The sequence below is a fragment of the Rhea pennata genome, chromosome 3 (assembly GCF_028389875.1).
Source record: "Rhea pennata isolate bPtePen1 chromosome 3, bPtePen1.pri, whole genome shotgun sequence".
Classification (NCBI taxonomy): domain Eukaryota; kingdom Metazoa; phylum Chordata; class Aves; order Rheiformes; family Rheidae; genus Rhea; species Rhea pennata.
In genome coordinates this window covers 64888298-64960386 of record NC_084665.1, presented here as the reverse complement: position 1 = coordinate 64960386, position 72089 = coordinate 64888298, and the positions used below count along the sequence as shown (strand labels likewise).

Sequence of the window (72089 nt, the reverse complement as noted above, 5' to 3'; positions counted from 1 at the left end):
CGATTTCTATTATACAAATCCTTGTGTAAATGTGTTTTTCCCCAGTTTGCAGTGCAGCGAGTTCAGTTTAGTTAAGCTCCTCTTGCAACTTTTAAAGAGAGAGTGGTGACAAGCTGCTGCAATCAGTACCAAGGCACAGTGGGGGATGATGTCTGTCCGTGCCTGAAGGTCTCCAGTCTGTGACCAGGGAGAGTGTCTGGGAACAGAGGAAGGGTGTCCATGGCCACCTGCCCACCCTGCCCATGCTGCAAGCAAGCTCAGGTGCCCTATGCCAGTGCTGAACCACCACAAATTACAGCTTGGTGTAGCAAGAAAGGTGAATTTGCTGCGGACTTGCCTCAATACTCTGTCACATATATCATGTTTGCCCAAAAAGTTGAATGATTTCAATGGCAGAGCCTTAGGACATCACTACAGCTATCTCCTACTGCAGACCAGAGCCATCAGGCTCTCTTCTGTATCAGTAGGAGACTGCAGTGTAATTTCAGTGTTGGATGTTACAATTTGTGCTAGTAAACTAGCCATGAGAACATCTGCTTAGCAGAAGTACTTAATTTTTGAATCTCAGTCTACATATTTTTTGTTGACTTTTTCCCATCATAGCCTAGGTAGGACACTGTTCTTACTGACAAGGTCAGTACATGGTAAATCCCCATGAATACTGTTGTTCCTGACTCACCTCAGGGAAAGTGCAAGACAGATCTTTCTCTAACAAGTCCTGTCAGTCTTTTCTCTACCAAGGTTGGGATTCTTAAGTTTGCCTTTCTTAGACATATGTTTATTTCAAAGTATTTACTAGCATCTGAAAGAGTTTGTGCAATCAAGCAACTGCCATTCAGTGATTTGAATTTGGCAGTCACCATTTGTTCAGATTTCTTTGTCAAAGGGCAAGTGAGTAACCCCCCCATCCACCAACCACTAGCCTAAAGCATGTCTTGTGTGCTGAAGATCATTAGGTGTGCAGATGAGGCTTCTGTTGGCCTTATTCACAGGGACACTAACTAGGCTTCTTGCCTTCCATCTGGGAATTACCGAAGTTTTGTCTAACTAGGGTTAGTCTGACTCTGAAGAAAGTTGAGAAGACTCTACTAAAGGTGTAAACTTAGTTTCTACAAGTAAAAGCATGCTTGGTGCCTTAGAAAGGGGTGGGGTGCAGCTAAGCTGCTTTCATTTCTGCTGATGGAGTTTACAATTTTCGTTGAGTCATCTAAGTTTTCCGGCATGTCCTAGGGAGGTAGGCCAGGAATGGCCAAACTCCCCAGTCCTCCCCACTGCATCCTGATGCTTCCCAATGCCTGACGGCTACAAGACACCTACCACATACCTCACCACAGAGAGCTGAGAGGAGGGGAAATTCCAGGAGGGATGTGAGAGAGAGCGGGACTGGGCATGTAGTTGGGTCCCAGGACAACCCCGCTGGCTCATTTCCTCCTGTGACTGAGTACTGGGGAGTAATCCTGGGGTCTGCTCTTAAAGGGGTAGTTTGGCCCTTGTAGACCTGGCATTGCTGTTTACTTCAATGGATTCTCTTTCTCATAGATCAACAAATGGCTCCAGCTCCCTGACTGGCCATCTAGCCACTACATGACCCAGCGAAAGCAGCAGGAAGGTCAGCTTGGAGGAGCAAGGCCTCCTTTTCAGGAGCATCCCATTCAGTTATACCTCACCTGGAGTAAAATAAAATTGTTTCTGGGCCTCAGCATAATGACAGCCTCTCTTGTGTCCATAAGTCAATGAGAACTGAGGTCATGGGGCCATTTTCAGGAAGTCTTCTAGATTGTGCCCTTTGACTGTGGGAAAAGATCACTGACACACATGATAAAATTGACAAGAGAGGATGCTGTTCTGGCTCTGCTGTCATACCCTCAGTCCCTCCCTGGGTGTGTCTAGCCTGTCAGATAACCTGGCTTCCTCATCACTCCCAGGTCCATTCAAGGCTCATCTGCCCTGGAGAAGCACCAGTTCATTTGCAAGTTCCTTTGAGATACAACAACTGGTTCCCTCTGAAACAAACTCAGGTGCTGTGGGGAGAACAGTTCACTCCAGGATGGTATGGGCAACTCTGCATCAGCTTTGGTTTTCTTTGCCCTACATACTCCTCTAGCATTGCACCACAAGCTTCATACTCTCAGGCATGTATTTCCACGTGGACTTATCCCACAATGCAGGGTATGCAGCAACTGAAAGTATCCTCAGCTTCATGCTATAAAAGCACTCCTGCTGTGGGCTGTGACACAACCCTCTTATTAGTTCAGATACTTTGAATTGAGAAATATTAATCATGTCCTAAAGCCCTAGCTGGACCACATAGTGCTCAAAGGAGGACCAGGAGCAAGAACACTGTGATCTGGATGTGGTCGATGTGCTCTATACCTAAGCAGTACAAGTACCGTCCCTAGCACCAGTTGGCTGGGGTCAGTGATTATGCCTTGGAAAAAATACATTTAGCAGAGCACCATAGCCTACAACGTCCCTGATACTTTTCACATTTTTTAGAAGATAGACTGAGAATTGTCAGTATTCCCTGAAATCACCAGAAATGAGATTGTTGCCTTCCAAATGTAATTGCTAGCTCTATGTTTATTACCTGTAGGAACATTAACTTGCAGTTACTGGCATAAATTAGCTAATGATGAGAGGTCCTTTTTTCTTTGTTTGCTTTCACAGCCATTTGCTTACCATAATTAAGTAACCGCAGTGTTAGCTTCATTAACATAGAGAACTTTCTCTTTCAAGACGACTGCCTGTAGGGCAAAGCACTGCTTGTGCCAAAGAATATTGTCAGGGGGCATACCTTAACTTTTTTTCAGTGTTTACCACATGGAAAAAAGAAGAGCTGGCAATGAAAATAGGGTTTTATATGCTTTCTTTTAAAGAAGATATTCTGCCCTGAAAACAATATTCCATGGTGCTTATTTTACAGTGCAGCACAGTACTCCTCTTTGTGTGGGTAGAACTTCTTCATGTAGAACCACATATACAAATATGAACCAAAAAAAAGGTATTGAAAAAAAAAAGATAGTATATGCCAGCCTTATCCTCTTGATCTCTTTGTTTCTTCCTATGTCCATCTCTTTTTTAATATCCCCATATCTTCCTTCTGACTAGGAATGCTCCCACAAAGTGTCATGCTGTGTATGCAGAATAGAAAAGAGATGACTGAAACACTGTTTTTTGAATTTGCTCTACTGTTGCAGTGCAGCAGAACCGTTTGTTTTGGGTCACTCATAGGGACACTACATTGTCTCTACAAACTGTGCCCTAAGTTTGCACAGCTTTCTGCTTGCTGGAACACTCAGAGGCACAGGAGACAGTTGTGCTACCGGAGCACCAGCGCAGGTCTCAGTGCTGCCATGGGGAGGAAAGCGTGAGGTTGTGTGTCCTGGGCTGCTGCAGGGACCAAAAAGGCCTCAGCTCAGCTTACCTAAGAAAAAGCTGTGTTGAAGCATTACTGGATTCTTGCCTGCGATGCATCTGAAGGACACACTGACAGTGGTGTTACAGCAGGGGAATCCCAGGCCACTGCTTTTATGTGCCCCTTTATATACATGCAGCCTGCCTGTTTGACATACTCTTATCCCTAGTGTGTGTGTGCGTACGTCTACATGTGTGAGTGTGCAGAACCACTGACCTGAAGGAACATAAGAACTATGGGTAAAGTCTAGGATGCTTGAAGGTCATCACAGGGAGCTCAGAGTGAGTGGACGAAAAAATGCTGTGGATAATATGATGAAAATATCGTAACTACCAAACTAAACCACAGATGGTGCATAAAGCATTATATCTGGGAGGGACACATATGTTTCCTTTCTCTGAAACCACAGCAGACTGCTAAAGCTAAGGGAAAATTCCCACTAGAAAGAAGGAGAGGTTTCCTACTGTAGGGCCAGAAGAGCATCTGAGGAATTATTTAGGATGACTCACAGAAATATTAATTTTAAGATACTGAAAGAACTGCCCAGCATCACCTCAGCAAGTTCTGATCTTTAGTAATTTGACACCGCAAACTCTTTTCTTACTCTGTCTTTCAGCGAGATGCTTCTGCCTGGTTTAGGCAGAACTTCTTTTCAGTTCAACAGAAGGTCTTTTTACCTTTGCCAGTAAGTTTGCAAGACTTTTCCCTTTGATATGAAGGCCTTTAGTCTCCACATCCATTCTCTCCCTACAGCTGAACTGAGTAGCTGGATCGTTAGTTCCTGTCACATCCCAAAAATGGTGCTTGTTCAGAGTTTTTCTGGGTCTTGAAAATAAAGCTCTTATTTTCCTTGTTATTTTTCCTCTCTTTTTTAAAGCAAATAGCACCTGTTTATCCAGAGGATCAGCAAGGAACATCACAACTTAGATCTCCAAGTTCAATTTAGGATTTTCAGACTCAGAGGAAATATATTTACTTCATATTCATTGTACTTTGTGCATCTTACTACTTGTTCAGTGCTGTGGCTGGCAAAGGAGGGTACAATTTGTGGAGAAAGTCTGTATGAGCATGTGTGTTTGTGTGAGAGAGATCTTTTCTTAATAAACAGCTCAGAAACTGAAGTGAAACTAAAAAATGTTTTCTATTGCAGCAGTCACTTCACAGCCATTACTTATTTTGGAGACTCACTGCTTAGAAGCAACATCCAATTTAGAGCAGTCGGGCAGAGGCAGGCGGCTTGAATTGCTCTACAGACATGGTACAATGTGGCAGTGCCTAGCCAGGCAAGACTGATATAGGGTGCAATACCCAATGGAGCGAAGAAAAGTTATACTTGTGCCATGATCTGAAGGGGACAAAAGGACCAGCTAAATGGAAAGAAAATCATAAAGAATAAAGTGGGAGAAGGTGGAAAGGATTTGGAATGAGAAAAAAGGTAAGCAGCATGCAGCATGAACCTGAGGGGAAGAGATAGTGAGAGAAGCAAAGCGGACCAGGGACTGTGGACATACAGCCAATTGGCACAGGAAAGCCCAGTCGAAACCAACGGGTGTTTTCTGCATCTCCAGCAGCCCTTGCGCTGGCTTCTAATGTTGCTGCTCTGGCCAGCTGGAGCCACTGACTGGCTCCTCTCCGCAGGTTTTCTCCAGGGCTTCACACAGCGGCTCTGGGTCAGTGCAGACAATGGAGGCAAAGGGACACCAGCCAGCCCCGTCCCATCAGACTTTCACAGCTGGTCCCTTAGGCATACCTCGATCTCCTCTGAAATATGGAGCCCAGAAAGCTGCTACGTGGCAGGGAGCTTCTCTCAGAGAATGTATTCTCATTCTGGGTGTGTTTCTGGGTGGTGGAGGCTTGGTGGCTTGCTTGTGCCCCGGCACCCTTCTGCTGCAGTCACCTTCAGCAGAGGGGCACACCAGTGGGCAGCCAGGCGCCCCCAGGGCACACTGGCCCAGCAGGTCTGTTCTGCTCTTGATCTGGCTGCTCCTGCAGTGGCCCTTCCTCTAGACCAGTGGGATAGACCTGACTGCATCTTGTTTTCCCAGCAAGTCGTATCTGACAACGCAACCCTTGCATAGCTATTATCAGGAAATATGGGTGGTGACTGCAACACTCCCTGTTGCCTAATCGGAGAAATGAACATCTCTGGCCTCATCTCTGACTAAAGGACACATTTACCACTCTTTGGTGGTGGGTTGAAGCAACATGGTGAAGTTTTTGAAGCCATTTTTTTTCTGATTTGCAAGAGGCGTCTGTATGGGACAGAGGCAGCCTGCTAGCCCTGTGCTGCTCTCCTCGGAATGAACACCCCCGAGGTGAACACCACATGAAGGACAGGAAATATGACTGAAAAGGAAGCCAATAGCATCCTCCCAACCTGAATTTCTGACACCACTGGTAATTCGGTAGAAGTGGAGATGCTTATTCTTGGGCTAACTGAAAGCAAACGAAAGGAGTCATGGATTATACGCATTGCCCACAGGATGCCAGCTTCTGTACTGCCAGGCCCACTGACAACCAATCTCACCAGGTAGCTGGTAAGCCCATGATCCATCCTGTGAGTAATCCAGAGCAATCAAAGGCAAAAATTGACCTATGAGAGAGCTCTAGTAATGATAACATTGTAAGAGACACTGTTTCTCTCTTAAGAGGACAATATGAAATGTTAAAAAAAACATGTTCTCAACAGAGAGTAAAGCGACTGGGTGTTGAATACATTAGCATTCCTGCCATGTGACACATTAGGCACTGATTCACCAATTTTACGCTAACTTCTGGCTGTTTTCAACATTTACGCCATAGTCTTGCAAGCCTGGAACTTCCAGGCAAACAAGGAAGGACAGTAGATTTTGTCACATAAATCAGAATAATATTAATCTCATAGTAATGAATTGTTTAATGATTCTAATGACGTCTAGCTACTGTATAAGAATGAAAAAAAGGTGGGAAAAATCCTAAATCTCATCAACTCCATGGATTTTACCTGAGAGATCTAAAAATAAAAATTCTTATTGTAGGTGATTTCAGTTTCACAATTCATTCTCATTCTATTTTCTATTTTGAGAATTTCTTCCAGTTACTCAGCCTTTAGTTACTGGAGTTTAGCATGAAGAATTCTTACTTGGAAAGGGGAGTTCAGTTTTAAATACACCCAATACATATCGCAGAGAAGTACCTACTTCTCTTCCCAAACAGAATTAAGGCTAACAGCCAGACTCCCCAGATTTCCTGCAAATGACAGGAAATGAAAAGGAAGGGAACAGAAAGGGGAAGAAGCTAAAGACAAAGGACTCAAAACAAAATTTTTGTTATGCTATGACAACGCCAGGTTAGGTGAGAATGAGAATACATATGCTATTTTTCACAATGAGGGTGTTTTGTCCAGTAGAAATGTTTTCCTTGAAAACAGTTATGAATCCCTAGCCCTCACTCTGCTTTTTTTTTTTTAAAACAACTGTTCCCCTGTAGATTTGACACTACCTTTACAAGGCCATTTGAATATAAATCTCCTTAGCCATAATCCTCAGCCATATGTTCAAATAATCACAAAGTTCAGGTGTTTCTCACCCAAATATGGACCTATTTATACTTTCTAATAAATCTCAACAATTTCTGTAAATAAAGAAAAAATGACAACAATTTTGCCTACAGAAAGATGTGTTCCTGTTATCTGTCAACAAGCAGGTTGCTGTGAAATCACTCTTGAATTTGAAATCCATCTGAGAGAGAAGGTAACTACTCTTTCTGGCAGGTAGCAGAGGACTCTGGGTTTATATGTATATGACAGCGTGTGTATGAGTCTATGTACATACTTTCCAAGCTTTTAAAATTTTATTTTCATTTGATAATGATAGCATTCATGTTTCCCCTTTCTACCAGTAAGAACATGAAGAGGATCCACATACAGGATTCCTCCAACAAACACTATATTCTTTTTTCTTTTCTTTTTCCTCTGTGTTATTTTTCATACCTTCTGAAGCTGGGGAAAATGTATTGCAGTGAACTATTAAAGCCTACTAAACTTTAATTTTTCACATTTATCTAGGGCTAGGGTTAAACTGCATTTTGTGTGTGTGTGTGTGTGTATATGTATGTGTTTTGTTTTTTTCGTTTGTTTTTTTTTACCCGCTCTGTAACTTTCCTGAAAATAAGGGGGACTTGAAAGCTACAATAGGAAAAAGAAAATGAAACATGACCTGAAAGTGCCTCCATGTCAATGGAGTCAGCATGACCAATGCAGTCAGCAAAGTCTGGGCAAATCATCTGAAGACCACTGTGCACAAATGTACATAGGTCATAGTTTTGCTTATGTCACTGATACAAAATTTTGTTCCTTACAAGCCCTTAAACTACAACGATCTAGAATAAGAAAACCTGTACTTCCATTTCTAGACCCTAACCACACATTGTTCTTTGATTAACCATAACTTTGAAAATGACATTTTTTTCATAAACAGAAAGAAAATTAAAATGAAATTCACATGACATTTTACATTTTACTTTGACATTTCCCATGCAAAAATGGATTTTTTGTTCCTGAAATAACAAATTCCCAAATGCAGTGACTGATTTTGGTAGAAACCTCATTTCTCAGCATGGAAATACTTCAGTGGAAATATCTTGACCTTCTTCCATGGTGATCTTGGAATCTTTCCGTTTGGGGAGCACAGTTACTTGAAAGTAACAAAATTTCCCTGAATACTTAATAGGAAAATTTTGAAAGATGCTGAGCAGGCAGTATAATCAGAGCAGTGCTGCAATCACAGCCCCAGTGGAAGATGGATTACTCCATCACAACCAGTGATCTATCTGTAAGGTTAACCAGTCCAGTTAGCTTGGATTGACATAATTGTTTTGTTTATTGTCAGCACTTGTCCCACGTCTGCTACCAGGACTGATTGGTGTAGTGACTCTTGCCAGCACTCGTGGGTACATCTTTGTTGCATAGGCGAGCAAAACAAACATTTGTCTTCCTCATCTGTGGTTATGACTATGCCACACTACCCTCACTGAAGCCTTCATTCAGCTCTCTTGCTCCATACTTGGTGCAAATCTTTCCACTCGGTCTCTGTCTCTATTTGCAATTCTTCCTGTTTATGTCTTTGGGAGCTACGCTGCGAATGCACAGTAATAGCAGTTAGGGTGCCTTTCCATGTACCTAGAAATGAAAAGTTGGTCACTGCTGTCAAGCAGTATTTACGCAGGCACTCCAAATAGCTGTCTGTTCATTATGGAGTGGCATTACATGCCACTCCTTTTGTCATCTTGGGATTTCCTTGAAAAACTCAGTGCAGATTAGATTCTTTATCTGCATCTGATGCAGTTTGATTGTAAGAAGGCTGCAATCAGATCTGGATTTTTCACCCATCCTTTCTACCTTGCAAAAGAAGTGATAGAGCTCTCAGAGAGCGGTACTATAACTCAAGGAAAATTCTAGTTTGAAATCCACTGACAGTGCGTTATAGAGACATATTTTCCAGCTGTTCAGGAAAGAAAGAGTACAGAGGCCAAGGCTTTGCAGGGACTGGAAGAAACTCTAGAACTTGATTCTCCTTCCTTTTAAGGTCAGTACTGTAAGAAACTCTGACCACATTCACACAGAGAAGTTGTGCTGATTTAAATAAAATCCATTTTATAATTCTTTCAAGCCTGACATTCTCAGGAAAATCCAGCCAGGGCAAATGAAGATGATACTGACCCCTCTAGTCCACCATGAACTGAAGTCAGAGATTTCCATTCACATGAGGGAGTGGGCAGAATGCAACATACATCTATGCACAGATATCTTAGCACAAAACTACTGCCCTCAACACCTAGGACACTTAAACATGTCAAACTGTGACTTCCTAGGTACTCCAGAATATCAAACTTTGAACTAGGACACCTAAAAGATGAGCAGGATGCAGATCTGCCAGTTCTGCCGAATGAGCAGTAGATTCAGCAGGAGAAGCGGTGCAGAGAGCTGCAAGTGCTGGCATCTTAAATTGTCATGGCTAATGTCACCAAGGCTCAGCTGTTAGAGTCGTCTCCCTGCTGGGACTCAGACTCCTTTCTTGTTCTCCTCTTACTAGTTTAAACCTGGTTTGTGTCCATTTGGTTTGCAAGTACATTTTACTGCGCATGAAATCCATGCATTACTAACAGCAATCACGGTGACAACAATATCAGGTATCCTGTATCTGCTGTTGTCAGTAGATCTCCAGGAGCTCTGCCATGAGGGTATCGTTGTCTTGATTCTTAACAGCAGGTAGATTGGATGCAGGAAGTAAAATGGTTTGTCTGCAGACAGCCCTACTCAAGACCATTTTTAAATTTTTTATGATTCTTGATATATCATGAATCTCTGCAGGAACTACATTTTGAATGTGCTCTCTCAGACACTGCTAAATAAACTAAAAGCAATGTCATTAGTAGTGAATCTCTCTAAAACATGACGGAAGTAAAAAGTACAAGAAGATTTTCTTTACTGAATCTCAAGGCAACAACATAGCTTTCCTGAAGTAACAGCAGCTAAAAACTTCAGGACAAATGCCACGTAGTATTATACTGACATGCAGATGGGAATCATTCATCTCAGTCCTGTTGGTCAAACAACAAATCTGTCAAGAGGACTTTACTATCCTCCCGCATCCAGCTGGTCTCTCTGCTTCAGTGCTAAAGCACACTGACAGCCTGGTAAGAGACTATTTTTACACACTTTGCACATTCTTGGTTTTTTGTAGCTTCTACATACTCTGAGTACATTAACTACAAGCAGGATGTACTTGCTTAAATAAAACATCGACCTTCCCTGAAGACTTCACTGTAGGTAACATGCTCACAATATTTTTCATATCTCCTTTCCTCCTTTCCTAAGAAGAAACCATATTTAGGTCACGATAACTTATCTTTGAGCAACGTACATTTCCTTCGGAGCAGCTAGAATTGCTGACTATGTCCATGCAACAGAACAAGAAAGTATTTTAGGCTGATGTTTTACACTTGTTTCACAGGATGACTGACACAGGAGGAAATGGAGCAGCAGACGGAGCCACGAAATAAAGTAGATTATTTAAGCTGTCTCCTGCAGTTTGGGCACCAGTTAAAGGGGAACTGTGGAATCAGCGTGAGGGAGTTTCCTCTGTTTGCACCTTTGGCTTCTCCTCACTCTCTGATTAGGGTTTTGCTTTTGTTTAATAGACTGTTATGCCCTTGCAATCCATAGGACTCAATGAAGATGAGGAACTCCAGTCCACATCCTGTATCAGAAGTGTTTTAGCAGTTCCTCTTTGATCAGCTGCATATTTATTAAGGAGGAGTTTGAATTTTAAACTTTTTGGTCTGATCTTAGCCATTCAGTAGCTTTACTACAATGAGGTAATATCAGGACTTCTTCTCTGTCTGTCTTTTTGAATTATGGAGATCTTTCAGATCTTATTCTTCATGCATTTATATTATTTTCATTTATTATGTTACAGGAAAATATATTACAATACTAAGCAAAAGCTATGGTTTTGCAATTTTTGCCCAGAAAATGCTGTTTAGAAAATATGGGATGATACAGCTGCTTAATACTATAAATGTTGATGTACTGTATCAGTGTTCAAACACCTACTGGGACAAGAAGAACAAAAAAGTAGTGAGAAGGCCACATCCTATATATGCAGCTTTGCAGTGCTTCAGATGTTCAGTACAGCAAAATCCAGGCTGGCTCCTCCCTGCACCCAGGCTGGAGTGGGAGCGGCAGAAAGCACGGCACAGAGCGCACCGCCACTGCAGGCTGGACACACAGCAGCCTTGCTCTGGGTGCTAATACATGAATAAGATGGCTCTTTGCCCAAACCAATCCTCCCTGCCGAGACTTAGAGCTTATTAACTCTGGCATGGTGCCAGCTAATGAAATGATCCAGAGCTGTGCTGGAGAAGCCCTATGATGGGGCACGTGTAGCTGTAGCTTAACACTGTAGGAGTGTCGCTTTGTGCATTGCTGCACTGCTGTGGGGAGAGATGAGCCTTAAGAGGTTTGTCCCAGTAGCTCCAATGACAGTGTCAGGCTCTGTATTTCCTCAGGACACATCTCTAGGGTCACTGTCTCTTTCTGAACAGTTCACTGCCCCAGAGCCGTCTGCTCCCAAGACCCCCTGGGCTTTCGATTAGGCTAGCTAAAGGATATTCTCAAATACTGCATCTTTTTCCTGAAGAGGGAAGATGGAAAAAAAAAAAGAAAAAAAAAAGAAAAGAAAAAAGAAAAATGTTCCAGCTGTTACAAGCAGATGCACACTAGTTGGTCCCTTGATCCAGCAGAGCTGAACACAGAAAAGCCTTCATCAGCCAGGACAAGTAGGCATTGGCCTATTGCCACAATGCAAGCTACATCAGCCCCTCACTGATGTTACCAACCCTTGATTTTAATAAATGCAGAGCATTTGCAGAGGTTAGTTCTTTTTAGAGTTTTTTTTTTTTAATTTCTCTTACATTATTCACAGACAAGACTAACGTGACAGTTTAGGTAGCTTAAGTATTGTCATGCAGTTCAAACCACAGAAAGCGTATGCCTAAATTCTGAAAAACTCCCTCTTTACATTTGGAGATCAGTCACTATTACTGAAAAAAGGAACGCTTGATTATTTTCATCCCTAAACAGTAGTGTCAGTTCCCTCTTCAAACTCCAGCTTTATGTCCTGCCCATATTAGGACAACAAATTAAGGGGTGATTTAACCAATCCAGTTTGAACTGTCATGCAAACCTGTTCGCTTAGGCATATCCCTGGATCAGCAATGATGAGCTGCTCAATGTAGGTAACAACCGCAGTGCCTGAGGTACTGTACCATGCCTCACTATATTGCTCACAGTCAAAGGAAATAGTTATAACTGACTTCCAGAGAGCAACCTGCATCATTTCCTTACAATCTGAGTCAATAATACCTGTCAGCTAAAGAATATTAAATTTTGTGGGTTTTTCAATATATTCCTCTCAACAAAATCATTCTGCTTTTGAACCTGCAGGAAAGAGGAAGGGCGTTATGAACTCCCTATGGTTTAATATTCATGGAGAACTGCCCTTTCATGGAATAAAGAGATAAAGACATCTGTCATGGGGCTTTGAATGAATGAAAACTGAATCAGACTGTTTGTATTGTATTTATATCGTGCTAAATCCATTCATGAGAGCTTCCCCCGAGGTTTCAGACCAGGAATCCTTTTTTGCCTGCCCTTGATGAATAACCTGGTGGTGGGTGAGGGCAGTGGATTGCTTTCTCTGAAATATAAGAGCTTTGCTACAGCTAGAGATGAGTGGCATACCCTTGGCCTTTAGCATATTCAAGAGGATTGATATTTAAGGGATTTTTGTGCTATGATCAGGCCTAGGATTTTCAGGGATTTCTGAACCACCATACCTTTAGCCTGCCAGTAGTTCACAAGCTGATACTCCAAGGAGTACACAGGAAAAATGCAGTGAGGGATGATGCTTGTGTCCCTGGAGGAAACCGTGGCAGGGAGTACAGGGGCGTTATCCAAGGTCATGGAGCACTGCAACAAAAATCCTCACCCTGAGCAGCCCCAAACCCTTGGGGCTGGGCTGGGACTGGGGCTGGGGTGGGGCGGGGGGGGTGTTATTGCTGAGCGGGGTTATGGGGGGCTCCTGGGCTTGGACCCCCTCCAGGCGCAGCACTCCCCACACGGGCCATGCTGCCAGCACCCAGCCAGGGTACCCCACATTGAAAACAGGGCAGCTTTCCCACCACAGCCTGACCCCAGGCAGGGTGCACAAGCACGTGTCTTCAAGCAGAGCAGCCTACCAAAAGCCTCTGAAACATGCCATGGATGGATTGCTAGCTCTAGCTCTGCCCGGGCAAAGCTGGTGCTAACTGGAGGAGGGTCCTCAGGGGCCAGGAGAGGCCAACACTGAGGCAGCAGCAGACTTCTGCCTGGGTTCATCCCCGGCGGCTGTTTATCTCAGCTTCCTTAAAAAGCCTAGCAGTCGCGGGGTGTGTGTGTGCCAATCAGTGTCTTCCGCCCTTCCTGCCCTCCCTCTCTCTCAGAAATACCCTGCCAGTTAACCCCAAGCCTGTTGGCCAACGCCAACCACAACTGCTGGGTGTAGGAGTTCTGAAGAACATAAACTTCTGACAAGTCTGTGAGAACAGACAGGTTGTCGGGCTGAGTGACCTACCTGCCTGGGGGCAGCAAGAAGAGAAGCAAGAGAATAACCCTCAATAGGCACCAGAGTCCACAGGGAAGGGGCACTGTATAAATAACCTGATCACAGGAAAAGCTCCAGTTTGCAGCTGCAACTGTATGCCACAGCTCTGTTGCAAAGGAGGCTTTACTGATTTCAGTGCTTAACAGAGCTAGCTACTCTGACTTGCTCTTCAGAGTCCCCAGATGCTACAAAAAAAGGTTTGGGCTGTATTTCCACTTCTACACAATGGTGTGATGAAGAGTCGTAACAGAAGCTTCATGGAGATGTAAACAGGTCTGATACTGTAAACCCGGCTCTCGCATTCAGATATCCTCAAAAAGTGCTGTACACGCGAAAGGACTTAATATCACATTTGCGTTAGAAATGTTTGGTCCGTCGCACAGCCTGCAGAAAGCCTGCGGTAACTCCTGCCTTTTGTCACGCGACCCTTTAACACTCCCTTTTGCAAGAACGAAGGCGGCTTCACAGCCCCAAGCGCCCCAAATGTCTGTCGCATATGGGATACAGAGTGTCACTGGTTTTTCTAGCCTTGTGACAGACAGACAGACAGCGACTCCGCCGCATGTCATCTTCTCCTTTTTTCGGTGTACGCTCGCTTCACTCTGTACTTTCCAGTTTTGTTAGGGCTGTTCTCTTCCTGTATGCGTCCAGTCAGCTGACTCTGAGTCAGCCGGGGCAGATTCGCAGGACTTTCTGAGAAGGCCTACAAAAGCTATCAATGACAGCAGGTCAGTGCTCATCCCGAGAAGAAAAGCACCTTGCCTCCCCCCCCATTCACAAACTTTCACTGAATGCAAACTCCCCGGCTGTCAGCGACGGGCGCTGCAGGCCCCCGCCGCAGCAAAGACAAACCAAGAAACTGACCTAACAGTTTCCAAGAATAACACAGGAGCGCTTTTCTTTTTAATTCATCATTTTCATGAATGAATTATTCATTCAGTTGTGGTAATTCCTGCATTCTTGAAAAAAAAAAAAGAAAAAAGAAAAGAAAAACCCACGGTGTTTTCTATTGGCTGCCTGTGTAGAGTCGTACAGCCTGGGATCCGCGGGGAGGGGACAGACCAGTAAGGAGCTCCTGACTCTGAACGAAGCAGTACAATACAGTCACGGCATTCAATACAGCAACAGCCCCAGAGACAACGTGCGCATCCGAGTCCCAGAGCTGAAAGTCAAAAAGATTTACACGAGTAATTTTATGTTGGGAATGGGAATACCTCAAATAACTGCAATTGTTTTAATGTTTTGAACAGTATAATACTGATTTTATACTCTAGAGAGACTAAAATTGTCAAATCCTGCTTTCTTCTTTTTCTCTATCACGAGCTGAGTTACCAGGAGTATCCTGTTGGGTTTCTGTTCCTATCTGTGTCTGCAAGGCGTCCCATGAGGCTCAGACACCCCTCGACTGATTAAACCCTGCTTTAACACCTGAAACAGTCCCTCAAGTATTGACTGCCCCCCCCGCCACCCCTGCCCACTTTGCCCCCTCAGAGCTCTACCTTGTGGGTGATCATTTTGCTGTTAAGGGTTAACCCTGTCAGAGGCAGTATAGCAGAGAACAGAAGATTACTGAATACAGGAATACAGTCACTTTATTCCTAAAAAGTCCTAAGGGATTATGCACACTCCCAAAATAGTGACCTACACTCCTTTTCTCACTTTCCCCTATTGTGTGAAGTGTCTTCTGCCACCTCAGCTCCTTGCTGCATTTCAGGTCAGGCTGAGTCTACCTGACCTTCCTCTCTTCAGCTATTTCTTCTTCTACATGGCAGCAGTCTTCCTCCCCATCAGCACCTCACAGAGAAGTATCCTTTTTAATACTAGTAAAAGGCCTGCACTTTCTTCTGTCACTGAAGTCCTCTAAACATACGTTCACTATTTTGTAAGGTTGGACAGACTCAGTCATTCCAGTTCAGCTTCGCATCCCCACCAGCAGATGCCCGGATGGGATTCAGCAAAATTCACAGAAAATATTAAGATGGACTGTTTTCTCAAAACATGATATAGTAACACAATACATGAAATACCAGGTGCACAGCAGATACACCCCTCTTGATGGTACAGAAATCATTGCTCAGCTAAAGAGGAAATATCCTAACACACTAACTGCCAACACAACGCTTATATAAACCCACTATATGGTCAAGATTAGAGAAATCATAGAAAATATGACTGCTGCTGGGCTGTATTCAAATTATTTTGTCAATCTTGGGGGGCTACTGTGAGGTCCCCCCTCACAGTCTTCTCTCCAGGCCCTCTCCAGGCTGAACAAGTCCTTCTGCCTGAGGCCTGCCATCTTAATAGCCCTCTGCTGAACTTGCTCCAACGTATCGATGCCTTTCCTGGACTGGCGTTACCAAAGGACATGATACTGTAGACATAGTCTAGTGAATGTGGAGTAGAGGGGGATAATCACTTCCCTCAATCTACTAACAGGCTTTTTTCCTGTTAATGCAGCCCAGGATGCTGTTGGCCTCCTTTGCTGCCAGGGCACACTGCTAGATCATGTGCAGTGTGGTGCTGCCCCAGGTCCTCTTCAGCAGAGCTGCTTCCCAGCCAGTCAGTTCCCATCTTGGAAGGGTCTTTTCCTTGCCAGGAATAGGATTTTGCATTTGCTTTCACCGAACACCATGAGGTTACCATCAGCCCATGCCACCAGCCTCTCTAGGTCCATCTAAACGGCAGCCTTGTCTCTGCGCATCTTTAAATTTGCTTCTTTCTTTGGGTTTCCTCCTTCCCTCAGTTGTTCTCTAAGTCTAGAAACAACTGGAAAATGCAAATGTTCTCTTAAAACCAGCCCTGCAAGCAGTCACAGCATATGACAGCTACGTTTGCAGTGAAGCTTAGCTAAAGTGCTTTCAACAATAGATTGCCTTAAGTTTTTGCAGAGGAGTGAAATGTATTTTTGATTCTCTCACTTCCACTGACAGACAGAACTGCTTCTTAATTATAGAGAGCAGAGTACTTCAGACAGCAGAGTACTCACCTTAACTGAAAATTTTATGAGACATCTGTTTTGGGAAATGCTACGTGAGTTTATTAGTGAAAAAAGGTACACCAAAGGAAAACCTGGAACAGAGGATCTTCTCTGATTTCTTCACATGAACCACCTCACTAACTCAAAAATAAAAGGATGGATTGATATGATCCTGGATCCTGATGTCATTAATTCTCAGAGAAAAATCCTCACTAACCCACTGTTACTGTCCTGATCTTTCATCAGAAAACAGCGCTCAGAAGTTTTAAAGGCACTCAGAAACTTCAGAGCAAGCATGACCTTTCCTTGGTGTGCCTGTCTGACAGATGTGATACAGCATCAATTCCAGCAACACAAAGAGGAGGCAAAATCTTTCAGCCTGGAAGTAGGAACAGTTGATTATGCACTCTCCACTTACCGAAAAGAGGAATGATCTGATTTAACCATGCTACTGCCCCCTCAGCAGTAACCTACCCACCTCAGATCTCTGTTTATTTTTATAATGTGCCTACGACCTCTCAGGATTCAACCCACTTGACACATAAAGGTTTAATGGGGCAGGGGGGAAAGAATCAACACCCACTACATGTCTTTCCCTGTACCAGAGAGTGCCTGAAACCTACTCCCTCTCCCTCCTGCACACACCTACCTCACCCAGTCGGCTGTGACCGAAATGCCTGCGCAGGGGACATTCCCTTCCCGCAGACACTTTACGCTATGGTCATGACCAAATGCTTTTCACATGCACAGAGGGCTGATGAAACAAAATGAGAGACAGAGGGTGAGGTCTTAACAGGTTGCAGATCATTTCTGAAGTAGAGGGCTCTGAGCGTAGCCTCACTAAACAGGAAGTCAATCGACGTCAATAGAGTTACACTCGCATGAAAACAATGTAAATGAGATCAGCATTTGGCCTCAGCTGCAGCAACTGAAACAAGCCCTCTGGCATCACTGGCAATCATCTAAATCACACGTATGTTTGCCAGCGTAAAAATGTGATAACCAAAAAAAGAAGAATCTCTTTCCTGGTTAGAATTGACACACAGAGGAACAAAATTACATTCCCTTAAATGTAAAACATTTTCATGCTACTGCTAGAAGTAGAGCTATGCAGGAAAAGGTTGCAATTTAGAAATTGCTGAGTTTTTGTCAAAAGAGTAGAAAAGGTAGCAAGTTAGTGTAAAGTAGAAATAAGTAAAGCAACATACATGCAAAAACTGCTGATTAGAAATTAAACATTATTTGTCCAGCTGCAATCAGGAGTCACTTTTGCAACAGGGCTGATGACTTTTCTTTCTGGAAATGAACAGTGTTACTGGTCTTATGGTAGAAGTTCACAAGGATTCTCTGGTAGAAAATATCTTCATTTCAGCTACTACTACTAAATATCTATTTCCAAATATTTGGGGGGAATTGTTTGGGGGAAATTAAAAATAATAGTGGCTTTCCCAGTCATATCACTAAAAAATCACTTTGAGTAAAGTGGCACTTCATTCTTGTGAAATTGCTACATTCTTGATACATGAAATCCAGAAACATTAAGCAGTATTGGCAAATCAGTATGACTGATTTAAGTGAGTTTTGATTGCTTTTTTCACCATTATGTGACTACAAAAAAAAGAGTTTAGCTACTACAGAATTCTTGATCAGTTCAGCAGAGAAAAAGGAATGAATCAGAAGTTCAAAGTTGTACTTCAGGACAGAATTTTGCTGGGTAAGGAGAAGATAAGGTTGTCACCTTTGAAAGAGAAAATAAATAAGGGAATGGCTATGCAGGCAGTTGTTGCTGAGTGTGATCAGAAGCTACTGGCACAACTACAGTAAACGAGGCCAAACCCATTTGGTGGCATCTTTAGCAGGAGGGAACAAAGTGAATTTATATCCAAGCAGGTAATGAATTAACTTTTGATTTCCACATGCTGATAATAAAACAACATAGTTTTGCCACTGACTTCGGTTGAGTTATTCTGATTTATTGAGGATCCATTTTTTTGCTTAACTGTTTGATTGATAAAGTGAAATAAAAGACAACTTTTTAGGAAAAGAAGATGCATAGTATGTGATCTGAAGTTCTCTGGAAGCTTTAAAAAAAAGAGATTAACCTTATCTGGATTTGTTTCCAGGAAAAACTGGGTCTTAAAAAATGGGCTGGCATCACTGTGGCAGGAATGTGATTTCCTAGACCCTCTCCTGCCATTCCTAGTCTTGCTGTCTTGCCTCTGCTGTGCCCTAGACTATGTCCGTCATCAAAACTGGTTGATTACCACCAAACTGACATGCCATGGGGCATGCTTGAATGCCACCATGCAGCTGAAGTGAAACCAACTGGTGTCAATTAGGAATTACTCTTTCAGTTATTTGGCATGCAGTCAAAATAAGAAATAGCCCAGATTTCTACAGTGCTCATCATCCAGAGCATGACAATAAGCACATTCAGGATGGTGGATGAGGACAAGTTTATTGAACAGGACTGTAGCCCTCCTGTTATTCTTCAAGTGACTTGGTCACTCAGATCCATCACAAGGGCCTCCAGCTTCATCAAAGACCATGAACTGTCTAAGCACAGTGGTGTCTCGGTTCACTACACTGCTCACAGACCCAGCAGCTTCTAGGCTTAGACCACCAGTAGCAAAAGCATGAGCTAGTGAAGTTTGGAGCTGCCACTGGTTGTAACTGCAGGTCAGGTCCATGGGGGCACTTTTACATCTGTCCTACAGTAGTGTTTCTTCTAGGTTGGCTTGTCAGCATAGAGACAGAAAGCAAATTCTGAAACTAGGTATTTGCATTATAAATACCTGATTTCCTCACAATACTTTAACTGGAAAAGAGAATTCTTCACTTCCCTCATAAAAGGTGGAAGCATGTGGTACAAAATGATTTTTTACTAATACTGTTTGGCTCCAACTGCAAACAATGCATAGGTTAAGGAGCCGTGAGATAAAGATTAGGAAACACTTCCAACTAGTAAAACCAAGGAGACCCTAGAACAGATTACCAAGAGAATGTGAAATCTTTATCATTACAGGCATTTAAAGAGAAGTTATATGGGGATCTGTCAGGAACAACTGAGGTGTGCTAGGTCCTACTTTGGGGCAGGACAGATAACCTCTGCATGCTGGGCTTCTTACCTTGCTTTTCATGACCCAATAAAAATTCGTAATAGTCCGCTACTGCAAAAAGTGCTGGAGCTTCCGCTGATACTAAAAAATGCCAAAACCTCTGTTCTTAAATATCATGAGAATGATAGTAACTATGCAGCAACACAGTTTCTCTAACATCAGGCAGAAGTATAGGATTGACAATGACTCAGAAAATAATGCTGCCTCCTGAATCATTGCTTCCACTGCCACCATGTTACCATCTGCAGTACGCTGGAATTTCCTTCACCATCTCCCATCTTTCAACAAGCCTAAACCAGTTTGCTGAGGTGTGGCAGTGGACCTAAAGCTGTGGACAGTTAAAGGCAGTAGATTTGGTGAGGGTTATTTCTCAGTAATAAGTATTGTGCTTATCTGTTAGGGAATGAAATTCTCCAGCATGCTGAAAAGCACTTTCAGTTCTCTAGAGAATGGTCTCTTCTCCTAGATATCAGCCACATGGATAAAAGTTGTTGCTTTCTCAAGAAGGAAAGCAAAGTGGGTGTCTCTAAGGTAATTCAGACCCTGTCTGTCTGAAAAGGATTACAGCTGTTGTTACATGTACATAGGTTGATCCTAGACCCAATGCACAGTAACATCTCAGCATGCTGCAGGCTGTGACACACCAGTGTATTCCACTCCCAAAAGGCTTGCCAATTCCTCTTCCTTCTGTACCACTTCTTCCTACCTTGCTCAAAAATACTTTACAAAGTAGAACAGTATTTTTATTCTTTATTTTACAGATCAGGAAACTGAGTCAGAGAGTTGCCTTAGCAGAACCAAGAATGCAATCAAGATCTCCTGTACCCCAGCCCATGTACACCAAGAGCTGGCTAGTTGAAAAACACTCAGTTCTCAAAGATATATGGCCACATCACTACAATAAAGCCTAGTACTCTTGGTTGGTGAAAGGGGTTGAGATGAAGAAACTGAGCTCAGAGCTCAAGGGGCAAACTACACTCACCACAAAGTGTTAGCTCAAGGAGCAAAATCTTCCTGGGGCTTTATACCTACTTTGAGCAGACAACCCCAAGGTAGCTTACTCAAAGGCAACAGGAGTCCTCTGGTGGCACAAGCTACTACCTGCTTTTCAGTGAGTGTAGCAGGGAAGATGAAGGGAGGGGACATGCCTGGAATAAATCTCTACTGTCTTGGTACACAGCTGTGTTATCCCCCTGCCCAAGGACTATTAGAAGCTGGTGTATGTAAGAGTAGGGCCTCAGGCTAGTCTCTCGGACAACTGTCTGCCAGGCACAGAATCATTTTTAGCTCTGGAAGGTATGCCCCAGCCAGTGCAGTTGTACAGCAACCTGATGCACCACCATGTAACATATTCACATCCTCTACAAACTGTCCCCCAAAATCCAGTGGAAGCCACCATAATCATTTTCTGCCACTTTCAGCAAGACAGAGGCAGAGATCCGGGGTAGAGAGAGTAGTGCAGACACTTATTTTTCTAGAAAGACCGTTACAACAGCTGCAGTATCTCTTACTTCACCTGAACTACTTCACTGTCATCAAGACTCTTTTTTCCATGAGGGCTGGAGAACACAACCTGTAAACGATGACCCATTTGTCACTCATCACTCTTTCAGCTCTACCCAGTGATTATATCTTGCTACTGGCTAAGGCCTCAGTCCTGCTAAGAAATTCACACGTGCTTATCTTTAGGTGATGTGACTGGTGCCACCATGATCACAAACAAGCAAAGTATGCATGCAGGGTCTCATTCCAGGACAGTAAAGTCTGAAGATAAGAACAGCCTTTCTAATACATGTGAGAAAAGTGGACAGAAAGCGTCATTGATCTCTGACAGGACTCTGGGATATTTTCTGATAATGATAATTATATATGCAGATGATTCAAGTAGCCACTCAAATATTGTCTGGCTATAACTGTAATAAATGCCTTCATCTGAGAATTTTTTGTGTTCTTCTAGTGGGGCTGCATTATTTTGCTTTTCGATAGCATACTTTTGCTTCAAAGCTCTTTTAATGCTTTTCTTAGGAAAGACACTATCTGGAGGTCCTCAGCCAAAATCAGACTAGATGGAGACTGTGGAACAACATTCTGAATTCTTGAGAGACGTGACCACCCCTCTTACCTTTAGATCTGTGTTTGGTGCTGCCTACAGGTCTGTGCATTGTGCATTTATAATCACTGAGAGACAACTCACTCACTCCCTGAAGGAATTGAGGGGCTTCATTTCCAAATGAATAGGTTTTCCCTGGGTCATTGTCCCAAAAGTTGTACTTGTGTATAGATAAAATTTGCATAAGAAAGTTTGAGCAGTTTTAAAGGCTTTCCCTCCCCACTTGCTAAGCACAGAGCTAGTGGCTTCCTGTTAAGGAAACATTTAGTCCGCTTTTGTCTTTGTTAGTCAAGTCTGGCATTCCCCTCTGAAAAAAAAAAAAAAAAAAAAAAGAAAAGATATTGCTTAAAAGAAAGCAGTCAAGCGATGCTAAGTTAGCCTATACCTATATAGCTTTTAACAAGTGTGGGCATCTCCTCCCACATCTAATATATGAAGTGGGCTGAGATGACTGACCCACCACTTCCAGAGACCATCCATTTCTAAGAACATTGTGACTTTTCATTCCCAATTCCTACATGTATGTATCTTCAGCACACATTTTTATTCTAGACCAGCCCAATAAGGGTGGGCTTTTCCACCACAGCAAAAGACAGAAACAAAACGTACAAGTGACTTCAATCTGTCTTCTCTTGAAATGGCTACGCCAGCAAGTGAACCAGATAAGCCACTTTTGGGGCGATACTGATCACATGGTTAGGGTAAAGAAAATTGGTTGCATGTCAACAGCTGTTCCTAAGCAACAACTGATCTGTTGTGGACACTTAACAGGTATGAAGAGAGTATATGAGGCTGAGAGAGATTTAACATCTGCAGCAGAAGATGGAGAAAGACAGTCATAAATGTTTTATCATGCCAATGTTCTGTGGAAACAGAGGGAGACAATAGGAAAGGATGAAGACGGTTTGACCTCCTTTCTTAGATCAACATCTCTCATTTAACTATTTTAATTCTGTAAACATGCACCTGCTAGGAGAAAAGCACTGTTGCTTAAAGCCACAATGATTGTAACTTTGCAGCCTAGCACAAATTACCATGATGCAGCATCACTGAATTGTTACTGTGTGACTTTTCATGCTATTTCAGCAGCAGGCAACAACAGTAGACTCTTCCCCCCAGATAAAATAACGGCACAGTCATTATTCATGTTCTTTCTCAAACTGTGGCAATCTTGTGTTACTGGCGTGAGGAAACCCTCACATGATGAAACTTCCCTCTGCCACAACTGTTGGGCAGGCAAATGCCAAGGGCTCTCAGCAGCATTGAACAGTTGGGTTTGTAAGCCATGGATCTTAGTGCTTAAACAAGCAACACTGTCAAGGAGCACTCAAAAGCATGCTCTTCTCTTTGGGAGGCAAAACATTCAAAAGTGACTAGTCATCTCACTTGCCTTCATTTGGCTGTGTCTTTCTGAGAGCTGTCTAAACAGGGCAGATTCTTCTGCAATGATGCGTGAGTGCCTTTCCTCAATTTTGTTTGGCTGTCTAACATATGGTATGCAATAAACAAGACACCCCCAAAAGAGCCACAAAACTTTGAAGATCTGAATGATAAAGGGAGACATTTAAAAAATAATTATTAGTTGCCTTACATTAAAAAGAAGGTTTCTATATACCTTCCTAAGGAAGGTATTGCTATTTTTGTGCATGCCTTACTCAGTTAAAACATAGCTATTTGAAGATGTCCATTAACTAATTTGGCTCTTTTTGGTTTTCCAGTGAGGGAGAGCAGTTTGTCTTATGAGCCATAACTGTGCTAAGAATAAAGACCCTACATGGAAGAGTTACATCTCCTTCTTTTCCAAGTAGGTTAGCAAGATGATATTTTACTCTATCTGTGTTTAAGGTACTGTGCAGGTTGCTAAAAACTCTAAATACCCAATTTTTAGCCTCACAGGATGACACCTACGTAGCCTTCTATTCTACCTTAGCTAATCAGATTTCAGGATTCATTTGAAATTTCTATGCTCCAATACTCTGACTTACAAGGGTCAGTGCCCAAACTTCAAAAAGAACAGAACAAAAAGAGTAACTTAGCTACTGAGACAACCTCAGATTTTCAGACTATAACTCTGACTGTAATCTTCATGAAGGGGGTATGATTTTTTACTGAAATAGTACTATTCTTGCTTCAGACACAAGTTGTCAAGAAAAGCTAACTTCTGTCAATATAATTTTTATGTTTTCCTGTGCTATAGAAATATAGAACACCTTCAAATCTGTGTAAATGATCTACTCTGGAGGGAGACAACTGCCTGCCCTTAGTTGCACTACTATATTTATAAGAAGATAGAATTGTTCAAAAATGCCTACAAGATTCTGTAAATTATACCAGATTTTTGACACAAATGCTTAGGACTTCAGTTTACTTTTTTTTTTTTTTTTTTTTAATCAGTATAAACGTGCTGATAAGAGAAGTGATTTTCTGCCTACATAGCTATGCTGGTAACAGTTTCGGTGTAGATGTAGCAAATGCTTTATTTTATCAGCTGCTGAACTGGTACAAGTTATGTTGATATGAAACAATATTTTATATAAAATATTTATTTATAAATTTCTTTGTATTTATTTATGTACTAATACACACACTCCACTCAACAAATAGCAATACCATTTTGGTATAATATATTTATTTGCCAGTACCCAAATCCAGCAGAACTTGTATGGAGAGCGGTATCTGTGAGTGATCGTCATAAACCAAAGTTAGTACAGATAGAGAAACTTGTCAGGCTGTAATATATTGGCTGAATTTGCCTCTTTATCATGTTCACAGAATCATAGAGTCGCTAATGTGGGATGGGACCTCTTGAGATTGTCTACTCCAACCCCTTTGCTTAGAGCAGGGTCACCTATAACAAGTTGCTCAGGGCTGTGTCCAATTGGGTTCTCCAAGGATGTATCTCCAAAGATGGAGACCCCCTCAGCTTCTCCAGGCAACCTATGCCAGTGTTCAATCAACCTCACAGTAAAAAGCTTTTCTTACATTTAAATGGAGTTGTCTGCATTTCAGTTTGTGCCCATTGCCTCTTATCTTGTTGCTGGGTGCCACTAAGAAGGGTCTGGCTCCAACTTCTTTACTTTACTTCTTTATTTCACTACCAGATCAGATATTTATATAAGATCCCCTCTCAGCCTTCTTTTCTCCAGGCTCTCCTTGTATGAGAGATGCTCCAGACCTTAATTATTTTTGTGGCCCTTTGCTGGACCTGCTCCATTAGGCCCGTATCTTTCTTGTACTGGTGAGTCCAGAACTGGATCCAGCACTCCAGGTGTGGCCTCACCAGTGCTGAGTCGAAGGGGAGGATCACCTCCCTAGACATACTGGCAACGCTCCACCTAATGTACCCCAAGATGCTGTTGGGCTTCTTTGCCACAAGGACACATTGCTAGCTCATGTTACAGATAAGCTATAGACTTTTCAGTACAGATGAGACATAAGTCACTTTTGAAGGTGGGACATGACTTCCAAATGAAGCAAATATACTTCTGAAAATCTCTTCCAGCCCTTCTTACACAAAGGTTGCTTATTGTTGGATTGGTGAACAGTTAATCTGGTAGCAGAGGTTTATGTATCCATCAAAAGTTAGCACCTGCAATTCAAAAAGTCATAGGCTGACAGGGAAAATTAGATCATCTATATATTCCAGAGTGTTACACTTCATCTAGTCACCCATGCATTGAACTCCATCAGTTGTATTCTATTGCATTTGGCTGATACTTATCATTCAGAAAGGTGTCCTATTTTGATTTGAATACATCAAGAGATCCTGGATCCCCTTTGTATTTGTTTCAGTAAATCACCATTATTTAGTGATTAGTTTCTAACCTCTCATTTGAACTTGTCTAGGTTTACCTCCCAGCCCCTGAGTTTTGTTTTGCCTTTTTCTACTGTAAGCAGCATCCAGCACTGTCTCCTTCAGAAAATGCCTATCAAAAAACAAGTTAATCTTTTTTCAGCCCTCATTTTTGAAAACTAAACAGATTATACCCTTTAAATCTCCCACTGAAAGATGTTTTCTCCAACCCACAAATGTGCCTCTTCGTTTTCTGAAATGTGAATTTTCTATTTCAAATCAGGGGAAGGATTTGTGCACCCAGAGTTTTGTCTAATACTTCCAGCTATATCAACAGGTCAAGTAAGATCTCTGCATACACTGAACTGTCTCTTCATTTTTTCACCAGTCTTTAAAAATACAGTGTTTAGGGCAGAAGTTTGTGTGGCTGTTTCTAGCAGGCCATTATGATGAACAGATGTTCTTCAAGATAACAGTCTAGACGTTCAAATATACTGGACTAGAGACAACACCATAAAGAACTATACTAAACAGTCCTGCTGCTGAACTACCCTTCTCCAAAAAATCCTCCTGCAAGAGAACAGGAATACCATGAAGACCACCTTCTGCAAGTTCAAGTAAATAAACTAAATGCTCCCTAGCAATATGGTGCAATAAAACCTAATTAACAGAGTCCTTAATAACTCAAGATGAATTTTAGAACTTAAAGGTAATGACCTCCTTGAACTGTATTACTGTTTCTATGCTCTCTTCAAGATCTTGACATCCCCAGGCTTCTCACTTTCTTGCTCAGCTTAGCAGCTGCTCTTCCCTAAGCACCTGCAGCCTCTTCCATGCCATGGGTCCCAGCCTTGATTCACAGCAAGATAACAAATCTTAAATGCCACACCAGCAAATACAGCAGAAAATCAGTTGTCTGAATGAGATACATCCTGTGACTGTGGTGAAGCAAAATGGTATGTCAAGAGCTGCAGCATTTTCTGCTCACAGATACTGTTAACATTTTCCAGTAGTTGATCACAGTTGATCCCAGGCCCACAACTTCAGCTATAGTTGGAACTGCAGCCAAAGAGAAGGTAAGAATCACCACAGTTACCAAGTTTAATGAATCTACTTTCTTGAATTTGTGTTAAAAAGGATGAAGATACTTTTGTATTATCTCTTTACTTGCTACTTCTACAGTCTAATTAAAGAAAGCTCCAGTCTCAGTTTGAAGTCACTTTAATAAACATCACATGAAGTTAAGAAAAGAAGGACAAGATCTTCCTTTCTTCTGTGTCTATAATATATTAAAGAGAACTCTCATATCTGAGAACAGGAGAAATCTCTAGTGAAAACAGACACCAGGAAACATATATATGCTGAGTTTTAAAATGCTGCTGATAAATGTTCCACATGATGTCAAAATCATCGCTTTGAATTTACAGACTGTAATAAAGAAATACACACTATATAAATCACACTCCAATCTTATTTTCATAGTAGAGAAAGATACATAATTCATTTATTTGATAGGGGACTTGTGAGTCAGAGTTGTGAGTTTTTCTTCCCTCAGAAGTCAAATGTTTCTGTACCCAAAGTAGTGACTGGATTAAGGACCTACATTTGGTCTAGCAGTTTTATTTTTACTCCACTGACTTTTCGATCATTAGCGACCTACATTTGTGAAAGACTTCTTTTTCTGCCTTTGCTCCCAACTGGCCTCACAGACTCCTGTGACTCACAGAAATTTTTAGAAAACAAACCACCAAATGTGTGATTTTAAATATATCAGTTGCAGTTTCATTATCAGTTGTTAGAGGGGATTCCACACACTCTCACTACAATGGAAAGGAGTACCCCTTTGCTCATTAAAACACAGGTAAATGCCAGTTCTAGGAAACTTTCTTTAATTCCAAAGCTAGAGACTAAATCTCCATCCCTGACTTGCACTGTTATATTGGTACTGTAAGTTCTTTTGATTCCATTAAACTAGAGTCATTCAAACCCCAAAGATTTCTGTAAAATCAAGATTCATTAAGATTTCCCTCAATGTCAGGCTTGGATTTCTTCTCTACTATGCTCTGTATTTACAGATCAGTACTCCCCTAATTATGCCAAATAACAAGACAGCCACTGGACTCCAAGGTAAACTGCAGACTTGTGTTTATATGATATTTCTAATCCAATGTGACTGGAACAAAAATGTGTGTCCTGTTTGATCTTTAGTGAAAGAGCAAGATGGAGGGATCTGTGGTTTATTCCCAACTCTTCAATGCTCATTTCAAATCCTGATAAGACAGTTCATAAAGTGATACTTGCCCATTCTTTTAAAATCTTGCTACTAAATGGACTACAAATCCAAACATATTAATTAAACACTCAAGCTAGGAAATTCCAGAATTCAAGTCACCTTTGCAGCTCTAATTTAGTTGCACTATGCCTTAAGAGACAGTCCTTTCAATTCATGATCTCATAATATCTTTTTCCACCCCACTACTACCTCTTTGCATGCACAGACTGCAAGCAAGTCATTCAGTGTGCAGCTATTTGATCTTTCGTGTCCTCCTCTTTGCTCAATGAATAGCCTCACACTTTACCTACTACTCAAATGCTACTCTGAAAATAAAACTACTCACAGATTCTTGCTCTGGCCTCATTGCTAAAACATCTGAGTATCTTTGTATGTTAGCTTCTCTTTGTTCATAAGTCCTGCAACATGAGGGGTAGTACAACACCTATTTCACAGATAGGGAACTGAAGCGCAAAGTGAGTAAGGTCAAAAGTTTCCACTACTTCTGTGTACTCCATAGGACCTGATGTCTCAGTTTATTTGGTACTTTCTATCTTTAAAACACAACATGCATTACTTCCACTACAGCTGTGAGAAGTCAGCACTCCTTCGTGTCAGACCCTAAATCTCCACCCACACACGCATAATATAAGGAGTACCCAGTCAGTCACCACCTCTGACAAGGTAGGTTTCAAAAATTTGCCTAGCACCACACAGAAATTTTGTGGCAAAGAAGAGGGTGAAGTACAGTTTCCCAAGCAAGCATGCAACCACCTTTACCACATGGCTATATTTCTTTCATTGCAATCCCTTCCTTCAATATGATACAGCGAGTAAGACCAAGCCCTGAACATGTAGGAAGTGTCCTCTTTGCTTTAGCTAACAACCTTGAATCCCCTCAAGACAAATGTATTATAATCATGCCTTTATGCACATAGCTTGTACTCTGATGAAGACAAGCTTTCTGACATATTAGACTTGTGACTTAAATAATGTTCTTGAATCTTAGGGGGGTGATGAGATGTGTGGGACACACAAAAGAAAGACAAATTCCATCATGCCACATCATATTTTAAGTTGCCACCTGTCTCCAGTGGTTCATTTACAGGACTGCATCCATCAAGCAGATCTCTGTCCCTTGGGACAGACCGTTAGCCTTTATTAGACATGTCATCTGCCAACTGGCATCATGGATAATCTCTGATATGGAGATGACATAACTCCAGAAGAAAGTGTGCAGCGGGGCGCACAGTTTTCTGCCCACTCCCTCACATTTTCTCCTTTTCCTTCCTCACTCCTCCTTATTCAGGGTCCATCTACTTCTTCCTTATTGCTCCAATTTTGTTCTCTTCAAATTCCAGTCTCAATTCCTCAAGCTTCTTCAGTTAGTTTCAATCTCCTTGTTTTACCAAGTTCCAGTCTTCTCTTCTGGCCCTCCCGGCTCAGTCTTAACCTCTCCTAAACTCATAGTATTGGCCCTTTTGCTGATAGCCTTCACCTTCCCTGTTCTCTGCTTTCTGACTCCTTGTCTTAGACTTTTCTCTGGGGTCCTCCTATCACTGTCTCACTCTTTTCCTTCCTTAGCTTGATTTTTTTTACAGTCATTTCCTGTTCTTATCCCACATTTTAGCTCTTAGAAAGCACTGATTCCTCTGCCCTCACTGATTTCCCCAGTCCAATCTTGCTTCTATTCTAGTGCCATTAACAAGTCAATCAGTTTACTGAATCTCTTCCCTTCTGCAGCTTCTCAGCGCCTGGTTTCCCTTCTCCCACAGAAACTGTGCTGAGTCCTCAAGTTCACTTTCCTAAGCTTAGAAATTCAGTTTTCTTCAGCCTTGCATGTCAAGGATTACCACCAAGTCTCAACTGCCACACAAATAACATCAGGGTCTTCCCAAGTCACAGATACTACCCTCTCCTACCATGCTTGCTAGGCAAGAGGAAGGCAGCTAAAAACATTGGAGAGACAAACTCTCTTATCTCGTTTACATTGCCTTCCACCTTGATGTGGACTATTGGGAGGTATTTAATTGAAGGAGGTCCAGCTTTGCCCAACATCTCCGGGCTGCAGCAAATCTCTGCATTACTCTGTATGGGTGACACATGGATCTGCGAGGGGATAGAGTATGCTCCATCACGCTGTGGACATGACACACTCACAGGATGGCAATATACTGGAACTTTGGGTAAAGCTGGTATGGTTTGGTGAAAGAACTGGAAAAGTTATAAATGAAGTGATCTGATCTGGAGCAAAATGTGGACTTTCCTGTCCGTCTCCTTAACCTGAAAAATTGCGTTTACCAGCTGGGCTGAACAAAATGTTCTTTTACTCATTAGAAAACCTTTTATCTCCATTTCCAGCATTTGTAACATTAAAATGAAGCACTAGGAACAAAGTAAAGAACATGGAAGCAATGTTACAGCTTCCTACCTTTTAACTAAGCAGCTTGTGGTTAACTTTTTTGGAATATGAGAGAACCCATGCTCACCTCCCACAGATAACAGCAGCAGACGCTATAGTCCAGGGTAAGGTGCTCCCAACCTTGCCTGTTGACACTACCCCACTCTCCATTTACCTATTAATTGGACCAGTCTCAGTAAAATTCCTTGTTGTTAGTGTATCATCAAAACTAACTCCTCAATGCTCTATCTCCCATCCAGGAAATAAATAATGATTTATTTAAGTGCCAAAGTTTGAGCAAGACTGACTGAAAGATTCTTCCTGCATACTTTGTTTTGCCTCACCAGAGCTCAGAGACTGAGCTACTTGAGGAAGGGGGTAAAGGAAATCTAGTCTGCCTCTGACCTCATGTCACTTTCTGTGTTAGAGGCAGAAAGCAGATAGTGTCAGCCACATTCTGTACATGTTACCTCCCTTGGGCAATTAAGCATCTTGGAGAATTGCCACCTCCTCTTGTGTTCACCTGGAAGTATATTTCAGGTGCAAGAATTTGATCTGACTCCTGATGGTTTCAGGTCGACCAGAGGACTTTTCTTGGGTGGCAGGCAAATACATTGTTCACAGAAAGCACTAAGGCCAATCCAAGCCACGAGGTGAGCTCTGTGGCACATGGTCTGGAGATGTAGCTCCAGCCAGGATGGAGGGAGGCAAAGCAGTCCTGTGCAGGGGTTTCTGCACTGCACAAGCCACAGTTTATGCTCAGGGAAAGCTGAGCCCACTCCCAGTTTGTGTCCCTGGAGCTGCTGTCACTGCAAGGAGCTGCGGGGAATTTACACAAGGTCACTCGCACAGGATGACTTATGGTTTGACCTTAAAAGAGTCTCTACCCACATGTATAAATAGCAATTGACTAGCAAGAGGTTTGGACTGGTATTTCCTTGAGCTGCAAATAGCACAGTCTTAACATGTAAGTCTTGCTCTTGTCATGTCAAGTTTCTGCTCCAAAGAATAACTCATCAGACACGCTTAAGAAAAAGTTGCTGGATTTTTTTTACATGCACAAAACAATGTATTTTTTTCCTAGCCTCAACCTTAGAAAAGAACGAAATTTTTTAACTCAGGCTTTTCATCTCTTCCTCCATTCCCAAATTCACCATGTAGTGGAGGCCAACGTGAGCCATTTCACCAAAAAAATATACAATTTGACAAACACAAAAAATGGGTAACAGCATTTTAACACTGGTGGTGCTGAGCAAGCTTAGTAAACTAGTTTTGCTTAATCCTGTTACTAAGACATTAGACTGAACACATACTCAGATATTGTTCCTGAAAGACAGTGTATCAGCTGTGTCCAAGTAATAATAGTGAAGTCAAGCAGATACTCTGAGTATTGAACTAAGGTTGGGTAAGGATGGGTAGATGCCTCAAATCTGCAAAAATGCTGTTGCAACAGTGAATGTTCACTTAGGGGATTTTACCTTTGATGAGGAATTCAGCTCTTAAATTAGCTATGGACTATAACAGCACTGTTTTTTTTTTTTTTTTTTTTTTTTTTTTTTTTTTATGCACAGTTCAGTGGAACTAGGTAAAGTATTGCAGAGCTTCAGTAGAATCATGCAGGGCTTTATGAGGGGGATTACCCATTCTGTGTGGGATAACTTTGATTCCAGGAAGTTTTTCCAGAGTTTACAGACTCCCATTTTGAACTTCAAAGTACCAGTTCGTTCTACTCATGCCTAGTGTGAATAGTATCTGTTCTAGTGCCACCTGTCCTATGCATAAAGAAATCATTCTCTATACAACCCAGGCAATGATCCTAGAGTGATTAATGTCTGATTATGATATCCATCCAAATAACCAAGGGAGCAGAACAGATAGATCTTATTCATGCAGTCTCCAGAAGAACCTACCGCGGAAGCAGAGGGTGTAGAGATTACTTCCTCCCTGCATTTCTAGGGATTCAGTTTATCATACAAAGAGAACAGAGATAGACCAGACAGATCCATACTGCTACTGTTGGTGTACTGTACCTGCACCCAGAAGAGAATACAGTCACAGGAGTTCAGTGACTCCTGGGACAATATGTTTGTGAAGAGTAAGGCCCTGGATTATGACTACAAACTACTAAAGACTGCTGTTCCTTATGGAGGAATTTTACAAGAACAAATTATTCAGGCTGATGATATTTGCACAATCTAGACAACAGTGACCATGTCAAGCCACACAGACACTAAGATACTGTCCCTAAAACTGATGATCTCAAAGCATGACATAAAATACCTGATGCTTATCACTCCATTTAATTTTCTATCACACTGAAGTGAAACAGCTTATGCCCCTCTCAGGATGTGAATTCTGAATCATGGTTATAACTGATCACAGTGCCGTTAGATCTGCATGATACTCACAAAGGGATGCTTTTCTGCTCAGGTAGAGGGATGAATGAGTAAGGGCACTGTGAGGACAAACGAGCTAACCCCCGAAACAAAAGCTCAGGGAGTGTAATGCAGACAGATTTGAACAGCGTGGGCAGGTGTTTTCATGAGTACAGATCACAGATAGCTGTATGTGGGCCAGAGTATACCCCCTCCCCCCCCCCCCCCCCCCCGCAAGAACAGAAAGACATAAAGATTCAGAGGACTCATGAAGACGAGCTGAAAGGCTATTTGCAAATGTCAACAAGAATGAACCCACAGGGAATCTGTGAACATCACCTGCCCCACATGCTCCTACTCCAGAGTCTTTTTCCCTATTGTTTATTTTCAGCTGCCTCTATCATCTCAAGCTTTCATCTTCTCCATCCCATTCTTTATCTTCTGTGCACACAGGTGTGTATGCTTACTGGAACAAACAGTCTTTGTATTGCTTTGGCAATAGAAGAGCAATCCGCAAGCACAGACATCTAGTTCTGCAGTCTACCTACCTTGATAATGATGTAGAGTCACTGTATGCAGCAAGTTGCATACCAGTTTCTCAGAGTTTTGCATATAGCTACTGTTCCCTGTCTGCCTCCCTTTCTTGTCACTCCTTTCGCTACTGTTCCACAGATATGTATGTTGCCAAGAGCCCTGTTTTTGTTGACATACATAATGCCTAGTACTTTATTTTCCCTCTGCCTGGACTCTCCATACCCTTTGGCACTCAAATTGCATATGCCTGTCTGTGTTTCTCAGCAGATGATGTGACACAAGGCAATCTCTTTCATATTCATTCTCTCTCTTTTCTTCTTCTAAGCAGGAACCACCTCTGAAATGCAGCCATGTTTTCAGGAGACTATCAAAGCTGCTCCTCAGTGTACACCTAAATGACTTTATTTAGGCCAGAAAATGACAGGATGCCATAAACCAATTGAAACTGTAAGGGGAAATCTATGTAGGCAGCTATAATTGGCCACACTGAACATGTGAAGCCAGTGAAGCCAGTGACTTTTCCTGCTGTAACAAATTCCATGGAATATTTAATGACTGCAAGCTCCTTGTGCTTCTGCCTCATGCGTTTTCATAAAATTTTGTGACAAGTTATTTGAGAATTAGCCTTACGCTTAGTGTTTCCCTTTTATCTATTTTTAAAATGAGTGAGTTTGGGCAATGTGTATAACCATAAAAGGGGGAAAATGGCATAACAGTAGAACAAGGAGTCTGCAGATATCAGGACTAGCTGAGCACTGCTCTTTCCAGGTATTTTGATTGCTGCCAGACATGACCAAGCGGGGATAAAGGTATAAATAGTGTACCTGTATTTTTGGCGTTGAACTTTCAGCCTTCATCTTGTCCACAATGGGGTGTTTCCTACAATCCACCTTCAGCTATCATGCAAAAGCATCATACTTGGTGTTCTTACACATGACATCTATTCTTCTGTATAGAGAGGACTTAAAATGTAAACATATTTTGATCTCAGTCATGAGGAGTTGGGTAGCATTTCAGCATCTCTTGCATTTGAAAGATCTGGGTTTTTTTTTTTTAACAGAAAAAGCAGCTTTCTGTAAATCCAGTCTACCAAAACAAAGATATGTCTCCTCCAAGAAGGATGGCTAACTCACCAATCCAATCAGAAAGCATGCAATGTACTTACTTTCATATAGTAAACAATTACAGGTGCATAAGAAAAATGACAAATCTTCAGCCCTTCAGCAGCTCCTTATCCCACAGTCTGGAAAGTGTCACTGTTACAGAAAGAAACTCTTGCCCCCCACAAAAAGAAAGTTAACAGGTAGAGTGATGCACTTGCTTGGTGCAGTTGGTACAAGTCAGACAACCCTCAATTTTAATACTTTAAGACCATGAGAATGGAAATACAGTTATTTAGAGCACTCTATGTAGAGCAGAGATGGATATATTTGTATAGTAGATCCTAGATATATTGCTTCTCTCTGTTTTTCCCAGATCTACCTGAGACTACTTTAACTCCTCTCCATCTGCTTCAGTTAACAGTAATCTACACTAGGCAGCTTGTGGGCTGTGTTTTGCAGCTACAGAAATTACAGAGGTGGGGGCATGTGACATGAAAACACATTCCCTGTATGTAGATAGCAAAAATCTTACAAAACTCTCTCTGTGAAGATCGGAATAGATGGTTACATCAGTGTTACCAATAAGTGCTGTCATTGCAAAAATGGTGAATCCCTTCTCCCTGAAATCAGTATGAATCAGAAAAAAGTCCATGGGAAATAATACATTTTTTTCAGTTAAAACATAGGATCAGAGTTGGATCTTAACTAAATCCATGTTTATAAAGCAAAATTCACATTTTCCTGGAGGGAGCTGATTAAATGTTTCCTACAAACTAACAATCTGTGGAGTCTTGTTGTTTAATTTAGTAAACAGTGGTAAATTCCCGTGCAAAAGCAAACATCCTTCTTTGGAGGAATTTTTCTTAGGGAAATTCTGGCAGTGCTAAAATACAATAAATTCAGTTTCTCTCCACTTGGAAAGCTAGATTGATTTTCTGGCCACTCATACAATACTCTTGTGTTATTCCCCCATGCACAGAATTTGCACTACGCAAAGGAAATGCCTTTCCTCTGCTTTTGAAAGTCCAAGAATGAATTCACTTCCTCATTGTTATTGAAAACGGCTGTGAGCTTTGACTGTACCCAAAATGTAGTTAACCTCTTAAAAAATAAGATACTGAAGCCTACTCAATAATTAACACTTTTGAGGCAAAATCCTAGTGAAACCATTTTGCCGATCTTGTGCCAAACAAGACTAAATCCTGGACTGCCAATAGTTATTCTAAAACAAGACTTACAGTAAGCTCTGGGAGTACGAGGCCCTTTACACAGCTTTAACCTCTTTGATGAAATCAAAATTGATTTTCCCTGATGGAGCACTGTACATCAAGAAGCTACAAGGCTGATGTAGAAACTACAGGTGAAGTTTAATGTGGCCTGAGTTATTGAGGAGGGCAATTATGAACATGAGAAGCTTATCAGAAACATTGTTTTCACTGCAGTGCATCACCATGTGCTGTAGATAAGATTGATAAGCTTAGTGCTCTGCCCACTATTAATGACTAAATTACCTTTAGGTGATCACTTTTTATTCAACTAGAAGTCCCTGCTTAATTCTATTGCTAAGAGCTATTGAGCAGAAGGAATATTTCTGTCTTGACAGAAAATGGCATCAATGGTTCTTCCATATTAGGAATGACACCGAGTCATTCATTCATGTATTCACCAAGCACATGGAAATTAACTATGATTTAAAATAGATTTAGTGAAGTTTAAAGAGCATAAGGTTGGCTTAATAAATGCAAAAGTATGTAGGAAAAGGCATTATTGAAAAAAATCAAAGAAATGAGAAAAGGTTGCGCTGAATTTTTACCATTCAGATGATGCAAACTGCATGTATTTTGGGACAATATTAAAACTTCCAGTGAGATTAGTTTTCATTGGGAAAGGAGCTAAAGTAGTAAAACATACTAAAGACCTGGAAGATCTGCAAGTCTGCTGAACTGCAGGCTGTTTTATCCAAGGAAGCTCGACTGACTGCATTACATATTGGAGCTGTTCAGGGATCAGAGGACAGAGGAGTTAAGGCTTTAATTAGGTGAACAGACATTAGCTTAGCTCCATCCCCCCATCTTTTATGTTCCCTCCCAGAGGATGTAGCTCTGTTCTAAGGGCTTACTGCAATCCTAAAGTTAGAATACCTACTTTTATAGTCTCATCAGAAGGGAACAGAAGAAAGCAACACAACAATAGTTCTTGTCTCACTTTAGATGGGGCATTGTCTTTAGTTGCCTAGTTATTTGTTAGCTAATGGCAGCATTCTGGATGCTGAGTTGTTGCTGAAACACACATGCCTTCTCAGAAATCTACTGCAGTATGAATTATTCATTTAGGCAACACGGTAGTTACCCCAACATAAATAGCAATGTAAATGCCCAAATGCCTGGGTGCACATTACCTGAAGATAGTAGCTTGCTCTGTGCAGTTAAGGCATGCCCGACTACCGCTCAACTTGTTTTGAAAAGAGGAGCACCTCTGTGCACAACCTGTTCCATCGGAGCATTACCCATGCTGTGTTTTATGCTTACAGTCCTCAAGCTAAATCAAAGTCCTTCAAGACATTCAAAGTTCACAGTTAAGAGAAGTCTGCTACACTTAGATGGTAACTTGCTTGGAGCAGGCACTAGGCTTTGTAGATATGCATGATACCCATGCATCTAGGTGTTAAGGTATGGCAAACAGAAAATAAGAAAAAGCTCTATCCTGAAGAGTTTGCCGTCAAAATTAAAGAAAAGAAATATACTTAATGTAAAACCGAGAAATTGAGGCATTACAATGCTAAAGCATAGCCCAAAGGCCCACAGGAAAGCTATGGCAAAGTGAGGGCTAGAAAAGTATCAGGAACAACCTGCTTTGTTCCTACACCACTTCCTAGGCATTGTCTATTAGCTACTGTGAGGAACAGGGTGGTGAGCTAGATGGGCCTTTGATCTGGGCTGCTATAGCCGTTCCTACTTTCTTCAATTTAGCCCTATCTGAGCCTGTTTCAAAATCCACTAAAAAGCACTTTGCTCTCCTGAGTGGAAATATTTTTGGTTTTCTGCTTATTTCTTGTTGGGGACTTACTAGAATTCTCTCTACACATTGCAGAGGGTCAGTAATGCTGAGTCTTGCACATGTTCGAGCTATCTGTTTCTGCAGGTCTCAAAGGCCTTCAGGCTTGATCCATTATATACTGATAACACAGGAATGAATGACAGCTAAAAACGAAGTGGGGAAATTACTGTTCTTGCAAATGCAACCTTTTCACATAGAATTTCAGAGAATTTCATAAAACAGTGCTGAAGAGACACACTGAGATTTCATCTTGCCCATTACCTCCACACTCCAAGACAAGACCAGCCATAATTAAGCCATTTCTGGCTAAGATAATCTATTCTTAAAAATGTCCAGTGTTTTCCTCCATAAATCATTTATTGCAGTGTTTCACTAGGCTTAATGTGAGAATGTTATTCTTAATGTTTAACCTAAATCTCAACAAAGGTGCCTAAGACAAGATTTGAACTTTCATCTTCTTCAGACCCCACTGCAATTCCAGCCGTTTACTTCCTGACATTTGTAAAATGGACATTAAAAAGATGAAAAGAAGAAGAAAAGACTGAGGCTTGGATCAGCAGCATGAATAATGATGCCTTCTTTGAGTAGAGTCCCTTGCCACAATAACCCAGGAGAAGTTGCCTTGGAAATCTGAAGTTTTTCTTACTTTATTCAGATGAGTATAATGGAAAATTCACAAAACCAGTTCAGCTTTTGCTAGAGCTGACAGAGATGAGTCTGGGTATTTTTTGCCATCACTATTTGATTCTGTAGTAAGCACCAGTTTTCTGTTCGATTGAAGTTTAAGGGATTTTCCTCCCTCTTTTTCCTATATACCAACAAGTCCTTCTCATCACTTTGCCACCGCCAGGAAAAGGAGTAATGAAAGGGCTTCTGGAAGACAGAAGTGCTGAACTCAAGCGTGACCTCAAGCACTGCTATTGCAATAGAAGGGATTTCCCTTTTATGAGCCTTTTCCTCCCTTCTAGATGAATCATACCTCTTACAGAATTATCTGATACTAAAAGACCTCTTAATGATTGAGTTATTAAAGCCTGAATGTTACTATCCATAAATATTATCATAATAATCATCCTATGATAGAATATTATAGAAGTACTGTCTTGAAAATGAGTCCTTCATAAAGCAATCTCTGAAGTACTTGGTGACAATCTTCTGAACACACTGAGGTCTTGGTTTAATTTAGTGAGCAAGAACTCCTCCTTCCTGAACAGCAAAAAGGAGAAAAATCCCATTAAAATAATTTAGAGAAACAGAGCTGAACGGGACCTTGGGAGATTCATTCTTGTCCCCAAAGCACAATCAACTAAATGGAATCATTACATATAGGTGTGTACGTGTGTGTGTGTGTGTGTGTGTGTGTGCACTTCAAAGAGGAAAATTTTCCTTGTCCTTATATATGTGTATGCATGTATGTTTATATTCTGTCAAATTTATATTTATTTATATTTATATATATTTACATTATATCATAATATGGGATTATAAGGGGATAAACTATGGGGTATAATTACAAGAAATGAGAGTATATCTAAAAAGAGGAATGTGTATTTACACATTTTATAATTGATGCTGTCGATGTTTTTAGTCTATTACTATATTGCCTAGGAGATCTGGTTGACAAGAGAGAACTTCATTTTGTGCTGTGAAAACTCAGATCAAATGAATTCCTGCCATCCTGCTCAGACCTGTGCACTAAGCATCAGCCATGGTGCAATCAATTTTCAGTTTGTCAAGGTGTAAACAGTAATTATGAATATTCAGATATGCTCAGAGTTTAGAATAGCAAAAATAAGCTGTTGCCTTTTCAGGTTTTCCTGGGACTCAGTGTTTCCCTCGGAGGTTCACAGTTATTACCTGTGGACCTGTTAAATAGTTTCCTTACTCATACTTATTTTCTTCTTCCTGCAAGCAAAAACCAGAAGGGACTAGAACCAGCTGCTAAACTACTGCTCAGTTTCACATATAAAGCAGGGGGTAAATCAGACCATTTTTCTCTATTTCCTACCAGAGGTCTTCATTTCCACACCACAGTGAAACTCACCATCGCTTCAGACAACCCCTGCAAAACTGGCCAAGCGGCCGTACTTCAAACCACGCCAGACGAATGGTTTGGGCTTAAAAAAAAAAAAAAAATGCTTTCCAGTCAGATCACTTCAGTAATCCAATACCTCAGCACAAATGAGAGGACAGGGAAAAACATCCAGGAGCAGGGAATAGCAGGATCTTTTTAAAGTGAATTGCCTGCCAGAAAAGAGATTATATGCTGGGTAAACCACACCCCAACTGCTGCCCTAGATAAGCAAGCAATCATCCAGGCCCAGTTCCCCCAAGCATGCAGCCTCCCTGCACCACAGTCATTTCTCAGACCATCTGTCCTTGAGTGTGGATAGTTCCTAGCTAACTACTACTTTGCAAGGCAGCAGAGAGGCTTAAGAAAAGAGCTGTAAAGAAAAAAAATCAAAATAAAACCTCCAGAAGAAATGCATGTAAAGAGAGGAGGTTTTGTTAAGGGGGGAAAAAAAGGAATGGTAAGGGATGATTCTTTTCCCAAGTATGTCCTTGACTTCTTTTTCAACACAGGCAGAGAGGACAGGACAGCACAGTACACAGAGCTGGACACAAGACCACTTTCAATGCTGTGGAAGAGTGTGCTGTCGTATAACCACAGTATGTGATACAAAGGCATGAGCTGAGCCAGCCAGGGTTAATGGACGTGAGGAAGGGGGCTCAAGTCTGAACTCTTCCAAAATACACCTGCTTTGTGAAGAAGTCAAGATTTAAGGCCTGTTTCCAAGGTGTAGAGCAACCCTAGCTTCTCATCAAGTTGGTGGCAGTGGAGGATGCTCAGGAACTGGCAGGAGATCAGCATCTATAAGGATAATGTTTTTTAAAACTGCAAGAAACTTTGTCGCACTGATGTCTGTGTGCCTTCAGGTTGCAAGCCAGGTGGGCAAGGAATAACTTTTTTTTTTTTTAACATAAATCATCTTCATAAATAATATGTACAATCACATTGTAAGTTACAATTGCCTTAAGTATCACCAAGTGAATTTTTCCATTGCAAAGATTTCAGGATGTTAAGGTGTGAATTGATTGTAATCATTATCTTAAATGATTCTTACAAATTGCTAGGTGTAGCCAAGAGTTTACAAACTCTTAGATTCAGACATACTAAGATGTCCTTGTCTTGCTAACTTTAGTTGGAAATCCTGTCCCTTTCCTACAATAGCTTTCCCTTGAGCAGGACTGGATTAAAGTATATTAACACTTCCTGCCTAAAATACCAGCCTATGCAGTTATGTGATTATGTATCAGAGTCTAACCTTTAATTAACAAAATGAAGTCACTTGTGGTTACTTACAATAGAAAGCCAAAACTGCGAAGCAGATGTAACCTAAAAAAAGAACACCGACTGAGTTTGAAAACAGTCTAGAAGAACAGTCGCTTCAGACGGGACGGGCTCTCTTTCCCTCTTGCTGGCATGTTACCTCCAGGGCCCACTCCCGGGAGGGCACCCACAAGCGAGCCTTCCTGATGTGCCAGAGGAAGGGGGTAGGGGGCTGGCTGCCACGCTTGTTTGCTTGGCAGAGAGGATCGCACTGCTCAGGAGGAAGAGGGGAAACCTGAGTCCCTGGTCATTGGCACTGCTGCTGACTGTCCAGCACAAACCCTTCCAGTCCGAGGGGCCTTTTGCATGGCCGTTGTCACACCGGGGAGATCCCTTGCAGGAGCGCAGGACGTAAAGGGGTCGGTTTGTCTACAAACCTGCTTACGCCCCCTTAGAAGCGGGCAGCTGCGCCCGTGGGGCACGGACGGAGAGCCGGACGGTGGGCAAGGCCACCACTGGGTGGGGGGGGAGGCGACGCGGCGTTATCAGCGGTGCCGCCGCGCTGCAGCGGCACCGGCGCGGCGAGCCGGGGCGCCACGGCTGCTGCAGGCAGCGTGCGGGCGGGCTGCGGGCCGCCGCGGGCCGGGCCCGGCGCGGCGGGCGCGGGCGGCTGCCGAGGGCCGCGGCGCGGCGCGGCGCGGGGCCCCGCGGCGCCCCCTGGCGGCGGCGCGGCGCAGCAGCCGGCGGCGGCGCTGCGGTTGTCACATGTCGGAAAGTCCCAGGCGCTGAAGGTGGAAATCCCCGGTGGGGGTTTTTGCCCGGGCACTAAAACAGAAAGGGAAAAAACAAGAGGCTCGGCTCAGCCGCTCATTCTGGAGCGGAGGCAGTGGCGGCAGCAGCTCCGGCGGGGAGGGGGCGGCCGAGGGAAGCCCGGCCCGACGCCACGAGTGACCCCGGGGCCGCCGCCAGCGCGGCAGCAGCGGCAGCGGCAGCAGCGCAGGCTCCGCGGGGTTCATGGCCCCCGCGCTCGGCCGCGCCAGCCCGCTGCTCAGCAGGACCTAGGAGCGGAGCCCAGCGCCGCCGGCCGCAGGACCCCGGCCGCCGAGAGGTAACGGCCGCCGCGGGCTGCGCCAGGCCCGGCGCTCGCTGCGCGCCCGCCGCGGGGGCGGCGGGTGGGGGCGGCCGCCCCGCGCGGGGCCCCGGCCGCGGCCGCGGCAGCGGGAGCGGCGGCGGCGGCGGCGCGGGCTTTGCGGCAGCTTTGGGGAGCTCTCTCGGCGGGCGGAGAAATTGTGCCCTCTGTTGACTAGCGGCGCTGCAGGGGCTTGCTCGGGGATCCTGCCGGTCGATGGGGCTGCTGCAGTAAGCTTTTCTTAGCGTGTGTTTCGCAGGACCTGATTTGCCGGGATTTTTTTTTTTTAATATACTTGCTTTTGGTGCTTGCAGTGCCAGAAAACTTTTCTACCTTAAGCTCTTCTTACATAAAACTGGTTGTAATATAGATAGTCGTTTGCGTCTTGTGTATGCATGCTTCCAGCAGACCAGGACATTATATAATTAAGTTACTTAGAGTAGTCGTGTGGTTTGTAAAATACCCTGAAATCCTGATCTTGTTTTAGTGTCTGGTAAATGCTGCTAATACGCTTAATTCTGTACAGAGCATCTGAGTGCAGAAATCAGTGGAAGCTGAAGACCCATCTAGTTAATATGTATTAAGCATATTTATTTTAGAGTTTGATATAGTCTTAGCATTATCTTAGCAAAAGACTATATTATTGCCATTTTTCGGATAGAGGACGGAGAATTAAAGCAATTTTAGCAAGCCAGCAGCAGAGCTCAGAACAGAATACGGGTTTTCCTAAATTTCCCAAATTTGGGGTTTTCCAGCATCCCATGTATTAATATTTTGGGAAAAGATCCTGCTTAAGTTAGCCATTTAATCTCTGGTTATTGCTTCTTTCTGAGAATTCATAGTAGTTACATGCTGAAGTAATTAAGTAGTGTAGTAAAATCTAGTGTAGTATGAAGTAGTATAATTGTAGCTGAGTTGTCTGTTGAGTTTCATTAGCTTAGGTGGCTGCTGAGTTCTATTTGTTTCATCACACTGTCTTTTGAAATAATGGTGTTCAGCCTTTTCTTTGATTAATATTTAAGCACTGCAAATGGCACAGACAGTACTTTACCTGTGTGTTACACCTATCGTGTGTGTGTATATATATGTGTGTATGTGTGTAAATACACACACATATATATGTGTATATATACATAAATATATAAATAATATTGAATAATATCATTTCAGTGAATACTTAAGTAGCAAAAAGTACAAGTTTACAGAATGTTGGAAATAACCATTTCAGGGGTCCATGTCAGTAGTGCTTAATCATGTGATTAGTCTTTATTCATGTAAAAAAATCCCACTGACTCAATGACTCTACTGATGTAATTAAGAAATTTAACATTCTGATCTACAAAAAGTACAGCTGTGGTTATTAAATAGATTAATAAAGGGTTGTTTAAGAAATGAAATATAAAGCATCCATACAATTACATACAGGACTACATCAGTAATATGCAAAACTATATTGTTTGGGGGTGTGGATGAGAAAATAAGTTTATTCCATTTTAAGGCTGTATATTCCTAGGAGGTATGTTTAGAATATGCAGTCTTTATTAACTAGAGGAAAGCTTTTCCATGTGTTCGCAGCTGTGATGGCTGTGAGCACTGCTGCTTGCATGAGCAGAGGAAATTCTGTGTGAATTACATTGCCCTAGTTGAGCAAAGTGGCTCACAGTGGCTGTACTGCCTTTGCAGCTTTGCTTTGTCTGCCTCTGTTCAGGGCTTTATAGGATGCACATCGACTCTGTAGATCAGTTGGTTCTGGGAGAGGATACACAAGGCAACTCTTGGCAGGAAGAGTCTGAGGTCTCATCTTATCCTGGTGAAGTCCTTTCCAGGGCTCCCGCTGAAGGTGGATTTTGCCAGTGGAAGCAGCGCGGGTGAGGAGATGAGAGACATTGGTTCCCTTCCTGTGCGGAGTAGCTTGCTTGTGTCCTGTGTGAGAGGGCTCTTCGGCCTCAATAGGCTTGGGAGCACCTTCCCAGTCCCTCTGGCAGGTTATCATTCATCTTCTTCTCTCTGCCCTCCAGACTTCCATGTCTGCAAGACAACTTCCTAATAGTTGCTCTGCTCAGTTTTCGTTGTTTCTGGTCTTCTTCAACTTAATATATTTATCAAGACTAGATGGCTTGATAGTTGTCGCTGTTATATTTGTATGTAATTCATAATCACAATGGTAGGTTCTCTTAATACGACCAAATGAATTCTAAATTTTAGATATGCCTACATTTATTAAGAGAAATGTTTACTTTTTCTCCTTTTAAACAGAGTAGTAATGTACAGAGTAGTGTGGAGAGTCTTTCCGTGTGAAAATATGTTGCTAGAGGTGTTACTATTGTGCGCGGGATTCTTGTGAGACATAGTCCTTACATTTGGCCCTAACTAGTCACAACACTGGTATGCTCTGAAAAAGTATTTCAGATGGTGTAGATTGAGGTTATATGTTTTTTTTTTGATTCTCCTGCTGTAGCCAGTCAGACCAGAGGTACTGAAGAAAGGGATGCTGGCTAGTAAACATTAATGGTCTCACTGTGGAAAAATATTGGGGTTTTTGAGCCAAGTGGAAATGCTTTTTCAGCTATGTTGACTTACTGCTGAGTAATAGTGGGACTGCAGTTTGCACCCCCACACACTGCACAAGCACCTCTGTGCCATAGAATACTACTGTTCACGTAATATAAGGAGCCCTGAGAAGAGTAGCATAAATCTGGCCTTCAGTGCTTGCTCTGCTGCAGATTCCTCATTTGCCCTCTTCAGCCACCGTAAGTATGGGGCAGATACTAGCATGGCATGCAATTCTTCAGGCTATCTCTTTTTGTACGGTACCAGGCATCACTTTTCAGAATGTATGGGCTGTGAAAGTCTGAAGTGGTCATTCTCTGCTTTTTTTGGCATGTCGTCAAAACAAAAGCTTGAAACACGCTGAAACTTCATTGGGTTCATAAGGGATTACACTGTGCAGTTATCAATTAGTCAGGTCTCCAAGATAATTTTCCATTCCCTTGATTCTTCCTTCTTTTATCCTTACTTTGATGCAGACTTCTTTTTCAACAGTGATACAATCTTCTTGGTTCATTATGAATAAATTCTCTTTAATATCTCAGTAAATGATCAAAGTAGATGATTGGGATTAGCTGTTCAGAGTCTATTTTCTGAGTAATGCAGAGAGATTTCTGGATATGAGATTTAAAAATCATTATCTGTATAAGCTCGGAGTGGACTGAGTCCACTCTGTACACTTTTTAGGTAAAACTGCAATCCAAAAGTATGCATTTTAATTCCCTGCAGAAGTGATAGCACTCTGATGCATGGACATTGAAGTGTCAATAAGAGAATCTTTTTCTTCTTCATTTCAGATTTCTTCTGGGAACATGGCTGGCCAGCACATCCTTCCTCAAGCTTTATATCAGAGCAATATGCTGAAGGCTGTGAAGATCAGAGAGAGAACTCCTGAAGATCTGGTCAAATCCCCCAATGGAATAATTCACCACTTCAGAACTATGCACAGATACACCATAGAAATGTTCAGAATGTGCCAGTTTTGTCCTCAGTTTCGGGAAATACTTCAGAAGGCCCTGACTGACCAGGCCACCCAGACTTCACTGGAGCGCCAAAGAAAGCTGAACTGGTGCATGGAAGTTAGAAAACTTGTGCCTTTGAAGACTAATGGTAAGTTAAGAGCTGGTCTTTGCATCGGCATTAAAAAAGGTAGTAGGAATGTACCACCTTGATTAATAGTGTCCGAGTTTATGTTACTGAAACAGAAGCACATTACTTTAAAAAAAAATGTGCCTTTTCATTCTGACTTTGTAAACTGAAATTTTTTCCACATGGCATATTGTTGTGAGTCTCTCACAGTCCTCCACCTTTATCATGGTATTAAGAATAGCTTGCAAATTACAGAGATGGTTTCGTAATACCAGTGGCATGTCAGCACCTAATATCATGTGAGAACTTTGTCTTAGAATCCATCACCTTTCTGTGAATCTGACTCCGTTAAGGGATGGCTGCCTCACTGAGAGTCCTGGATGGCCCCTAATGTCAAGCAAGAGGAGACTTCGGATGCCTGGAGTGACAAGGATATGTTTCCTTGTATTTATAGAAGTCAATACTCGGTTATAATCCCTGCCTTTGTAACTGGCAAGTGAGGTTGAGCTGCTGTCCCAGATGGAGCCACTGTGTCAGCAGGCGTCTTGGACTTCCAGCCTCAAGGAAATGACCTTTGTGACAGGCATCAGCACCTCGTGCCGTCAGGCTGACTAATGCTCAATTAACTGATAAGCTTAGCAGGCTTTGGCTTCCCTCAGGACTCAACCCTAATTCCAGTGTGTGCAAACGACAACAGTGTTTGTGTAACAAGAAGTGTGCGATGCCCTTTGCTTTCAAGGGTCAGTGCAGTTTTAGGACTTTACTTCAGGGTTACGTTGTTAATGTGTGCTTTGTCAGGTACCCTAAGTAAAAGGGTACAGCTGTAGTGCAAAGATGTCTTGAATAGAGTGCATGTGTCTGTGTATTCATGAGCTGGTAACTTTTGCACATGACTGTGAGGACTGCTGGACATTTCACATTCGGTAGAGGATGGGTCCGGCAATGGCTGTGATGTACGGTCATGCAACTGCAAGCCTGGTCTCAGAAGTCTCGACAGCATATAGTACCCCAGACTGGGAAGATAGACTGGGCCAATTAGGACTCCAAGAATGTGGAAAATATATCTTCTTTGCTCAAGGAGCAGGTGCTACTGGTTATAGGAACTCCAAGAGAGATGGACCTTTATTTTATGTTCTTTGAATGCGTTCTTCTCATACGTGTTTACATGCACGCTGCCTTTGTCTTCCGGACCACATTCCTCCCTTCCCAAATTCTAGTGTATTCCTTAGTCCAATTGCATGCAATTGTGTTTTACAGAAACCATTAAAAATTAGACCCACTATGTAGAGGTGACTGGCTCAGCCTTAAAGAACCCAATCCAGATTTCTGTCTCTGTAATTGTTATAGAGACAGTGACCTTTTGGTGGGCTCTTGTGGGCTGCCTCTCCACTTGCCTAAAATTCTCAAGATTTTAATTAGGCTCTGCATGCAGGCTGCATAATCTAGAACTTCTAGAAGGATTGGAGTTGCGGCAAGGGCAGGCAGCACTTTACAGATGCAGTGGAAATAACATCACTCTGTATTGTGTCTTCAAAAATGTCACTCCAACAAATACACTCTATAAGATTTACTAGGAAAATGGGCAGTATATGTAATTTTTGCCCTGAGAAAAGAACAACAGAATTGGAATCCCAGACCTAGTGTTAGTCTGTGTTCTGCAGGGGCTGAGATGGCTTGGATGGGCCCTTATTGATGGTAACACAATATTCAGTGAATATGGTCCAGTGAGTTGTCTCGTGACTGTAGACCAGTTTTTACAAATGGGAATAGTTTATGCACTGGTGACCTGGAGCCCATCCTTGAGTAGGTGTACCAGTATATATGATATTGAAATATTCAGGTTGGTTTGTGTCTCTGTCTCCCTCTCTACCTCTCCCCACCCCCCAACAATGAACTTGGCTTTAGTTCAGTGTTTCAAAGTCATTAAGTGCATATATAGAGGAGTGGCTTTGGGAAACTGTGATTTATGCAAAATAGTCGTGGCTCGGAAGCTTTGCAGGAATGCGAAGGTGAACTATGGATTGAGGGAAAGGAACACTGAGAGAGGGGACAGAAGCTTGTAGAAGCCGTGTAATAGTCCAGAAAACAACATTATTCAAATGAATAGAAATGATGTTTTTTTTTCCTTCCCACATGGCGTAAAGAATATTTTTAAAAGCTTTTGGCTGCTTAACCTGTAGACATGGGAGGGATATATTATCTTTTTTAGTCAACAATGGGCTTTCTTCCAAAACTTCTCTCTTTTTCTGATTAAGGTTTTAATTTTTGAAAATTGAAGAAGTGTATCTTTTAGGATTTCGTTAATATGGATTTTAGCTAATGTGTACATGAATTTACAGAGTTGTTGTGTATTTAAAAAAAATAAAAGCCATTGTGAATCACCACACATTTATTTGCAGACGTGTGAATGGAGGATAAAAGGAAGGAAGTAGGAGGTATAAAAATTGAAACTGAGTTTAAAAAAAAAATTAAAAAATTCCAGCATCTATTGGTTGTAGAGATTTCACTTGTATAATGAATAGGCACTCATTCCAGCTTGCCCAGCCACACCCCCCGGGAAAGTCCGCCGGAGACTTCACTGCTCAGCCGTGCGCACTGCAGAACAAAAAGTACAACTGTTGCTCAATTGCTAGTCAAATAGCACGGGGGAATTCCAAGTGCTGCGTAAGGAATTTTGTGCCGTGGTTCTCAATAAAGAACTGAAAGTGAGCTCTGAAAGAAAAAAAAAAATCTTATCTTTGCTCTAGATTTTGCAAAGGGAAAACTTTATTGGGATTAATATGTCATCTTTCTTGTTCGGAAGGAAACCCAGTCAGTTTTTCTGTATTATGTGCTGTTCCCTGATTCTGAGCTCAAGTATGCTGTTTGCAGACGTTAAGTAAGCTTTGCAAGACAAGATTCGGAAACCAAAAGGCAACTGCAAGAGCCTGATATGTGACGAGGCTGTAACAATTTATAAAATGCTAAGAGGACTTCAAGTGATTTTTTCAGGATCTGGAGGCTGTTGTAGATTCTCCTGTGCAGTTTCATAGAAAAAGAGAAGAAGTGCACAAATGATGTACTTGAGCTCATAATGCACATAGCAAGCTGGCATTTTTAGCTGACATTTTAACTTTTTTGTGCGTGGAAGGTCTTTGAATTTTTATTCACATGAGTGAAATCTAGTAGCTCTGCCATGGTTGAAGTCCTCTATTCTGAGGAAATTATTGTGGTGTAAACAGCAGACCTAGTTTTAAATCTGAGGATGTGACAGTAGTGATTCTTGATTTCTCTCCTTCAAAAGATTTTTGAGGAAGATGGGTAGAGGTAGAACACCTTTTGATCGAGTTAGCTACTTTGATTCTTAGTTTCCTCACCTGTGAAATTGCAGAACATTGCTTTCCTGCCTTCCTATGGAGTATGGAGGACTTTTTGAATGGAAAAGTGTTCTACCAATGAAAAGGAAATCATTATGCTATTCATTTAAGTAGTTTTAATTTTGTCTTTTAGAAATACAGCCCTCTAACAAATATTTTCAACATCAAGCACACAGCCCATGTTCTGAGAGGAAGGGAAGACGTGTGTAAAGCAATTGCTTTGCACGCATCACCTGTTCTTCCCTTTCTGTCTTTCTTTTTCTTTTTGTTTTGGGTTTTTGATTTTTTTTTTTTTTTTTTTTTTTGTACTCCTCCATCAAGTACAGCCAAGTGCCAAGCCCTACAATGCAGTGCTCGTCAGGGGACTTGAGGCTCACTGTTACTACAATATATTCTTAGTATTTTTCATTATCTCTTACCCAAATGTACACCTGATGGCACGGGGTAATTTCCCTCATTAGCATTTATACATTCCTTTTTAGTTCTAAAATAGCTTTGTCGTGTTAATTCAGCTGTGTTTGTTGCTTGCAGCTGATTGTAAAATTTAGTTCATGATATCAGTCAAAGTTAAATAAGATAGACAAGGAGCAGGCTTCCCACCATTGCTGAGTGACAGCTTAATACCACGTGTTGAAAGAGTGATAACAGTAGAGAGGCAACCAGCTTGATTTCTCCCTCTGAGCAGGGAGCTGATAGCTGTGATCTTGTTAAAAGTCTACTTGTAGAAGCCTTGGAGAGAAATGCACATGGGATATAGGTGGTGTGCATTTCTACATCCTGTGTCTTTTTCTTTTTTTCTTAATGTAGTCATTTAAAACAATGCACTCTTATTTTTTTCTTTCTTTTTTGCAGGTGATGGAAATTGCCTCATGCATGCTGCATCCCAGTACATGTGGGGTATTGAAGATATTGACCTTGTCTTAAGAAAAACATTGTTCAGCACACTCAGGGAGATAGATACACGGAACTTCAAGCTCCGCTGGCAGAGGGAGGCAATTAAGTCCCAGGATTTTGTAGAAACAGGACTCCATTATGACACCCGAGTAAGTTGGCTTAAAGGAATCATGCTGTTTTCTGAGTGCTCGTCATCATCAATATTTGTGTTGATGACTCTGTTTTATTTTCGTTTCCACTGTTAGTGGAGAGTAGAAACATTGTCCCTTTGAAGGAAAAGGGAAAATGTTCATATTTTGAGCACTGCTGAGTTGCAGTTGGTTCCTGATCTCCCCATCTCTGAACCACTGCTGACAGATGTTGATTCTTTCCTCAGAACTGGGAGGAAGAGTGGGAATACCTCATTGAAATGACATCCCCGGAAACATCTGGGGCTCGAAACAGGCTTCCATATAATGCACTAGAAGAAATCCACATCTTCATCCTTGCTAACATCCTCAGAAGGCCAATCATTGTCCTTGCAGGTGAGTTGTTCAGCCAGTCATCTCACTTTAAGGACAGTACGCTTTAGTAGTGCTTTTCTTTAGCTGTTGTTGCTTTCAGATAAAACTATTTTAAAATTGGGAGTTTTCTGCAATTGTTCTGAAACACAAGAATGTTGATGTTTTCTCTTGCCTGTAGCACATATGTATTTGCTTTTAATCATTGGATTTTTTTTCTTCTTTTCTCAGATAAAGTGGTAAGAAGTTTAGAATCAGGCTCCAGCTTTGCTCCTCTGAATGTTGGTGGCATTTACTTGCCTCTCCTTTGGCCAGCTGAAGAATGCTACAGATATCCAATTGTGCTTGGCTATGACAATATGCATTTTACACCACTAGTGACTCTGAAGGACAGTGGGCCAGGTATTTTCCAAGTACCTTGTCTCGGTATTTGTGTATCCTCTTTAGTACCTTTATGCTGATAAAGTGTTTGAAATATAATCTGGTTTAGATTTGTATTTTAAAGTTAAAACAAATTTAAGATTTCTTCTGAATCTGTTCTCAATGTGTAAGCAGATTAAGCTGTATGTAGGTATATTTGAATAGAAATTAAGGGTTGTCTTCAAAATGACAGTTGAAAGTATAATACAACTGGCCTGATTACAGGTTGGGATCACTGAAAGGGTAGCCTCTGCTTCATTCTAGCTTTCATCCATGCCCTGTTATAAAAAAAGTTTTGGAGGACATGGTCTCACAACTGTGTAGACTTTCCTGGGAGGGATAGTGATACATATGTTTGCTGCTTTTTAATGCATCTCTTCTGCATGTGGTAACACTTTTCTAGGTTCAGGTTAGGACATCACCTTTTGAGAAGGTATAATAAATTAAAATCTCCAATACTGGCTACACTGAGAAGAAAGATGCTCCAGGAATATTAAAACTGCAGTAGAATGGAGCTAGATTTATAATGCAGACGTGTCTGCTTTCTTCACCAGCTGTATTATTTAGAAACTGGTTGCTCTTGCCAGCCACTCTTTTGTCTCTTCAAAATTCAGCAACAGTAGTGACATCTCCGTATGTTGTATCTTATGGCTACTCCTCTATGGTAAAACATTATATGTAAATATATATGTTATATTATATTATATTTATTAATATATATATAAACTCTTTCCATTTTCACACAGAAATCCGGGCTGTCCCTTTGGTCACCAGTGAACGAGGCAGATTTGAAGACTTGAACGTGCACTTCCTGACAGACACAGAGGAGAGGGAGAAAGAGCAGCTGCTAAAAGACTACTTGATAGTGATAGAAATTCCAGTGCAAGGCTGGGATCATGGTACAACTCATTTAATTAATGCTGCAAAGTGAGTGTCACTCTTCATTCCTCAAAGTTATGCTGTTTATGATGGTGGTAGAACCTGATAGCCCTGTGTGTGCCTTTCACATAGCATACGTGCTTACCCTCTGCACTGTGAAATATTGGCATTATTATTGATGTGCTTTTAAGTAGTATGAGCTCAAACCAGTCTCAAAGTTAGAGCCAAAAGTGTCTTCAGATTTAGAAAAGTGAAACTAGTATTTTAAAAGAGCAAAGCTAATAGTTTCGTTGACTTTTAGATTACTCAGGGAGAAGGCTAAAATGGATAATACCAGAAATGAGTAAGACAGAATTTTGACACTTTATATGAGTATAAATTGCATGAAGTGCATTTTACGTAGTTTTGGCTGTGTTTGGTAAAGTTGTTGGTGGTGATTTTTCCGAAATGCCAATCACTTGAAACATTGTGCTGTTACAGTGTTGTAGCAGTATTGCAGGCAGGAAGCTGTGAGTTGTGGAGAAACTAGAATCTGGTTTCATCCCAGATAATATCCAGTAAAATGTAGAGAGCATTTAGGGAACGTTAGCATCGATATCTGTCCTTCCCCGTCACAAATGTGCGAGGGAAGTAACTGCCTATATCCTCTGTGTTTACTTCCATTCCTACACAGAGAGATCTCTTTATTTATGCTGGTTTGGCAGCCTTTAAAAAATTGAAATCCTCCAACCCGAAAGATATGTGTGTGCACAGAGTAGTAGCGCAGCTTCCTCAGCCATACTGAGCCAATGGTTATTGAAGGTATCAGTAATGCTAGCTCCTCATTGTCTGCAGCTTCTGATAGACTGGTGATATGGAGTTTTCCCAGAGGTCAAGGGAAGTGCAGGGTTTGGATTATGGATGCTAGTGCAATAGGAACTTGACTGAAGCCATTTAGTTTGTTTCAAGAATTTGATTTTTAGCTACAGACCCAATAGGGCAAAACCAGAAGCAGATATTGATAAACTATATCATGATATACTTAGCCTACTGTAGGAAAAAATTGTTTTCAATTATTTTCACCAGTATGGACTGGTGAACAGAGAGGTCTTCCAGTCTGACCTCAGCCTGCCTGAGCTTCAGTCTTCTGAGGAATTTAAGGTTTGGGGGATCTTTCTTTTCACTTCTTAGAGATTATTCATCTTCTGCCTGCAAACAACTCTCACAGACCGAAAACCCTCATCTTGAAAACTCTTTTAAGAATACTTCTGATTAGCATTGTATCAGACCATTTCTTTAGATGTGAAAGTATCCATTTGACATCACTAGACACCTACATTTAAAATTATTTCCATTTAAAGCAACAGTTTAACATCCTGGATCTTTTAGCTGAGTACTATGGATATGCTTTAAAGCTACATTTCCTCCTAAGACTGGTTGTATTTGCCTCCACCCCCACCATCTGCCTATTTCAGTCACTAACAGTCTTCATTTTCTGGCTTCCAGGTTAGATGAAGGCAATCTACCCAAAGAAATCAACCTGGTGGAAGATTACTTTCAGCTGGTACAGCATGAGTACAAGAAATGGCAGGAGAACACTGAACCTGCTAGAAGAGAGACCTGCTCCAGGAACAGACAGGAATTGTCTTTTTCCCAGCTCTCCCTCTTAAAGGTGAAATGTGAAACTCCGAATTGCCCTTTCTTTATGTCTGTGAACACCCAGCCCTACTGTCATGAGTGCTTTGAACGGAGATCACAGGGAAGTAAAGGAAGAAAGCAGACCTCCAAAACAGTACCTGAGAAGCCATCAGCAGCTGGGTCAGGCTCTTCCCGTGGTGAAGGTTGTGAACCTGGAGGATGGACGTCTGAAGAGCCTGTAACAGGACCTCGCTCTGCACCTCCTACTGCTCCGAGCCTTTTCCTGTACAGCGAAACTACTGCCATGAAATGCAGGACTCCAGACTGCCCATTTACGTTAAATGTGCAACACAATGGACTTTGCGAACGCTGCTACAACTCCAGACAGCTTGGTTCTTGTAATAAATTGGATGACCTAAGACATTTAGACTATGCCACGTGTAAGGTGTGCCTTCAGAAGGCCAATAGGACCTTTAATGGCATGTGCAGCACTTGTTTCAAAAGGACTACAGAGCGTTCCTCAAATGGAGGTCCTGGTTTTATGCCTACGTGTCATCAGAGGTCTACATCTGACCCTTCCCAGATATCACAGAGTCTCATTCAGCATTCGTGCCATCAGGTTCCCAACAACAACTGTGGCGAGCTACCACTGGCAGCGCTGCCCCATGCTGTACATGGTTCAGAGGAAAAGAGGGAGAGTAACCTCTGCAGGAAACCTGGCTGCAAGTTTTTTGGAACTCCTCAGAATGAGGGCTTTTGCACACTGTGTTTCTTTGAGTACAGGGAAAACCATGGTAAGTTGAGATGTTGTGAGCTTTGTCACATTTTGGCTTCAGATAAACCTTATGAAGCTGTACACACTGAGGGCGGAAGGGCAGGTGTTCATGGAAATAGCGTAGAGCAGAAGCAGCAGTGTGAGGAGAATGTGTCTTTTGGGCCCTTATTTTGTAAAGGGGCATACAGTAACAGTATGGTAAATCTGTGAAATGCATCGTAAAACTTCCCATTGTCTTTCATGGCATCAGAACTAGGTCAGTGTGGAGTGGGTTTTAATCCCTTCCAGCCATCTGCTGCAGTAATGTTTTGGTATGATTTTTTTTCTGATTAAACTTCTTCACACCTAGACAGGTTGAAAGAATCAATGAAAGTCGTGGTGTTGTACTGGTGCTACTGAAAATCCATTCTGTTTATAATGCTTTCAAAAGGCATTGGGATTAATTTGGAGGCGTACATTCATTCTAGATGTAACTGATGTAATATTCTGGTGTAACTACCAAAGTCACCTTGATAAACAGAGGATATAGGACTGTAGCTAGTGTGCTTGCATTTTGATGTAACTTAGAATATCTTGTTAAAATGTACTTTGAACTCTCTCTTGGTATGCATGCACGTGGGTGTGTATAAAGTCAGGACTTTAGGAAGATGAATAGCCTGTGAATAAATCATGGCATGAAATCTTCACCTTTCATACTACTGCCCTGTTACATAGCCAAAGAACCCTTGGGTACAGTGAGTAGAAGGTGTATGTACAAGCCAACTATTGCTTATCCAGTAAGACTGTTTCATTGCTGGCAAGTGTGCCAATACTGTACCTTCTACATATTTTTAAATTGGAGAACTTCTATGCTATCTTGCAATATCTTATTTTCCAGTGTTGTTCACAAGTTTTCTTTTTTTCCTTCTTATTATGGAATATGTAAGATCATTTCATGAGCTTAAAAAGCATAAGACAGTTTAACCTGTTAAGCTGTGTGCCCTTCTGCTTTTTTACCCCAAATGATTGAAACTGGGCAGGACGAAAAGAAGGTGTGGGGATAGATCACAGATAACATTCTGAAGCCAATGGCAAAATTTCTTTTAACTTAAGGGGGATCCAGTTCTCATGCTGAGGGCCAGGTTTTCACAAATCAGATGTTTCAACAATTTCTATTGTAAAAATCAGGTTATTATCAATCCCAGTCATGTAACATTAAAGAAAGTGTGTTGACTGAGGGGTCTGAAGATTATCCGAAACTCATGGTTGGGGCTAGTATTTTTTTTTCTGTCTTCTTTTTTAAACTAAGGAGCTTTTTCATAGTTACTTTTCAGTCAGATCTATTGGGCACATTCAAACTGTTTCCCCTTGCTTTGCATTACAGACAGTGCTTTGCTACGCCGTCAGAGGAGATCTCAGAGGAATTCTTCTGCAGCGGGTCAGTCTGGCAGCTCTGCTGCTGCCTTCCACAACACGGTTTCCTGCCAACGGCGAGACTGTGGTACCCTGGGTAGCACTATGCTTGAAGGGTACTGTCAGAACTGTTTCATTAAAGCCCAGAACCAGCGATTTCAGGAAGCCAGAAGAACAGAAGAACAGCTTGTGAGACAGCCAGAAGTAAGTGAACTTCCGAATATCTTCCATTTGTTTAACCCTGCCCATTTTTTCTCTCATGAGAACAACTCGAAATGTACAATACAAAATCTTTGAATTACTGCATCTTAAGTATCATGGAAAGAGAAGTAGAGAGTATCTCATGATTCTGCCTGCTGGAGCTGTGCAGCACTTGTAAAGGTTGTTCTCGATTTAGGGTTGTCAATGCTGCATTCAGTTTTGCTTCGGGTGGAATTGTATCAGCAGCCTCAGTGGAAGCAATTGGACCAGCAGTTGGTGTGTTTGCTAGCTGGGGAGAGGTTTTGATTTCTGCCCTTAGAGCTATGCTACTGCATCAAGAGATTTAGTCATCTTCATGTTGCCTTTTTCACTGAGCACATTCACAGATTTTCCTTATTCCAGTTTTTAAATTTGGTTTGTTTGTTCCTTTTACAGTAGAGAGTTTATAAAGAGAAAAAACTTTTTTCTAAGAAATGGCAGAATTTATGATATTCTTTGGTAAAGCCTGACTTGGCTCATGTGTTGTACTATTTTTACTATTCATTGTACTATGTCTCTATCTGGGAGATGAAGAGAGTAGCAGCTTGAATATGAGTTTTTTGCCTTGCTTTGCAAAGCAGACTCCCAAAGCCCTTGCAGTGTTCACAGTGGAGTTTGCTTTCTGTGTTTGCTACCAACCCCTAGTGGTTATGTACACAAAACGTTAGCAGAGTTGAAAGTAAGTGAAAAGCCTCTTGTGCTGCCAGTGTTGCCACTGACAATGTTTTTAACATTTTTCAAGAGAACAGGACAGCACAGAGATCTACAGCGAACGGCATTGACTAGCCAGAAGAGACAATGTGGTGGCGCTTCATGTAGAAACAACTTGGCCTGCCGAAGTGATGAGTTGTGCCCAGAGTGCCAGCGCCTCAGTCAACTCGTGCAGTCGGGGAATCCTAGGGATTCATCTGCAGAAGAGACTCCAAAACAACGCTGCCGAGCCCCTGCTTGCGATCACTATGGCAATGCCAAGTGCAATGGTTACTGCAATGAATGCTACCAGTTCAAACAGATCTACGGCTAGCAGCAAGGAAGAACTGGTAAAGAACAAGAAAATGATACCAACTACTTCCATAACTGAAATGGTGCTATGTCCAAAACACTTAACAGTCCGAGGAGCATAGGAGGGTGGGTGGGAAATATAATCTGTCTGCTATTGTTTCTGTTTATTCCCAAGAATGGGAATAAATATCTACTTCCTGTAAACACTGCATACAAGGACTGTTGAGAAGTACAGTTTGCTTTCTGCACAGAGCGTCTTTCACGACTACACTTTTATAATGCTGTATTTAATTCTTGGACTTCCCAGTGGGAAGTTTGAAGCATTTAAATCCAAAGAACTTCTCGGTTCTGCCTCTTTCTGCATTTCGCTCTTACTCCCAGGCAGGGAGACTTAGCTACTGCTAGAGGGACAAGAACCCTTTGCTTCGGTGTACATCAGTAAAAGGCAAGAGTTTCCTGAGAGAGATCTCCAGGACAGGCTGATGCAACCTGCAATTGAAACTGGATGAGGATGTGTAAAGAAACGTGCTTTGGTTTGCCTGCTTCCTCGCTCGTGTTCTTAAAGAGCTTGTCAAGACTCTAGGTCTTGCATGTTAAGTTGTTGCACTGAGTGGGACTGTGCTTGCGGATACTCAGCACGTAGCAGTTGGAAACAAGACCAGCAGTTTTTTAACATGCTTACTCCAATGTTTAGATCCTTTCTCAAATCTCAAGATAACTGGGAAGATATGTGATTACAGAAGCAACTTCTACCAGTGTACGTGTGTGATGGGAAATCTGAATCTTCCCATTCCCAGCATGCATGGAAGAAGGGACATCCAACAGACATTTAAGAAAAAAAAACCCAAACTTATCATAGGGTTTTATTCTGAAGCCAAAGCAGCTCTTTTCTGCTATACCGTAGCTGTCCAAAATACATGTGCTGCTCTTAATTCTCCCACTCTCCATTTCTGTCACACTGTTTTCTGATATCCTGAATGTGATGCTGTTATCATACTAATGGCTTGGAGCTTGGTAATGTGGTACTCTAGGATCAAGATTTTACTCCTGGAGATCATGCTTCCAGTTCTCAATCTGCATTTCTTTCTTTAGCAGATTTGCCTGCACCATTGTATCTGATACCTACTTCTCTCATCCCCTTTCACACTTTTTAAGTTTTCAGCATCTATTTTGCTGCTATTATTTTTGGAGGTGATACCTCTTCTGATTTACTTCTCAAGTTTAGAATCTTTTTCTAGTTATTAAAAAAATTAAAAATTAAAATAATTCATGACATATTTCTGTTAAATTTTATATATTTTATGAACTTTAAAAAATGTGAACCTATGTTTTAGTAAAATATTTATGTTATTTCAAACAATGCAATTTGAAATTTGCACATTTGGGATTTTTTTATGTATATTTACTCTTGTGTTGAATTTTACAAACTTAAATGTATAACTGAAAAAAATAAATTATTGAAGGATTGAATTTGCTGGTTTATATTGATGATGAGAGAAGGCACAACTGAGCATGAGATGTCCACTAAGGAAAGCACTTCTGTTCATGACCGCAATTTGGCAGGTTACAAAGAGTGCCAAGCCCTTTGAGGGGATGATAACTTGCTGTAGGTCTCTGTGTAGTCCCACCTTGTGTCTGTGTCCGTCAGGAAGGGCTGTCTCGCTGCTTTGTGGGAGACCTGTGCAGCCAGGGTTCATAAAGACTTAGTTTAGGCAAGCACAGTGGATTTTCAGTCCCCAGAACTTTGAGTTCAGGAGGATAGGGATAGTGCAGGACCAGGCTGCCAGGGAAGCTAGGCTAGACTGACTTGACTTTGCTTTTTTTGCTCGTCCATGCTGCTTGCATGCCAGTTTGGGCAGTGGTGGTTACTGTGGGTGCTTCCTACTTCTACCAGGCCATGCATGCAGGAGCAAAGGCTCACAGCAGCCCTACCACCTCCTCCCTTGGGAGCAGCAGGGAAGCCCCTCATCCTTTAGTCTTGGCATTTGGGTTGCTAGAGAACTCCTGAAAAGGGGTTTCAAATGTCCCTATGCAGTCAGAAGAGAGGATCCCCTTTCCACGTCAGCCCTCTCTTACTCTTTAGTCCTTACTGGCCACTCAGGACCACACTCCAGCATATTTTTAAGCCCTTTCCCAATTTAAACTGTATGGAAGTGAAGTTTCTAGTATTTTTGCCTTAGGTCAGTCAGTCCCCTCGGAACTTGCACAGCTGTCCAGACCATGGTCTTGGATCCTGATCTACCTTCGTGCATACCTATTGCTTTCCTTAGAGTTTAGCCCAGCTCCCCTGGACCCATGTGTCTTGTCTCTTGAGGCCAATGATGCAGAACAAAGCCCACTCCTCCAGAGCAGAGCCTGCTAGATCTCCATATCTCATCTCTAGAGCATAGTCCTCTTTTTCAGAATCAAACTCTGCCCATTCATACCCTCCTGCCCCTTTTTCTTGGATCCATACAACTCTCATGCCCTCCAGAGTTACCAAGCTTCTGCACTGTGCAGAAACATAGGTGACAAAAGAGAGGGTAAAGACTAGAGAGGACATCTACTGCTGGACACTGGCAGAGGGAGGCAGTTCATCAGATCCAGCCAAGGCAGCAGCCAAAATCTGCTCCTTGAGAAGGCCAAGCCTTGGCCATGGTCTGTCCTGTGTCAGGACACATTGTGTGCAGCTCTCCAGGTGCACTCTGCAGCTGGGCTGGCAAGGGGAGGTGGGAAGTGTGGTTACCACTAACTGCAGTATCTCCATAGAGGAAGATTTTAAGATTGAATGCTCCAAATCCCACAGATTTTCTCTGCTGCTTTCCGGGCCCATTACTCATAACTCTAAAGTCACATGAGCCTTATCTCACTCTGAAGCTCTTATGTAAATGAGTGCCCAGTCTGTCTCTTATGATTTAGTTGCGTGGGAACATTAAAGCTAATAGCTCTTTTTCTTTAAATACTCTGGTATTTCCCTAATATCCTTAGGGGATTTTGACCCTCTGATGCTTCCTGCTCTCTGCCTAGACACCTCCTCAAGTTCATGTATTTTTTCCTTCCTTTTCTGCAAGACAGAGCTTTTATTTGGATTCTCCCTTTTTGTGACCATGTATGGAAGTCCCTTTAATAAGACACAAATCTTTTATAGATGGTGTTTCTTTTCTTAGCAGAAAGGTAAAAATAATATGAAGCAATTGACGTAATGACTACTCTCAGAGCACTGGAATTCCTTATAACGTACAGTAAGTGATTGCTGCGCAGGCAGGCTTACACATTCATTTATTTTGAGAAAGGATACTTTTAGATCATTACAATAATTCCTGATTGGGGAAATGAATAACCTGAATATTATCTATGCATGTGAATGTCATTTTGCAGGGATATAACCATTCTGTTAACCGATAACTTCTCATACAGAAAAGAAAAAAGTTCTTAATAAATTTTCAGTGTGGAGAGAGGTTAGATTGATCCCACAATGTTTTCCTAGGGAAGTCTTTGGAGTGATCTAAGGACCAAGCTATTTAACCAGAGGTGGAAGCAGCAGTCAGTATGAAATCTGTTAGATCAAAATCCTTAAATCAAACTACTGATCTGAGTGTATACTCCAGAAACCATGAGGCAGAGTTCAGTGTGGTTGGTGTTTTGGAGGTGAGGCAAAGAAAGAGAGTTCTGGCTGTTATAACCTTAGGTGGAGGATGTGATGTCCTACAGTTTCACAGAAGGGTAGGACATCTTATTTACAACTTGTACCATGCACCAATCATTTTTTCCTGTACTTGTTCAGCCTAACTCCATCCTGTTCAATACTCTGACTCAGCAGAGTGGAAGAGTCACTGCAGACACAGAGGACCCCACAGACGTGCAATGCGACTCCTCTGCTGTGGGCAGACCTCAGCAAGCAGCCATGCCTCTCTGAGGTACTTATCATGAGGCAGTTATTTCAGTACGAATGACTTACTGATTAGCAAGTCCTAATTTGGTTCCCATGCAGCTTGGTGTCCAGAGATTCCAGCTGGCCCACAAACAGCCTGGGAAACGTAGGAATGCAATAGAATGAAAATGAAAATCACTTGTCTGAGTCTGTGTAAACATATGAGTGGCCTCATCTCTACTTCATATGTGCTTGATCAAATTGTAAGAGATTACCACTTTCCCAGCTGTCATTCATCCTGAAGCACCCCTGCACAGTCCTGATCCACAGCACCTTATTACCCAGAAGTGTCTGAAGTTATCAAAAAGGACAAAAAAGCCTTTGCTGTGCAAAACCTGGGCCTAGTGTCTTAGCCAGGTAAATGGCACCACCTGGAACAGCAGGATCACAGTTCCTGCAGCTCTGACACCACCATGTCCTCCTGCTTGTGTCCGGTTGGGGAGCCTGGAGAGGCCCATTTCCTGGCTCTGAGCCTAACACAGGGCATATTGTGATATCAAACTATTTTACTATCCAAAAGAAGGTGGTTGCATCCAAACTGCCTGTGAGGAATGGTCCTGCTCTGCATTAACTCCTGAAATGGGTGACAGATTAATTTAGAAAGAGGAAAGCTGACCAATTTTTGGCTGCTGGGGAGCTGCACCCTTCTTCTGGCTCAGTGTCCCTAAGATCAGCTGTTGCCCAGACACTTTGGTTGTAAATTAGCAATGCTCTGCTTTCAGGGGACTGTCTGATTCCTGGGTGTTGCTGTCATTTCTTCTGGGAGGAAGAAATTACAGGGGCTCGGTAGAAAGTGATACACATCTGTTTCTTTCCTACAGTAGTGGCTCCTAGACTTTTTAGATCATGAATCATTCTCAACTCTTTTTTTTCAGTGTTAAAATTAAGCATTTGTGTTTATTTTTAGGTCTCCTGCATCACCTGATTATGCAGAAGTTACCTTGTGCTACTGATGCTACAAATGCAGCTACACAGCTCGTCAGCTACATATCTGCAGCATGAGCCTCTCTGCACAGTAGTTCACATACCTGCTAGAAACATCGCAGGTACCCAGGGGATTTTACTAACAGAGGAGCTGAAGGACTTTAGGAAGCATTTGAGGGAGGCTGTGAAGATTTCAGTGGTATCTAGATGTTGGATATAAATGTTTGGGATATAAATCTTAAAAAAAAAAAAATGATGTTGAGCATAACTTCATGTACTGGTGACCACAGTGCCTGAAGTTAGCTTGTGTTTTCAGTCTTTGCAAAGTAAGTAGTTCAGCTGGGAGGTATGATGCATGTTTTCCTTAGGTGAGAGCCACAGGGGAACAGTGATTGTATACTTTTATCCAGCATACGTGAGTAGGACATAATGGTGTAACACGCACAGGATGAAACTAGAAAACTGCAACAGGGAACAATTACAATTTTAGTTTATATCAAACTGACAAGGTCTCTTAAAATAAGGAATTAGAAGCACAGATGCCTTAACATCCAAGTGCTCAGTTTCTCAGCTGTCCATATTTACATGCAGTGTACCAAACCTATCACTAATGGGAGCGGGTTCAATACGCTGATGCGAACTTGTGCAGTGATTTCTGTACTTATGCTTTCCCCCTCACTACTGATAAACCCTGACAACATCAGCGGTTGCCAGGTTCAGAAGGAACCTGCAAAGGAAGAAAGACAAAACACTTGGAAGCAGTTTAACACAGATACTGCTTCATTAACTCCCCTGGTTAATCCAGCATCAAAAGCATCATTGTGCCTCCCCTTGGCCACGGAAACCTATTTAGGAGAAGGCTGCCACTAGTTCTTTCAAGGGTCAATCCTCCCAGTGTTAAATGAGTACTGGCCAAAGGGAATAAGGAATGGTGTGCCTTTACCTACTGCAAGGGGCCTCCATCTGCTGTTTTGAGGGTCCTCTGTTAAGTCCCCCTCTCACTCCCAGTTTGTTTGGGAAGGCAGCCCCCTTGAGCAGCAACCCTCAATGCTGGCCCAAGGGCACTTTCAGCAGATATCTGCTCCACCTTACCTTTCCTTTCCCTTTTACTCTCCTGGGCCCCCAGAGAGTGAGCAATTCCCTGGCATCTCTTAAAAGCATATCCATTCCCTGGTCACACAGGAATCACAGATGTTAAATAAATGTACATTAGAAATAACTCAAATATTTAACACCGCACGATCTGATGTATCTTGCAGCTCAGCCTGACAGCTCTGTGAGTGTTATCACCTCTCAACACGTGGACAAGCCACTTTTCTCAGTCTCCAGAGGTCTGGCGGGCTACTGCGACTGTCACCTTGCAGGAGCTGTGACTCCCTCCCTCCACCTTCAGGCCAGCCCGAGACCCTGTGCCAACTGGCTGCCACAGGGCTTTTTACTGGGCAGTTGCTATAGGCAGCCTAGGCACTCAGTTTAATTACGTCTGGGCATGTCAAGATTTACTTCTACTGAAAAAAAGCTTTTGTAAAGCCTTTGTATATATGTATATCTATTAAAAAAAAGTCTTTAATGTTTGTCAAACAGAAACCTGAAATAAGAGCAGGTAATTTTGCTTGGGAGTTTTATGATGACTTCTTTTCGTACTAATGCTAATTTTCAAAAAACTCCCTGTGTCTAATATTGAAAGACAGCCTACGACGTGTTATCCAGACTGCCCCCTCCTCCAGCCTCACTGAACTGAATAATACTACGTACATAATCTCTCCCCCTCTTCTCCCCATCCCCTGATCTCTGACAGCAATGATTCTTTTTGTTATTGGATTGGCTTTTTTTCCCCCCATCCCTCCACCCCCCCGCTGTCTTTTTTTGGTTAGGTGATAGTACAAATGCTTGGTGTTGGGCAGGAAATGAGATTTCCCCTGGTGAATTACCATGGGGGGAAACTTAGGTTTTGTTCTCTGGTTATGGCCTTATTTCAAGGGATTCATATGATCTAATAAAAATGTACATTATGAGTTAGTCCAACTCCTGCCCAATACCATTAAAAAGAAAGAAAAAAAAAATGTCTTTCAGTGGCCTGTCACAAGAAAGGGTCAAAATTCCCTTCTCAGTTACAATGCAAAGTAAATTTACTGCAGTGGGGGATCTACTCTAAGGAACATGATTCTACCTAGAGGTTTGCACTTTGAAACAAACACTTTTTCTACTTTCTATTCTGAGATACCCAGCTGGGTGATGTAGGATAGAGTTTGGCTATGGCCAAGTATTACATTAAAATCACACAGTAAGAGTTCTCACTTCTTAAATGTAATTATTGCAGGAGTCATTTCCTGTTGTCTGACATTCTGGATAGAAGAGTGCATCCTGCAGTGAAGCCTGTTAAACATTTTACTACAAATTCTGATCACATTTATACTTCTGCAAGCTTTTAATAAATCCCTTGGCTTCAGCAGCATTACTCCAGATATTCAGAAGTATAACTAGGATGAGAATATGGCCAATTACCTTATAAAAATAGCCTCTTACTTTCATTTATGTGCTCTGGAATGAAAAATGCACGTTAAACTACCGCTGTTGCAATCTCCATGCCACAAAGACATGCCTATATAAGCAGACCTCATTGATAACTCAACTTCTTCATCAATGACCTGGATGAGGGGACAGAGTGCCTCCTCAGCAAGTTTGTGGATGATACCAAGCTGGGAGGAGTGGCTGATACACCTGAGGGCTGTGCTGCCATTCACAGAGACCTGGACAGGCTGGAGAGGAACCTCCTGAGGTTCAACAAGGGCAAGTGCAGAGTCCTGCCCCTAGGGAAAAATAACCCTAGGCACCAGTACAAGCTGGGGGCTGACCTTCTGGAGAGCAGTTCTGCAGAGAAGGACCTGGGAGTGCCGGTGGATGACAAGTTGATCATGAGCCAGCAACGTGTCCTTGTGGCTGAGAAGGCCGATGGTACCCTGGCCCAGTGCCTGGGGTGCACTGGGAAGAGTGTTGCCAGCAGGTCAAGGGAGGTGATCCTGCTCCTCTTCTCAGCCCTGGGGAGATCTCACCTTGAGTACTGTGTCCAGTTGTGGGCTTCCCAGGACAAGAGAGACATGGAGCTACTGGAGAGAGTCCAGCATAGGGCTACAAAGATGATCAGAGGGCTGGAGCACCTGCCCTATGAGGAACGGCTGCGAGAGCTGGGCCTCTTCAGCCTGGGGAAGAGAAGACTGAGGGGGGATCTTGTCAATACATCTAAGTACCTGAAAGGAGGGTGTCAAGGGGACGGGGACAAACGCTTTTCAGTTGTCCCGTGTGACAGGACAAGAGGCAATGGGCAGAAATTGAAGCACAGGAAGTTCCGCCTGAGTGTGAGGGGAATTTCCTCCCTGTGAGAGTGACAGAGCACTGGCACAGGTTGCCCAGAGAGGTTGTGGAGTCTCCTTCTCTGGAGCTCTTCAAGGCCCACCTGGATGCAACCCTGTCTACCATGCTCTAGGTGACCCTGCTTGGACAGGGTGGCAGGTCTGTACTAGATGATCTCCAGAGGTCCCTTCCAACCTTAGTGATTCTACAATTCTATGATTCTATGATAAGTAATATATTTAAATAAAGACACATTTTGCATTGATTGCTGGTTAAAATTTAATGAGAGTTAGTTGCCTTAGTTTTTGCTGTGATCTTTAATGCAGATCCACTGAAAAAGCAAAAAAAAAGCAGCCGTACTAATATTTTAGTGTGATAGGTTATAGCTTATATAGCCTATAAGGATATAGCCTGCAATAAGGATAGAAAATATTTCTATTTGAGGAAGGAGATCACATTGTTTTTCACTTACATATTATTAACACACAGGCTAATGGAAAAGGACAATGTTGCATGGCTTTTTTCACAGTCATGTGGGTGTCTAGACCAGCCTACATTTGTCTAAAAGAAAAAAAGTCATCATTTCCAGAGACCTTTTTTTTTAAAAAGAGAAGTTTGGGTGGTGATAACAGGGCAGTGAATGAATGATGACCCTTGGCAGAGAGCTCTTTTCTTTAAAGCCTGGTGCCAGGTCAGATGCTTGCAGGCAGAAAAGCCTTCGCTGCTTGCCAGCGCTCCTGTGCATTTGAGTCATATCAGTAGTGTGCACCATTAAAGTTCAAAATGCATTACTCAGACAGGACATGTAGCTTAGGCCCCATCGGGCCCAGCCAAATCTGAGTCTGTGCGAATGTCAAATTTAATATATTCATCACTAGAATTTTTCTTCTCGCTTTTTCATTCTTTCACTTAGGAGGAAAGATCTATCAAGGTAGACTCTCTTATCATTATGGTTTCATTAGTTAATTAACTGACTTTCAGTATAAACAATTTGCTGTTAAATCAGACTTTGAGGTATTGCTCATCCACCCTGCACTGGGGCTATGTCAGATGATTTCCACTCCTGGTCACACAACAGTCAGTCCTTCTCAGAGTAGTAAGATTTTTTTCTGAGGGATTTTTAATTTCTCTGCACGGTCTAAGTCGACTGCAGCAACGTCAGCTACAATGTTGAGTTGCCTCATTGTCACACGTCCTTTGATCCAAGCTCACTTTCCTTTCCCAGAACAGGAACCTGCCAGCAGCTGTGACCAAGAACAAGCTGATCTTTAATGAGTGTAGAGCTTCATTATACTTTCCACTGCATAACATTATGTGTATTTAGAGAAGTGTCTATGTGTGCTGTAGATGGCACAGCCTTTCCAGCTTCAGCCAGCTCCCCTAGGCACCTGCAGTGTAACTTTGCATGCTGACATGCCCTCCAACCCATTGCTCCCCAACCCTCAAATGGGGTCTGGGTGCACTCTGCAGTTCTCGTGACTGCACCCAGCCACCCCCCACTGCCTGCCCCACTGATTCCTCGCTGCTCCCTGAGGTTTCAGGGAAGGCAAAGGTCATGAGAATGGCTTGCTGAAATTTTCCAGTTGCTAATGCTCCTCCTCATGCTCACCTTTGCATCTTACAGATGGCTTTGTCTATAGAAATACAGAAGTCTAGATGAGCTCTGCCCTCTAAATTTCACACTATTTACCTCTTCTGAGTAGGAACACTTCCTATTTGGAAAGCACTTCAAATCAAACCCTTCACAAAGTCCAGCAGTATAGCAATTGCTGGATTTTTTTCCCCCACTTTTTATATTCTCTACAGTGAAGTTTCAGCCTACAAAGATGACGCTGGCACGTTAGCTGCCCATAGTGTGTTTTGTTCCTAACTTCTTTTCATTAACATATTCTGTGTTCTGTTTCAAAGCGTAACTAAGTATTTTCAGTGCTAGGGAAAGTGTAAATAGGTTGTACTGATCATGACTTATTTTTGCAGTGTTAAAAAACAATAAGCAATTCAAAAATACATGGTAGTTTATTAAAGATTGAATAGATCTGTTTTAATACTGTAGCAATGAAAATATCAGTAGATAAAAGTGATATAGCAAAGCCTCGAATGCAAAAATAAAGAATAATCACAGGGCATCACAGAGGTCAGCAAAAGTAGGCACTTGGAAACAAGTAGGTGTTTAATCTGTAAACTTGATTGTTCTGAGCTGGGTGAAGCAGACACAAGTATACACAAGAAAAAGTACAAACAATTTCTTTATTCTGAAGCTGCATTAGAGCACTCTAAAGATAACATCAAGGACTGCATGGAAATCCCCTGGATACTTTTCGTAATCTTTTCCGGTGAATCTCAGGGTATCAAATGTGAGAGGCAGGCGTAAGTGGGTGACCACAGATGGTATAGGCTGTATTTCAGTATTCCACTTCTGGGGTTCAGACGCCCAGGGTGAATCCATCTCAACTGTCTTCCCCCACTGACTATAAAGGGAGTCTGGATGGCTAGTTCAGATACAGATGTTTACAATGTAAAGGTGACACATCTGGTCAGACGAATCCCACACACCGCTTCTAAGGTGATATTTCTTTCCTCTTCAAGAAAGTAAGAAAATTAGGACTACACACAAATCATCTTTTATTTCATTATCTTCCTAAATAATCAGATTTTGATGCTGGGCAAACCACAAAGATGTTGAAAATTCATGGCAACTAGTTCCTCCTGAAATCAATGTTAGGAATTTTGACGCCTTTGATATCTGGAGGAACTAACACCTCAATTCTTCAATTTTCATGTTTATTCTGTGTGAAATTATTCTGTGAAGAAATAACACTAACCTACCTCACCTCAGTAGATGTGAGAATAAATTAATTACTGATTATGATATGGACTAACATCCTGAGGTGAAAGACCCAATACTTAAATAATAATATTTCTGTTTGTGTTGAGGATGTGTTTTTTCCTCACCAACAACTTAACTTTGGGTCTTACTTTCTGAGATTCTTCTTTCATTGTTCTGAAGTTACTATATCTTATCTTTCAGGTTCTCCATGGGTTACAGAGGAATCAGAATGAAACTCCCCCAAAAGGAGCGTATAGAACAAGATACTTGTCCCTGCTCTAAATAATCAGCTAAATACTAAGCCCACTTGCACTACTATTTTCTCAGTTAGTTTACCCGTTACAACTATAGAAAATTATTTGGATCCTTAAATAATTTCCAACTCAGGACCAATATGCTTCTGATGTAGAAAATCAGCACAAGAGCACTTGTCTCAGGATAGGGCTATCTGGAGTAAGTGTTAACCAGAAAATACTTGGTATTGTTGCTAAGGACAATATATCCTCCACTTGCATTAACAGCATATTCAGGAAAAAACAGCATTTTCCTTTGTGATGGGATTGCAGTAATAGACAACCTGGCTCCATCATCATTTTCTCTTTTTAGCAAAACAAAAGATCTGAAAAGTTATCGAACTATAAGGAAAAATACTGGACCACAATTCTCTGTAAACCCCATGCAGTTGGCTGCAGATGATTATGTTTAGTTTCTTTGAATCATAACACAGTCGAGATGTACCAGGGAATTCATATCCTGCTTAGGCAATGATTAATGTTATAAATTGGGGGAAACAAATGACCCCCTTGTTTACTCTTAGATTTTCAAAGTTATCAAGAAAGATGAGAATAAATTGTGAGAATAAACTGTGGTGGCATGAACAGGGAAATTAGGAAGGAAGTTCATCTCCTCTCTAGCTGGCTGTTATCTATTTCTTCAGTGATTTATTACCATAATCCAGGAATAAACACTCACTTTACAGTGGAAAAGTGTTCATAATAAAGTTAAAATTGTGATCTCAGTGAAAACTGAGAAGTATCAGAAAAATGACCTAGAAACATTAGTATGGAAAAAGGTCTCAGCAATGAAAAATACAAGGGTAAAATCACCTCTTATTCTATTTTACTTAAGCATCCATGAATTGCATCATTCTTTTTCACTCCTTCAGAGAACTGTAAACTCATACTGAGCTGTTTGCCCACTGTGCCCCCCGTATCCTCTCTCTTATTTCTGGGATACAGTACTCCACTTTGCATTTGGCCATATTAAAATGCATTTGTTTCAGTGGGTTTATTTTGCTAATTCACTTATATTACACCATCTGACACCTTTGTCTCCTCTAGTTTTATCATTTTTCCAGTCTATCATCTTTAGATTTTATCAGTAGCAACTTAATCCTTTCTCTCTGACCCCAGATGAAAATGTTACATTAGAACAAATATGACACTGATCACCGCAGAAAATAACTAGAAAAGCCATTTGTTGAAGATTTCTCTTTGCCAGCTTATTAATGATTCTTCCAGGATATCAGTCCTAAGTTTAATTCATTGACAATGAGCATTGCTATATTTTTCTGTCAGAAAATATCTCATAAAAGTCTATATAATTACTTTTAGCAATCACTCTAGTAATTGATGGCAGCAAAGCATAAAATCAGGTGTGTTTAACCAGCTTTGTTTTCTGTTAAACCATGTAGAATGATATTGGTGATTTTCTTTCTTCTTCAAGAAACTATTGCAGAATTTGTGGGTATATGCTATGTTTAGGAAGAAGTGATGTTATTTACATACATCACAGAAGAATAGTACTTTCTGTTACATGAATATTTATGGAAAATGCTAAATACAGAACTAGTTGTTGGCTCTATGTTTACAATTTTATTATCTGTAGATAGGTAAGTTTTTACTACTGTGGAGATTTATTTGATGATAAAATGCTTAAACTTTTATTACTTTTACATTTGCCAACCTTTGATTTTTCCTTGGTGTGTGTACAACTTGGACTTGGGAAGAGGTCCAAAATCTTCTTAAGTTCCTCTCTCTACTAATGTTAATGTTCTATTTGCTTAAAGTGGAATTGTACTGAAAAGATCAAATCATTTTACACTGGCCATCTGATTGTCATTTCAGAACAGCAAGAAACTTTAGCCACAGTTGAGTCAAAAAATGACCTACAGTGATGACCTACAAAAGCTCTCCAATATCATTAACCTTTAATAGCCCTTATGTACCCATCTAACCCATAAAAAAGATGAACAGTCAAGCCTTTTAAAAAAGTTTCCTATCAAGTAAATTTTTTTATCTACTCTCTGTCCAAAAAGTGTAAACCACCATATCTTCTGCCATCTGGTGCTAGTCTTCAGGCAATTTCAGTCCCTGTATGCGGGAGAGTAGTGCTCATGTTATAAACAGCTCAGATGTTAAATCAACAAATGAGTGACAGACAGTGTATTGGGTTAGAGTTCAACCTTACAGTTTTGTCATTATGTGGTACTCCAGCATGTTCTCACCTCCTACATTTTTGCACGGATAATCAAACTCCCGTGGCATATTCTTGCAACTCAGCTGTTCCAGCACAACTGAGTAAAGGCTCTATAAGTCTCAAAGGCTAGAAAAGGTGATGGCCTTTATTTGCAACTCTACTCAAAATAAAATGCAAGCACAATGCAAGAAAATTTTTTTTTCCTAAGTTAAATAAGAGAAAATAATGTGTGATGGGCTTCCTCCATCAAGGCAGTAAAAGCTTTCAGGAAGAAAACATTGATTTAAGAAACATTAATTCACATATTTATTCCTAGATCTATTTGGAGATATAAGTAAAAAAACTTAAAAGCATATTCATTATGTAAAAAATAGCATATAAATGAGCATTAAATAGTCATCAGATCAGCATATATTTAAGAAAGAAAAAAAATCTAACCTAGGAATTGAGATTTTTTCTGACTAAAAGATACAAAAAATGCCAAATTCACAGCACCACAGCTGTCTTCAAACTCCATGCTATGGAGTACTTCATGGTGACTAGTGGTCAGTGTGACTATACCTACACTCACCTAAGCTAGCTGATCCCTGGAGCAGATTGGGGGCCCTCAGTATCCAGCTCCAAGCACTCTTACAGCCTGGATCAACCTGACCCCAGGCTGCACTCAAAGCAGGTAGCAGCCCTTCCTGCAAGGCCCTTGTGGTGGCATTGCCCAGGGCAGGTGAGATGTGGAGATGTCAGGCTTGACTGAGAGCACAAGGCCTTAGCTGGTGCAGACTGGCGGAGGACATCACCCAAGCTGTCTCGGGCTTTCTGTCTCAGCTTTCAGGCAACTCACCTCAATCAAGCACATCACCAAATAAGAAATGAAAAATGCTACATCCACCTGGCAACATAAGACCTGCAATGGACCTCCATTCTTGAGTTGCAGGTGTTTTTCCCTCAGGGGCTCCTGGCCTTCCTCAGGGATGGGCCCAAGTTGAAGTTGACTTTGGAGATGATACAAGGCAGGTCTGTGAAGGCTTTTACTCAAGAAAAAATGGCTGTTAATTCATTTTTTTTCTGCATTGGTCAGCTCAACGACACCAGATTTCTGATGTGCCCACAGACCAGGCTAGCTGCAGCCTGGTCAGGGAGCAAGACATTTCCATGTGAAGCTGCACGGTTCCTCATTTATTTCCTTTTTATTTTGAATCATAGAATATAGAATCAGTAAGGTTGGAAGGGACCTCTGGAGATCATCTAGTCCAACCTCCCTGCTCAGCAAGGTCACCTAGAGCATGGTAGACAGGGTTGCATCCAGGCAGGCCTTGAAGATCTCCAGAGAAGCAGACTCCACAACCTCTCTGGGCAACCTGGTCCAGTGCTCCGTCACTCTCACAGGGAAGAAATTCCCCCTCACGGTCAGGTAGAACTTCCTGTGCTTCAATTTCTGCCCATTGCCTCTTGTCCTGTCACATAGGACAACTGAAAAGAGTTTGTCCCTCTCCCCTTGACTCCCTCCTTTCAGATACTTAGACACACTGATAAGATCCCCCCTCAGTCTTCTCTTCCCCAGGCTGAAGAGGCCCGGCTCTCACAGCCGTTCCTCATAGGGCAGATGCTCCAGCCCTCTGATCATCTTTGTAGCCCTATGCTGGACTCTCTCCAGTAGCTCCATGTCTCTCTTGTCCTGGGGAGCCCAGAACTGGATGCAGTACTCGAGGTGAGGTCTCCTCAGGGCTGAGTAGAGGAGCAGGATCACCTCCCTTGACCTGCTGGCAACACTCTTCCCAGTGCACTCCACAATACCATTGGCCTTCTTGGCCACAAGGGCACATTGCTGGCTCATGATCAACTTGTCATCCACCGGCACTCCCAGGTCCTTCTCTGCAGAACTGCTCTCCAGAAGGTCAGCCCCCAGCTTGTACTGGTGCCTAGGGTTATTTTTCCCTAGGGTCAGGACTCTGCACTTGCCCTTGTTGAACCTCAGCAAGTTCCTCTCCGCCCAGCTCTCCAGCCTGTCCAGGTCTCTGTGAATGGCAGCACAGTCCTCAGGTGTGTCAGCCACTCCTCCCAGCTTGGTATCATCAGCAAACTTGCTGAGGA

The 72089-nt window shown here is 42.0% G+C and overlaps 1 protein-coding gene across 4 annotated transcripts; it reads left to right on the top strand.

Annotated features, from left to right (window-relative positions):
• The first annotated feature begins 41534 nt into the window (after nucleotides 1-41534).
• TNFAIP3 (TNF alpha induced protein 3) lies at nucleotides 41535-57779 on the top strand. 4 transcript variants are annotated; one of them, XM_062572488.1, is made up of 9 exons: nucleotides 41535-41779; nucleotides 45145-45457; nucleotides 49645-49835; nucleotides 50063-50210; nucleotides 50418-50588; nucleotides 51353-51533; nucleotides 52971-53896; nucleotides 55241-55473; nucleotides 56252-57779. In XM_062572488.1, exons 2-9 carry the CDS (start codon nucleotides 45160-45162, stop codon nucleotides 56531-56533), a joined length of 2430 nt encoding a protein of 809 aa, XP_062428472.1. In that variant the 5' UTR covers nucleotides 41535-41779; nucleotides 45145-45159; the 3' UTR covers nucleotides 56534-57779. The 4 variants fall into 4 exon arrangements, with proteins under 4 accessions (XP_062428472.1, XP_062428469.1, XP_062428468.1 ...); XM_062572485.1 differs by lacking the exon at nucleotides 41535-41779 and adding an exon at nucleotides 43429-43668; XM_062572484.1 differs by lacking the exon at nucleotides 41535-41779 and having other exon boundaries at nucleotides 45084-45457.
• The last annotated feature ends 14310 nt before the right edge of the window (nucleotides 57780-72089 follow it).

Excerpts from the sequence above, each read along its gene's own strand:
- TNFAIP3 (XM_062572484.1), top strand. The coding sequence starts at position 45,097 with ATGGACATTGAAGTGTCAATAAGAGAATCTTTTTCTTCTTCATTTCAG. Across the intron at positions 45,458-49,644 it reads TGTGCCTTTGAAGACTAATG|GTGATGGAAATTGCCTCATG; the intron begins GTAAGTTAAGAG and ends TCTTTTTTGCAG. Across the intron at positions 51,534-52,970 it reads CATTTAATTAATGCTGCAAA|GTTAGATGAAGGCAATCTAC; the intron begins GTGAGTGTCACT and ends TCTGGCTTCCAG.